At 49.6% G+C, this 64,166-nt stretch overlaps 2 protein-coding genes across 10 annotated transcripts; one reads left to right on the top strand and one right to left on the bottom strand.

The window, feature by feature from the left end:
* Nucleotides 1-11,771: 11,771 nt before the first annotated feature.
* Nucleotides 11,772-25,312, top strand: Fgfr3 (fibroblast growth factor receptor 3). 8 transcript variants are annotated; one of them, XM_085692047.2, is made up of 17 exons: nt 11,772-11,904; nt 16,919-17,188; nt 17,460-17,513; nt 18,119-18,288; nt 18,372-18,495; nt 18,581-18,771; nt 20,467-20,611; nt 21,082-21,272; nt 21,599-21,744; nt 21,928-22,049; nt 22,128-22,238; nt 22,315-22,505; nt 22,615-22,737; nt 22,815-22,885; nt 23,125-23,262; nt 23,384-23,489; nt 23,642-25,312. In XM_085692047.2, exons 1-17 carry the CDS (start codon nt 11,802-11,804, stop codon nt 23,786-23,788), a joined length of 2,403 nt encoding a protein of 800 aa, XP_085548173.2. In that variant the 5' UTR covers nt 11,772-11,801; the 3' UTR covers nt 23,789-25,312. The 8 variants fall into 8 exon arrangements, with proteins under 8 accessions (XP_085548173.2, XP_085548172.2, XP_085548171.2 ...); XM_085692046.2 differs by having other exon boundaries at nt 21,596-21,744; XM_085692045.2 differs by lacking the exon at nt 20,467-20,611 and adding an exon at nt 19,637-19,787.
* Nucleotides 25,313-30,187: 4,875 nt separating this feature from the next.
* Letm1 (leucine zipper and EF-hand containing transmembrane protein 1) lies at nt 30,188-63,081 on the bottom strand. 2 transcript variants are annotated; one of them, XM_085692048.2, is made up of 15 exons: nt 62,831-63,081; nt 58,300-58,360; nt 48,509-48,959; nt 46,777-46,920; nt 45,853-45,990; nt 45,078-45,281; nt 43,904-44,023; nt 40,496-40,627; nt 39,932-40,072; nt 39,232-39,366; nt 34,849-34,983; nt 33,024-33,211; nt 31,603-31,741; nt 31,342-31,384; nt 30,188-30,484 (listed from the first exon to the last, which is right to left on the bottom strand). In XM_085692048.2, exons 1-15 carry the CDS (start codon nt 62,907-62,909, stop codon nt 30,363-30,365), a joined length of 2,232 nt encoding a protein of 743 aa, XP_085548174.2. In that variant the 5' UTR covers nt 62,910-63,081; the 3' UTR covers nt 30,188-30,362. The 2 variants fall into 2 exon arrangements, with proteins under 2 accessions (XP_085548174.2, XP_048270950.2); XM_048414993.3 differs by lacking the exon at nt 31,342-31,384 and having other exon boundaries at nt 62,831-63,079.
* Between the last annotated feature and the right edge of the window lie 1,085 nt (nt 63,082-64,166).

The following is a 64,166-nucleotide window of genomic DNA, read 5'->3' as shown; positions in this document are numbered from 1 at the left end:
AACAGCTGAAGTTTCAACGCCAAACCTTCCAGGAGTCTCCCAGAAGTCCATAGGTAGCAGGCCTGGATTTTGGGGAGCTGACACCGCGTCAGACACCCTGAACAAGAAAGGCTCATAAGGCTACTGTCAATGGCTCTTGTGTTCCTTAAGGGCCACAATCTCTGCCCACTGGTGGAAGACATCTATCCATGCTGGCTGTCCTACGGGCCAGCTGGTAGCAGCTGGGTGTGGGTCACAAACCGCCCTGTTGTAGGAGCCCGGATGTTGTGTAACAGTTTCCTCTGAGATGGAAACATTACTCCTGCAGGGACGCTCCTTGAACAGGAAGGTAAATAACTCAAAATAGCTTCAGGAAGTCCCTGAAACTGACCAGATTCACTAGGCCCCTCCCTGACAGAGTAAACAATGAATGCTGAGAGCCCCCCTCAGACAAACGAAGGGAAGGGGCAAAGACAACTCCTGGGATTAGACCAGCTCCCTGGAAAAACCAGAAACCAGTCAAGCTGCCTGGAAGAGATTTTAGACCAACTAAGGCACCTGGAAAGGACACTCTCCAAGTTGGTGAGCAGCCTGCAGGCTGTACTGTATGCTTCAGGCTCCCAGCTCTGTGAGTTGTCACCTGTACTGGGAAAAGCTTTGGTGATACAGTTGTCATTGGTTCATTTCTGCTCCTATAAGTAACCCCTTACTCATGTTCCTATAAGTAACCCCATTAAAGCTCATGTGTCACCAGGTTGGACTTTGGTGGTATCTGTGCTTTAGTCTGTTGTGGATTCCCAGATGGAAGGAGTAAATATGTAAGTTCCATCTCCCCAGGAAGTTTTACCACATCACACTGGGTCAGAATCTGGTGCTCTCCCTAGGTACTCAGGGGCTCCTGTGCAGTGCAGTGTTCAAGTTTTGTGCCCTGTTCATTTCTGCATCTGAAATGCCCTCAGGGCCACATTTGCTTCTGGAGGGCCTGTGCACAGGTAAGTCACTGGTCAAGGCCTCACATAGCTGTACTTCAGTCACCTGATGAGCTGGCCTTGAGTTTTAGGAGCCCCAAGTTGTTTCGCTTCAACCTGATGCCCCGTCTGCATACCTCAGAGCACTTCTGTACGTACTGATGGATGATGACTGGGCTCAGCTTGTCTCCACTAGCCATTAGCTCTTCCCCTTTGGTTAAGGGACCAGTGGTCTGTAACTAAGGACAGAGCCCCTGAGAGAAGCTCTGGCGATCTAGAGTGGCGTGGGGACCGGGCTGAGACCCAATAGCAGACTTTCTCTTGATGGCTTGTTGATGTGAACTCACGGACCCAGACTTTTTGTTTTGTTTTGTTTGAGACAGGGTTTCTGTGTGTTGCCATGAATGTCCTGGAACTCCATCTGTAGACCAGGTTGGCCTTGAACTCACCGAGATCCACCTGCTTCTGCCTCCCGAATGCTGGGATTAAAGGCATGCTTTTGGCCATAGGGTTCTATCCGTAGTGGTGCAGAAGTGTAGGGAAGGATTCCAAGGCCAAGAGAGCAGCCACTGCATAGAGACTGTGCTGTATGTAGATGATGAGTGGTATGTTTCGTGGACGGGGACGGGCGTATGGCAGCATGCATGCTATGGAGATACTAACCCGGAGTGGATTCTGATGCCCCAATTCTATCAGTCAAGAATCACAAGGTCCACACTCCTAGACTTCACCTCTGGTTTTCTCATCAGTCTCTTATATAAGTCGAGACTTACCCCCGGCTCACCTGGTTGGTTTGGGAGATGGCCATGGGCCGAGGGCCTTCAGAAAGCTTGCTGTGGCATTGGTGGACTCTGGCAGAGGATAGGGCCAGGGCTAACCTCCACGTGAGAGAGAATGAGGTTGCAGACTCTGAACATGTCTTGCGGTGGAGTCTGAGCCACCTCTTTCCTGCATGTCCTGGTCACAGGTACCAACACAGTTGTTTTCACCATGTGTTTGCTCATGCTTTGCTGCTGGACCATTGCTGTTGCTAGGCTACAAGCATCCTGTTTAACTCTGAACCCTGACCTAGACCAGGTCTATCCACCTGCTCAGCTCTTGTCCCTTCATCTCCATCTCAGTCTCCTGCTTTCAGACATCTCACTGTAGATGCTTTTTGTCACTAAGTATGAATCTTCTGTCTCTTTGCTCCTGGCCAGCCATCCCTGGGCTGAGAGTGTCCTGATTGGTCGTGATTACAATGTCCCCAAGATCCACACTGTGCCCTCCGGAAGTCTTCAGTTCCTAAACCTTCTCTTACACCAAGGTCGTACTTTATGGTCCACATTTTACAAATAACACTGCAGAATAGACCTGCCCAAAGCTTTTCATGAGCTGGGGGCCCAGGCCCAACATTGTCTAATAGTGGGAAGGATGGTCAGATGGTTGTCTGCTGGAGACCAAGGCTGGAAGCCAGTAAGGGACCTTCTCAGTCCTGGTGTTGATGGGGTTTGTCATCCTGCTCAGAAGGGATGTTCAGGAGCCTCCAGAAAAGAGCTGCGCTGACTCTAGAGGGCTCGGAAGGCGCGTGACATCAGGACAGGTGGTCTAATCTTCAATGCTGAGCATAGCTGAGGCAGGTGGGGCTGTCTTCACTTTCTCTTTCAGAACAGGAGGTTCAGGGCAGGCCTGGAGAAGTCAAATAGAGAGGCCTAGGGGAGCGGCACCCATCGAGTCTCCACCTGCCCAACCTGCTGGTTTCTGGCATTACCAGTTCCGTGAGTTCGACAGTAGCAAGCAGTAGAATCCTTTAAGCCGTTTATAAGAAGAACAAGTGTGTGTGTACGCGTGTGCGTGTATGTATGTGTATGGGGAGGGTGAGGGTGCTATTCTGGGATCCTTAGGTCCGTGATTCAAGGTGAGACAGAGACCTGTCCCTGGGAGCAGAAGTGAGGGCTCAGAGTGACAGGGAACCTCACCCCTGTATAGGCACAGACCATGAGTGAATGTAGCAAGGGTCCTGGGCAGAGATTCCCCATCTTAGGAGATAGAGGAGGGTCTCTTAATGCTGATAGGTGGGTGTGTGATCATAGTTTGGAGACTTGCCCTCTCTTATAGACCCAGCAAGGGAGACTGGGATATACTTCATGGTGAGATGTGCAGAAAGGCAGGCCTTGGAATCCCAAGCCTCTGTGGGGCCAGAGGGTGTCCCAGGGATGGCGTAAGGGAATGGGGAAGGATGCTTGGTAGGGGTAACTGCAGCCCTGCCCCTCTGCATCCTACCTTCTGTGAGCCAGATCAATGTTCCCCTCTTGTACAACCAGGATGAACACTGGGCACAGAGGAGACCCCTGGGTGAGGCTAGCCCCGTAGGCATGGGATAGCCACTGCTGATCCTGGCAACTTTTCTAGAGTAACCACGAGTGAAACTGGCTGGGTGCCCTGAAAGTCCTTGGGGGGCTGGGGAGCAGGGAGCCCAGATAGATGTTCCTGGGGCAGAAAGAAGGGGCGGTTCTTGATTTGCTGTGTGCCTCAGGGCAGGTGACTTGCTGCCCTTTTGAAGACTTGGCATCAAATACTACCTTATCCTCATCTCAAAGAGTCCCAGAAGTGCAGGGTCTCAGCAGCGAGTCCTTCCCTGAGGGCAGTGATCACTCAGGCTGCCCAGTATACATGGGTTACCCAGCTTTGGTGGGCTAGCCTGGAAAGTGGGGTATCCTGGGCTTGGGACTGTCTGCAGCTGTTCTGACCTAGGGCAGACACCTGAGGGGAAGAAGGAAGCCTAAAACTCTAGCTGAGTCTCTTGTGGCTTCCACATAACTGCACATGAGTGCACACAAGACAGGAACAGCTGTGCCCAGATTGGTATAGGTCCCAGGTTGCCTCCATGAGAGTCCCTGCCCTGCCTTGGGCACATGCTCTGCTAGGTGAGATGAGGTGGTGCTGGCACAGGGGCCTGCCCAGCCTTGCTCTGACCCAGTTTTCTAAGCCCAACCCAGCACTCTGCACCCAGGCAGGCAGGCATGGGGCAGTAGGAACTTGCAGAACATCTTCTCAGGAACATCATTACCCTGGTCCATAGCAGCTCTCTTGTCCAGGGCATTTGATTAACTGTATATAACGACACAGGCATCCCTAGGACTTGAGCTGCCAATGATCCCACCTGATACTGCCTTGGAGTCATCTGTCCTGAGCCTCTGTCTTCTGCTTCCAGATTAACTGATGTATTGTCCATAGACGGGCCCTGTAGCCCTCTACTGCAGACCTGGTAGTGTCTACCCCCTCCTGGAAGCCGGTCATAGCCTTCCTAAAGATGAGGACTTTTACGTGACAGGGAGATGTGGAAATAAGCCACGGAGTCACAAGAGTGGGTATAAAGGCTCAGAAAAACATTCCAGGGAAGGGGAGGGTGGGAGGGTCCTTGTGGACAAGGAGGCTGGGGTAGCAAAGCCAGAATGAAGTCTGCTGGGAAGGGGGGAGGGGGAGGGAGGGTGGATGACTGTGGGAATCCAGCTCTGGTGGCAGGCTGGGTAAGCGGCTTTGATCCACACTGAGGCAACACAGATCCTAGTTTTAAGATAACTTGGACTTGGGAACCTGGGCTCTGGCCCCAGCTGCTGTCCTGGGCTTTACCTCTGCTCTGCCCAGGGGAGACCCCTGCTCTCTGGGCAGACTCTCTTGGATGCTTGAGTATAGTTCTTGAGCTGAGTTGTCAGAACCTTGAGGACCACAGAGCTCCAAGGAGAGGAGTTTGGTGTGCCCACCTCAGGAATAGACAGGACCTCCCCTTAACCCTGCTTCTCAGAATTAAACTTTCTGTATCCCTGTCCCAGCCAGCCGTTAATCGTCTTTGACTTGGACTTGAGAGGCCATGACACCCTAACTGGGGCCTATGAAGATGGTGATCACGGGGTAGACTAGTGTGAACAAGGACTAGTGTGAGCAGGGACACAGGAATGGACTGTTGCGGGGGTGCACACTGCCTGGGAATCCCATATCAGACTTCTAACTTCTGCCTTGATGGTGATCTGTACCTTCACATCCCAGAGGGCTGATTCACCACACCCTGAGTCCCTCTCCAGCCCAGTGGACAATAAAGCTGTCAGCAGCCAGGGCCAGGGCAGGCAATGGGCGTGGCCAGGAGGAGAGGGCATCCAGAAGCAAAGACATCTCTATTAGGGGTTTCAGACTCTGTGTGTCCATCCTGCTCAGTGCTGGGGCCTTGAGGGCTGAGAGCAGGTGGTGGCTCAGAGAGAAGGGGCTAACTAGATGGTCAACGAGGAGCTCCCAGTGAGGAGCCCTGACGTGTGTCTAAGGAGCAACTGCCTTCTCATGCCTCAGGACTCGTAATGTACCTGCATTCTGCATTTGCCTTCTGGGCAGGAATCTCCTGGGTGTACATTCTGCTCAGCTCCTGAGAAGACCCTGACGAAAGGGATCCTAACAGAAAAGAGACGGTCACAGAACACGCCTTGGTGTTCCTGGTAGCACCTGTACCAGAGCTGAGCTGCAGAACACTGCCCACCAGCCCCTGATGGAGTCCAACAGACAGCAAAAACACCTTCAGATGCGGACTGAAGAGAGCAGGCCGCTGCCCTTCACTCCTACATCTAGTTCCCCTTGCTTAGCTCCCAGGCCCTGGATGCCTAGTTTGTGAATCAGGGCAGGGACTAGCTTAGGCACCCAGGCCCACTGCTAGGCAGGCTGTATCCTCTTACTGGATTCTGCTGGAGACTTAGGAGCTTATGGGTAGGCCTGTGGCCCTTGGGACACCCCTGGAGAGTGAGGCTCCTGAATTGGCTACAGGTCGTGAGTTGGCAGCCTCTACCTGGTGAGTTCTTTGCAAACACCCACGTCTTCTAATTAGCCATGAGCACCCTGTGTGCCGGTATCGCCAGTATTCCCCAGGATCCCCAGATCCTCCAGCACTTTCAAAGTCTCGGGCCTTGTGGGTGGGCTGGCTTTTTTCCTCAGGCTGATGGGGCTCCGAGCCCAACTGCTCTGAGGACTCCCTAAACATTCCACCGTTCCCAAGCTCAGCTGAAACATCTCTGGAAGCATCGTGGTCACCTCTGGTGACTAAGTTCTAAGACAGTGCCTCCTTATCCCCCATATGTCAGATGGGGCTGCTGTGAGGGTTCTGTCAACAAGTACCAAGACTACCAACTTCACTTTCTCCTCACCACACAGGACCTGGATTGTCCAACACGAGCCATCTGTTTTTTTTTTAAATTTAATTAATTTATTTATTTATTATTTTTGGTTTTTTGAAACATGGTTTCTCTGTGTAGCTTTAGGGCCTGTCCTGGAACTTGCTCTGTAGACCAGGCTGGACTTGAACTCACAGAGATCCATCTGCCTTTGCCTCCCGAGTGCTGGAATTAAAGGCGTGAGCCAGCTAGCACCATCCGGCCAATCCAAGCCATCTGTCGGAGGGTTAGGAACATACACACACACACCACCACCACCACCACCACCACCACCACCACCACCAGCTAGTTACTATCAACTCAGAGACTGGAGCTGGATGTTTGGTTGAGGGTCACATATGGATGATGGGTGCAAGGGCCAACCAGCAGAGGAGGACAGAGCAAGACTGTCATAGGTGATGCCAGGAGGGGCCAGTGGACTGAGAGGAAGGGGTACAGTGCGATAGAGACCCACTGGGGTGGAGGAGGAGGGTGTGGCAAGGACTGCTGGGCCCTGGGGCCTAGATTCCTAGTTCTGCCGGAGCCTGCAGAGTTAGGACTTGTTTATTCTTGGCAGGAAGGCTAGTCCTGGGGAGTAGGAGGGGGGAGCAAGGCCTTTAAAAAAAATAATAATAAAACATTCATTTAGAAGGCTTCCAAGGCGTGCTGAACTGCAAAGGGGTCCTGGAAAAAAATGCTGAGAGGGTTTAAGTGTAAATGGACCCAAAACACCATAATTAAATTTCCCTTAAATTTACCAGAGTTTGGGGTCAAAGAAAAAATAAAACTTAGGGAAAATACACTTGAGGTTTCAGGCCAAGAGCTTAGGAAAATAGATTTCTGAACTGCTCAGCAGCTACCGGCCTGGCCCTGCCAGTCCTTGAGTTGTTGAGGCCTTAACCCCTCTCTGCTCGGCACTGCCCTGTTCACTCGCTGCTCCTGGGGGCTTTCGTGCCCCTGCGGTGGCCTCTTGTCAATTCTTCCTGCTTTCTGCTGAGTAGCCCTTCTATGCCAGGCAGCCTCACCCTTGCCCTGCATCTGTCCACAGCTCTGATCTCTATTCTTTGCTCATCCAGGCACATTTTCCAAACCCAAGTTAGGACCTGAGGTCTAGTGGTCTGAGTGAACCAAGGGGCAGAAAGGCCAAAAAGCTTGGTCTGGAATATCACAGTATGTTCAGGCTCCCAGCAGTGCGTGACTCATGTTATTGCCCTTTTTGCTCAACCTGCCAGGAAGCTCACTGCTAAAATTAGGGACCTTATATAGTAGCTAGTATTGGCTGAAGGCTTTTGGAATATTTTTTCTTCTTGTTCATGTTCTTCAAAATTCCATTTCTGTGCTGGGTGGTGGTGGTGCACACCTTTGAACCCTGTATTTGGGAGGCAGAGGGAGGTGGATCTCTGTGAGTTCAAGGCCAGCTTGGTCTAGAGAGTTTCAGGACAACAAGGATACACAGAGAAACTCTGTCTTGACTCTCCCCCTCCCCCTGGAAATTCATTTCTATTATAATGTGCAAATCAAATATACTTTTTATTATAAATTATCAAATTCCGAGAGTAAATTTGAAGGGCAGAAATTCCCTACAGTCACTCATAGCCACACCCCCTTCAAACCTGCTCTCTTTCTTCTTTGGGGGAACTGGGTCAGGCCAGTCCTGTAAGGGAAAGTTCTGAGCCCCTTTCACATGGAGTTGCACTGACTCCTGAGCCTATTGGCACACAGTAACAATGTTTCCCATCATAGATGAGGGAATGGGGACTCCTAGGAGGGGCGGAGCAGCTATGGGGCTCTGAAAATCTGTCCTTTCAGCGAGGACCTGGAGTTTCTTGGGGCTTAGTTTCCCTGTCTTTTCACTCTGCCACATGGCAGCAGCCCCTTGCTGGACCAGGCATCCTACTTGAGGGCAAGCTTGACAGGATCACAGGACTACCCCTGCCTGGGTTCCAGGCCCACTGTCCCTATAGCAGCTGCCAGGAGCCCTGTAGTAAGAGGTGAGTTATGAATTCAGGTCTGTCCAGGAGGGTCCCTCTGTTGACAGTACCTCACTGCCATCTCCCCAGCCTTAGCCCTGGCCTGGGTGGGGAGGTCAGAGAAGGGCAGATCTCAGGGTGCCTGCTGTGAGAATGTTATTTCAGGGCACATGCAGCTGGTGCCCCTCCACAGTCTCTCTCCTTGTTGTTGAGCAGCATAGTTCCCTGAAAGCTGAGGCTGCCAGCTTCCACTCAGATGGAGCTGAGCCCCTTAGCTGTTCCCAGTGTGCCTGACTTGTCTCTGCCCGACTCATCTTTACTGAAGACTCCATCTATCTGTGTAGGGCTTAAATAGATGATGGGGTCCCAGGAAGTAGCCAAGGAGGTGTAGATATGGACGGGGACTTTAGCATCAGGAGACCTCCCACCCCATCATCAACACTGGCTTTTGGCAGGCTCCACTCCTTGTCCCCTGGGATTCTGTCATGGGCCAAAGAGGCCTACCTTCTCAGAGTCTTAGTAACAGTCTGGAATTCAAGTGAGGGGCCTGGGATAAAAGAGTGGCTAAGTTTGGCACAGCATTGTGGAGATTTAAGGGCTGGTGCCACCCTGGCACAGATGACAGAATGGTGGGGTCAGCCTTACCTGAGAAGCATGTGGATTCCTGCTGAACTCACTGACTGGGGAAAAATAACTCTATACAAGGAAAAAATCACTCTGAGTCTGGCGGTGGTGGCACATGCCTTTAATCCCAGCACTCAGGAGGCAGAGGCGGGCAGATCTCTGTGAGTTCGAGGTCAGTCTGATCTATAGAGCGAGTTCCAGGACAGGCTCTAAAGCTACACAGAGAGACCCTGTCTCGAAAAACTATGAAGTAAAATTAAACCGACAACAGCCATGCCTTCCAGGAATTATGTCCTGGTATAAGGTAAGGCAAAGTGAGCTGCAGCTACTAGGGGCTGATCATGGGGACCAGGGACATGGGGATCAACTTCATAGAATCAGTGGAGTCTCAAAAATTCTGCGCTCTTTTGATGTAAGGGCCACCAGAGAGTCGCAGCCATGCTGGAGAGTCCTTAACACTCAGGCCATGTCAGGATGTGCTCAGGAACTGCCAGGTGGGCAAAAGCTGGCTCCCCCACAGGCAGGTCTGTGTGCTGACTCCTGGGATGAGAGACGGGAGACATGGATAAGGCACAGAAGAAGCCATGTGAAGATAGTGACAGACTAGATGACTATAAGTCAAGGATGCTTGGAGGCCCCAATTATAACAGGCAGGAAGAAGCTTCCTCTAGGGCCCACTGGCAGCTCATCTTGATCTCTTGACTTCTGTTGTCCTGAACTGTGAAAGTAAATTTAAGACAACCAGCTTTTAATCTGGCAGTACGTTTAGGACAGGAATACAAGTTGTGAACCCCACACAACTAAATTTTAAAGAAGGGGACTAGTTCCCCACATTGCTGCAGCTGAGCAGGGGTCCACAGAACTGGCCAATGCCAGCCCACAGGGTTGGGGAAGAAGCAGAGGAGTAGAAATACCCTGTCTGGAGCCTTCTGTTCTGCATGTGTTGCCCACTGGCCAAATCTACCTAGAAGCTGGAAAGCAAGGAAGCCTGGGAGACATGGTCTGTTGGGCACAGGGTTCAGAGAACAACCACCACCGGTCTGGAATTCCCAAGTGAATATTTCTTCCAAGGAGTCATCCCAGGAGTACAGAAGTACTGCTGTCTGGATGGATGCTCAGCTCCCAGTTAGAACAGGGTGTGGAGGGATCTGGTCTGCTAAAGCCTCCAGAGAAGGGGGTGGAAATAGAGGTCAGAGTTCAAATTCTGGTTCATTTACTGATAATTAATCTGCCAGCAGATTAGGGGAGAATGTCTGCTATGATCCCCTGGGGTGGCATCCTGGGAGAGGAACCTTGAGCTGCTACCTGGGGATGACGTGGGAACCCAGGCCTGGGTCCTAGCCAGTCTGCATGGAGGTGTGCTTGGTCAGAGCAGGCAACATGAGTGGCCGTAGAAGGAGGTGCAGAGCTCCAGGGTGGACACTGAGCCACCGCATGAGGCTCGGAGATCGGGGAAAGGTAAGAGTGACCAGTGAGCCCTTGAAAGGTTTTCACGGCCCACCTTCCTTTTATCCGATAAGCTGGGTGAGTCCTTCAAGCCCGCCACAGCCAGACTGGACAGAAACATTGAGCCAAGACCCCACCTACTTCCCTATCTCGCTCTTGGGCCTCAGGCCTGAAGCTTGACTCTGAGACAAGATTCCTTGCTTTTGTGAGGGTAGATACAGGAGCCACCAGTCACAGGGTGGTTGGTGGTGGTGGGTGCTATTTCAGGGGGTCTGCAAGACAGCACTTACAACAGCTTGCCAACATGATGGGGTGGCCAGGTTGATCCTCCTGGGACCAGCTGTCAGTGTGACACTCTGCAGAGGGAATGTGTCCCCAGGATGGATGGAGTTCAGACAGCCAGTTCTTCCCCCCTGGTATCCCTAGCCTCTTATTCCGAGACTGGGAACTAAGTTTACTTTCAAACTTGTGTCTTGGGGTAGTGTGAACACCCTGAAGCAGGGCACTCAGGCAGCTGAGCTCATGTGGGTCACCACCGGTTGGTTTGATAAGTACAGCATCCTTTTCTAGGATGCAATCCCTGCGTCTTCACTCTTGTACACGCTGCTCCATCCTTCACCACAAGGCCGCTTGACACCCATTTGTCCGCCTGGAATACAATCAGGCTCAGCACCCGCGGAATTGCGGCTCTTCGCACAAGGTTCAGCTCAGGGGCCAGCTCACTGTGAAGCCGCCTTAACACCTGGAAACCCCACCGACGCCACCCTTCTGAGCCCCTTCGTCTTATTGGACGAGGCAGCATGCTGGCAGACAGTCCTGAGCTCGACGTTGCTTCGAGGGGTCGAGTGTGCTACCCTGGCCTCTTCCTCTAGGTTCCAGCTCGGCTCCCACGCCCTCCGGGACCGCCCGGCGCCCCCGCCTGACCACGCCTCCTCGAATCCCCCGCCCCTCGGCCGCCCGGGAAGGGGCGTTTCGGGGCGTGGCGGGAGCAGGCCGTCCCCCGACTGGCTGCTGCGCGCCGGGCAGCCCCAGTTCAGTGCACGGTGGCTGCGGGGGTGGCGGGAGCAGCTGGCGCCTTGCGGTCCACTCCGGCGCTGGGACTCACCGGAGGGCGGACTGCCGCTGGGACAGAAGAGTTCCTGGGAGGGCGGGTTGAGAGCTGAGACCGGGACTGCGTGTGGTGAGCCGGGCTCTAGAGACCGCCAGGTTGGTGTGAAAGACTCGACCGGCACACTAAGGGGTCGGGCGGGCGTTGAAGCGGTCAGGACGCGAGGCGGACTGGAGCTGGAGCGATCCGTTCGTGCGGCGAGGCCGGGCCGGGCACGGGCTTCTCGATCTGGAAAGTTTGCTGCTACTGCCGCTGTCCTGGGAGGGTTCTGTGGCATCCAGGGAGGGGAGGAGGGAGAGACCGCGGTTGGGAGAAGGCGGCCGGCGCCAGGCGGCCCCGAAGCCCAGGGAGGCGGCGGGCGGGGCGGCCGGGGGTCCGGGCGCAGGAGCGAGGCCGCACTCCTCCTCTGTCCTCCCGAGTAAACTCTGTGCTCTCCTCCCGCAGACTCCGGAGCGGCGCCCTCCCGCCTGAGCCGGGCGTGGGGGGTGCAGCATGCCCGCGCGCGCGGCTTGAGAACACCGCGGCCCCCGCTCCAGCCATGGTAGTCCCGGTCTGCGTGCTAGCGTTTTGCTTTGCTGTCGTGGCCGGAGCTACCTCCGAGCCACCCGGCCCAGAGCAGCGAGTTGTGCGGAGAACGGCAGGTAAGGAGGACTAACCTAAGGTGTCTTCCGGGGGGGCGGGGAGGGCGATCTTGGCCCACAGAGGTTTTGGGAACTGCAGACTGTCCTTGGGTGGGGAGCACCTCGGCCAGTGCGTCCCGATTCCGTGTCCCGCCCCGAAGATCGCTGTCAGATCTGGAGCGGCAGTTTATGGTGGGTCTGGGGTCTCAGAACCACCACTCAATTGCGAGGCGCCACGGTGCGCGGTGACCCTGGTCCCCGATAGGTGGGTTTGAGAGCCGATTTTCCATGATTCTCATGGTTGCTACTTTTATTTGCGTGGACGGAAAGTGTCTGTTGTTGGTGTTTCTGGCAGAGTTGCTCAGTTTTGGCCAAAGTGAAGGTTGGACTTTGGGAATGGACGGGAGTAGGATCCCAGCCAAAGCTCAGCACTGTCGCCCAAGGTCTCGCATGACAAGGTGACAGTTTCAGCGCTGCTGCTCCTCTCTGATCCTGCAGGCGGCCTGAGGGGTCGGTTCCCAGGGGCGCGCACGGACCGCCCTTCAGGCGGCACTCTGGGAGATGAGGGGCGGTTGTCCCGGGATCGTGGCGCCGCCTACGTAGCCGGGCTGGCCGCCAAAGTCCGTTGGGACACGGAGTGCCGTCAGACGGTGCCGGAGGCTGAGGATACGAGAGGGAGCCATGGCCAGTCAGCCCTGCGTCCCGCCGCCACCCAGAGGTGCGATGCGCGCGGCCCCTGGTTGTGCCCGGCGGCAGCGTGGCAAAGCAGAGCAGTGGTCTGGCGGGAGGCCGCGCGGAGGGAGGCCTTCGCTCGGTAAGCTGTCGCCCCACCCGAGCTGAGGCCGAACAGCCGCTCCTTTGTACCCTGGCGGCCACAGACCGCGTATTGATGGCGGCGCGGCCTCTCGGGGAGGTGCGAGTGCGGCGAGCGCAGCGGGACGAGGCAGATGGCGGCGTGCCCCTCCCGGCGCCCCCCGCGCGCCTTTCTCCCTCAGCGGCTGCAGCCTCTCGGAACAATGTCATTTTTTTTTTTTTTTTTATGAATGAAAGTGGGCCGGTAGCCTGAATGTGCGTGTCTTTCAGCGGCGTGACAGAGGCGGTCGGGAGGTCAGCGCGCACTTTTAGCGCCTGCTAGGACGGCCTGGCTCTCGGGCGCCGAATGGCCGGCGACTGGACCACATTAGCATGTGTATTCAGATAAAGATATTACTCCCTGCCTCGGGTGTCAATGAGCAAGGGTAGGGATGGCGGGGCGGAGCGCACACCCTCACTGTGCTCCAGGCAGTGACTGTGGCGGCCTGGCACGACCCTGCTGTAGGAACCAAAGTTGAGCCGGGCGGCCCGGGATCGGTGGGATTTGCGCCCGTCCCGCGCCCCAGCGTTCGAGCCTGTGAGACAGGTAGGGAATTGATAGACCAATAAACTTAATCCGGTTCCTTAACGAGATGGGCCGGGCAGTAAAAATACAAAGACCTGGTGAAGTTTACAGAGGTCTCGGCTGGCGCTTTCCCCGGGAACATAAATTACAGAACTGGAGCTGGCTGGGGTCAAGAGTGCGGGGCGGGGCTAAGGCTCCTGCCTACCCTGGCCACCCCTGGAGGGACGGAGCCCAGCTGGTGTTGGTGTGCTTTATGGGTAGAGAGTAGGCCGCAGGGGGTCCAGAAGTTGACCCCTACACGGGCATGTAGCAGAGGGTGACAGAAGTCGAGCCTTGCACCTCTCTGGGCGTTGCCTATGCCCCCTCCACCCCCACCCCCACCCCGCAGAGCTGGACTTTGAGCCCTGCAGGCCCTCGGAGTGGTTCATTAACCTGGTCTGATCTTAGGCCCTGAAGCTTTGGATCGATCCTATGCTGAGCCTAGCAGCCCCTTGTGCTTCGGGCCACATTCATGTTTCACTTGGGGCCTGTCAGACCTGGAACCCTCCCCCCCTCCCTTTTTTAGACCGTTGTGCCTACCAGGCAAATGAATTACCCAGGGTAGGTTATGGGTAAGGTTTGGGGGGAAAGGTGGCCTGCCAGGTTGGGAAATGACTGAGCTGTGAGTAAAACCACCTGGTTGAGGCCTGCCTAGGCATGGGTACCCTCCTAGAACTGAAGGTTCCTCACCTGTCATGCCAAAGAGGACTGGTAATGGCTGGGTTGTTTCGGGGATTAAACCAGATAATCCCCAGTAAACCCTCATTAGCCCGCCCAGCCTCTGGATTCTTTCTTTTTTTCTGTCTTGACTTTACTATGAAACTGCTGAAAGTGGAATGCCTCCTGGTGGGATGGCGGGGAATAGGGGAGGTGAGGAAGGCGAGAGACCCTTCCTTGGCTTCAGAGTTCTTGGGCCACCCTCCTTTCTCTTCGGCTGTTTGAATCATAAACCTGCTCATACCTCCTACGCCAGGTGTGTTCCCTCACAAAGCAGATGTTGCTTGGATCCGGGTCCTGGTGTTGCTCCAAAGCTGAAGTCCGTGGAGTCCTTAGGGTGACCTCAGAAACAGGCCTGGATTTGCTGATAGTTCTGTAGTGGTCACTTGTGTCTCAACAGTAGTGACCAGACATGGTTTCGGGTCCTCAGGACGGAATGCAGCCCTTGTGGCAGCTGGCCAGCCGTGGGGTCTACACAGAATCGTTTTATTCGAGATGACCAGGAAGAGGTTCTCACCATACCGGTACACTTTCTTACAGGCCCTAGCTGCTTAACCAGTCATTTTCAGACCTTAGGTCTGCAAGTTGGGATTTGTACATTGTATCCTAGCAAGGGAAATTTAGGCCGCCTGAGTGACACCAGACCCATCAGCCTGAGTGGGACACAGTGTTTCCTAGCCTGCCCTGGGAAGCATATATGGCACAGGGGTCCACCTGAGTATCATGTGGTAATGGGGATGCTGTCTTCTCCATGGGTACAGCAGAAGTGCCAGTGCCTGTGTGTTGCATTTGGTCCCCTTTTGATGGTGGGGCCTAGGACGTTATCTGTGCGCTTCTGGAGCTGATGTTGTGGGAGCTCCACTGGCCAGTGCTCTTCTCCTACCATATTCTGTGTTGTCTCAAGCATCGTCCTATACTGTCCTTCCCTTGTTACCTGTCTAACTCAAGTTCCTCTAAGCTTTGTGATCCTAGGGTAGTGGTGGTGGATACGTTGTTGCCCCAGGCCTCCAAACTTCAGGTGTCTTGTTTCTGTTGGCTCCTAGTGGACAGGGATGGGTGGACAGGTCAAAGGTCAGGTCTTAGCTGATGGAACCATTTTCCCTTGCCATCCCAAGCCACCTACCTCTCCAAGGGGCTGACCTAGGGGCTGCTGTGTCCTCCCTCTAGTCCACCTCTGAATTAGTTTGAAGCCAATACTTGTGTTGAATGTCTTGACCTGTTGTTTTGCCCAGACCAAACCGGAACCAACTGACTGTTGCCCTTGGGCCAAAGCCTAGACTGAGGCTATTGACTAGCCTGTTCTTGGCGGGGGGGGGGGGGGACACTCAGACAGCTCCCAGCACTGGGTGGTCTCCATAGGATGTGGCAGCAGGATTGGAAAGCTGGAAGTCCAGATAGAAGGCCCCCCACTGTGGCACCTGGCCAGGACAACTTAAAGCCACAGGGCTCTGTGGCAGATGAGCCTCGTGGGTAACTCCAGGGTTGTCTGGATCCCTCTGGCTGTCAGAGTCCTGGTGGACTATGAGCCTGTGGGCTGATTCTGGGATGGGCAGAATTGGGTCTGACCAGGGACTGGTGTGGCCAGAGTGGACAGCTGGGCCTCGAATCTAGGCCATGCGTCGGCAGAATGACAAGTGACATTATAGCCAGTCCAGCTGGATCTGAAGAAGGAGGTCTGCTCAGGGACCACCCACTCCTGTCCTGGGCCGTGAGCCCAGCTGCCCCTGTGATGGGCATTGTTGGATCCTGGCAGGGAGGCCTGGAGGTGATCACCCAGCTGGTAGTGAGTCCCTGAGTGTGAGGTCTTCGAGTCCCCTCATGAGCCGGGCTGCACCTGGGCAGGAGAGACGTGATGGAGGTCCCATGTCCTTGGTCACCCTCTGAACTCATTTGGACCCTTTATCCCACTGGCCAGAGACAGACGTATCCAGGTTGATTGGTGTTCTTAGTGTCTGTCTGTTCTGTCTTTCTAACTGATCTCTGTGTAGAAGGGGCATCTAAGCTGCAAGGCCCAACTGTCCCAGCGCAGGGACCCCTTACCTGGTGTCGGTGGCTGCTGGTGAAGGTCCGCAGCTCCTGTGGTAGCCCCTTAGGAGTGTCCCAGCCAGGGCTGTTTGCCCAGGTTCTTGCACGGCCTTTTGTTGTTGACCCTTTCATTTATTTTTATTTTGTCTCTGAGACAGTCTCACACTGTAGCCAGGCTGGCCTTCGGCCTGTGGCAATCCTGCCTCAGCCTTCTGAATGTGTGAGCCCCACCATACCCAGCTTTCCCCTTGCTATTACTAAAGTGTGTTCTGATCCCTGGCTCTCCACTAAGACAGTTTTAGAAGCCAAGACGAGGGTTGGGTGCTAAGAGGGCCCTGAAAGGACTCCCTATTTCTTTGTGTCTTGAGCCAGAGGCCAGTGAAGAACAGCCTGTCCCCAACCTGCTTTTGTGCCTCTGTGTAACTAAGGGTGGTTTGTGCATTTCCAAATGGTGGAAGAATCAGAGGAAGAAGAGTTGATGACACTTTTTCTGGTGCTGGGAATGAGCTCAGGGCCTTAGACATTCCGGGGAGGTACTGTACCAAAGTGCTGTCCCCCACTTTTCACGACACTTTCAGATCTCTGACTTAGTGGGGGTGTTGCTGTGCCTCTCCTATATCTTTGGAAGACAGCTGCCTCCTACGCGACAGAGCCAGAAGCCTTAACACAGACCATTGGGAGCTGCGACACTGATGCTCCTGGGCTCTCACTAAAACAGTTGTCCACCCCTGGTTTGAACATTGTCTGTCAGTCATCTGGGCCCCAGGAGCACAGCCCTCACTTGCTTGCTATAGCTTTTGCTAGTGTGTTTCTAAAGTGGAATATGGAGCCTTTAGCATGCTGCTTTGAAACATCTCTTTCCATTTTCATCCACAGAGGTTCCAGGGCCTGAACCTAGCCAGCAGGAGCAGGTGGCCTTTGGCAGTGGGGACACCGTGGAACTAAGCTGCAATCCGCCTGGAGGTGCCCCCACAGGTCCCACTTTCTGGGCTAAGGATGGCACGGGGCTGGTGGCCTCCCACCGCATCCTGGTGGGACCCCAGAGGCTCCAAGTGCTGAATGCCTCCCATGAGGATGCAGGGGTCTACAGCTGCCAGCAGCGGCTCACTCAGCGCATGCTGTGCCACTTCAGTGTGCGTGTGACAGGTAAGTAAGTGGTGGGTGAACGGAGCTGCCACGTGTGTTGAATATCTTAATAGCTGGGAGATTATGCAGTCCTGGGCAGCTGCGGCATCCCTTGCATAAGAGTGTTGCTTGCTGCAGATACAGAGGAGGGGGTACCTCCAAGTATGTACTGTCTGAAAGAGTGGCATTGCCAAGAAGGACCCCAAAGAGCAGTGGACCCCAAATATGGGGAGCAATGGATCTCTGGATGTTGGGTTGTCACAGAACCCCTGTCTACTTACAACTATTGCAGATGCTCCATCCTCAGGAGATGACGAAGATGGGGAGGACGTGGCCGAAGATACAGGTGAGCTTAGAACCTATGCACAGTGAGCTGGCCAGGGTTGGGCTGGATTGCCTCCTTCCTGTAGTCTGCTGGCTGGAGGATGACATCGCTCCAGCTCCAGAGGCGGTGAGGAGGTGGAGCTGGCCTGAGTACAGTCAGTCAGGGAGCTCAGGTTGCTGTTGAGGAGCAAGTCAAACCAGGGATCAAGGACCCTAGTGGCTATTGGTTAAGGCCAGCAGGAGAGGAGAGCGGCTGTGCTGTGCTGAGATCCACGCTGTGTAAGGGGGCATCACAGATTGTGTGTGTGTAGTGATGGATAGATGGTGAGGCTAGGTTGTGCAGACTGAGTACTTGGATGGCCTGGCCGTCTCCCAACATCTGCATCCTACTAGGATCTCCCTTCTGGGGGTCTGCAGCAGCGAGTCTACACCAAAGGGTAAGGAGAGGGCATGGCAAGTCTGAGAGTTGGGCAGCTGCGGGTGCATAGTGTTGAGGCTTCAGGAAACCTGACCAAGCAAAGCAGAGGACTCTCAATATAGAAGGGAAGCGTGCTAGGGGGTGGTGGGTGGACAGAGCAGTTTGGGAAGGGTGCACTGATTAGTTGTTATGGGCACGTGTGCCACCAGGAGCCCCTTATTGGACTCGACCAGAGCGTATGGATAAGAAACTTCTAGCTGTGCCAGCTGCAAACACTGTACGCTTCCGCTGCCCAGCTGCTGGCAACCCTACTCCCTCCATCTCCTGGCTGAAAAATGGCAAAGAATTCCGAGGGGAGCATCGCATAGGGGGCATCAAGGTGGGTCTGGGAGAAGGGCCTGGAGTGCCAGGGCCTGGACGCGGTACAGTCTGCATCCGCTCATGCCCTGACTTTACCTGTAGCTTCGGCACCAGCAGTGGAGCTTGGTCATGGAGAGCGTGGTGCCCTCTGATCGTGGCAACTATACGTGTGTGGTAGAGAACAAGTTTGGCAGCATCCGACAGACATATACCCTGGACGTGCTGGGTGAGGGCCTGGCCCCGGGGGTGGCTAAGGCAGGGCATCCCTGGGCTCCTTGGCCCACCGCCCCTGACTTGGCTGCTTCTTACAGAGCGTTCCCCACACCGGCCCATCCTGCAGGCTGGGCTGCCAGCCAACCAGACAGCTGTTCTGGGCAGTGATGTGGAGTTCCACTGCAAGGTGTACAGCGATGCGCAGCCACACATCCAGTGGCTGAAACACGTGGAAGTGAATGGGAGCAAGGTGGGCCCTGACGGCACACCTTACGTCACTGTGCTCAAGGTAGGCACTGCTGCCATCTGGTGGGTGGATGGGTCAGCTGGGGCTGCCTCGGCCCTGGTTCCTAAGTCCCTCTTGGCTGAGAGAGATGTTGGAATTTAGGCCCAGGTGTTGGTGTTTCTGAGCAGGGGCTGCGAATCTCAGTGCTTCTCACCTGCTCTGAGCTCCAGGCAGGCTCTGTGTTATTTTTGCCCTGCCATGGGACTTGTTTTCCTGTCCGCTCTGAGTGCGGTGACAGTTAACCGTGGCCCAGGGCAGGAGGATGATGGCTGAGTTAGTACCCTCTGGATCCTAGAGGACTGGCTAGACCCACCTAAGCTGGCTGGATTGGCTGGTGTCATCTGCTTGCAGTGTCGCACTGGCTCTGCCCTGCCTCTGTCCTCTTGGAGCTTTGTTCCATGGCCTTGGGCTGGGGCCACCCGAGTTGGGACTTTTGTGACACTGGAAGCCCAAAGAGAAACATCTGTTCAGAGACAAGAAGGTCTGGAGGGGGAGGAGAATAGACACTGGCAGGAACAGAATCCTGGCTGTTGAGAGAGGCCGCTGGGGCCTTGTCCGGTGTGCCTCCCACTATGGGTGTGGGCGTTCATGAGCATAAGTTAGTTGCCCTGACATGACCCCTGGGGTGAGGGTTTGGAGGCTGTGTGTGTGTGTGTGTGTGTGTGTGTGTGTGGTGTGTGTGTGGTTGTTGGAGAAGGCCTGAAACCACACCTACCACTGCCATGATGTGCCTCTCCTCCAGGCAACCTTCTAGGTGTTGCTGCCAGCCCCCAGCCCATCCTTAGGGATCTCCCTTGCCCTGCCTCATCCTCATGTCCTTCTGGAGCTGGCTCGGGGTGTGCCTGAGCCCAGTCTCTTGTCCCCGCAGTCCTGGATCAGTGAGAAAGTGGAGGCAGACGCACGCCTCCGCCTGGCCAATGTGTCGGAGCGGGACGGGGGCGAGTACCTCTGTCGAGCCACCAATTTCATAGGCGTGGCTGAGAAGGCCTTTTGGCTGCGTGTTCACGGGCCCCAAGCAGGTAACGACTCTGTCCCATGCCTGCCTGGCACGCTGAGCTCCAGCTCCAACGCTCCAGCCATGCACCTGCCTGCATGCCCTGCACGACCCCGTCCCGCTTGACCCCGCCTGCGGCTCGCATTCTGCGTGTGATCCCTCAGATACACTGGTGGTCCTTGGCTACCACTGACTGACCTGCTTCAAAGCCCCTCCCCATGACCTGTGCTATCCACTCGCATTCCCCACTTGGCCCACTTGAAGATCCTTAGAGCCTCCCAGGGACTGAGCCCTGTGCTGTTTGTGAGCATCTATTTCACACCCATCTCCGGCTGGCTGTGATGCCCTCTGCCTTCCTCTTCATGCGCCTGCCCATCTTTCCAACTGTACCTCTCCTATTTCTGCACTAATTCTGCATGCTGCGTCTGTGTTGGCACCATGCTGCCCAACCTGCCTGTCGCTCACCTTGGGACAGAGGACTCGCCACCGGTGGAGGGACTGGCTTCAGGCTCAGTGCCTCGGTGCAGGAGGCAGATGGCCCTGGGCCTCCGTGGCTGTCTGTGGCAGGGCCATGGTGGTGGCCGTGGTTGTGGTGGTGGCAGCGTTTTCCTTGCAGCCTGGCTGGATCGTCTCCGTGTGGACTGCGGTGGTACCCAAAGGGAAGTGCTGGCGCTTGCCTATTGCGCTTTGTTCTCTTTTTGTAGACGGCAGGCGCTAACACCACGGACAAGGAGCTAGAGGTTCTGTCCTTGCACAATGTCACCTTTGAGGACGCGGGGGAGTACACCTGCCTGGCGGGCAATTCTATCGGGTTTTCCCATCACTCTGCGTGGCTGGTGGTGCTGCCAGGTACTGGCTTCTGCTCACGCTGCACCTGTCCTCTTGGGGTGCTGGCTCAGGACATGCCAAAGTTGCCCGTGACCGCAGGGTGCCCCTTACGGTTTACTGCTGCCCATCCTTAGAAAACTCACCCTGGCCTTGTGCTTGGTATTGGAACATCAACCTACCCCATCTTGGTCCTGCGGGGGTCTCCCCTTCATCCTTCACTTGGGCCCCCGTAGTCCTGATCTGTGGCTCTGGCATCTCCTGGGCGCCTGGGTGGCAGTGTGGGTGCTTTTGGCTCTGCTGGGCTTCTCTTCTGGGTCTGGCCCTGCTGACTTATAGATGTTTTTGACTACATTACCAAGGCAAGTGGGGGCCTTGGGGCCCCTTCTCTGAGTATCCTACCTAGGTCTTTTCCGTCCCCCACTGGTGTCTGTGTCCAGCCGGTGGGAAGCCTGAAAAGGCTGGATGAGGCCCCAAAACTTGTGTCTTTACAGCTGAGGAGGAACTGATGGAAGCGGACGAGGCTGGCAGCGTGTATGCAGGCATCTTCAGCTATGGGGTGGGCTTCTTCCTCTTCATCCTGGTGGTGGCAGCTGTGACGCTTTGCCGCCTTCGCAGTCCCCCAAAGAAGGGCCTGGGCTCGCCCACCGTGCACAAGGTCTCTCGCTTCCCGCTTAAGCGACAGGTAACAGAAAGTAGATACCAGGTTTTGAGCTCCATGTCGTGCCAACAGTACCCAGGGCCTGGGACTCATTTCTCTGCAGTTGGGTGGGCTGATCCCTCCTATCTCTCTTCCCACCTGGAGCCCAAATTCTGAGAGGCAAACGCTTTTTTAGGCGTCCTCAGTAACCCCTATAGAAGTCAGAGCAGTCAGTACATTTTCTGGCCCCACACCCTGCCTCACGTACGTAGACTTGACCTTGCTGTTCCTGGGGGCTATACCACCCTATCCCCTTTGCAATGCTGAGTCCAGATTGTGTGGTACCAACCTGTCCCTGATGACCCAAGCAGGTATCCTTGGAGTCGAACTCCTCTATGAACTCCAACACACCCCTGGTCCGCATTGCCCGGCTGTCCTCAGGAGAAGGTCCTGTTCTGGCCAATGTTTCTGAACTTGAGCTTCCTGCTGATCCCAAGTGGGAGCTATCCAGGACTCGGTCAGTGGTGATAATGGACAATGTGTACTTGGTGGGCTTTAGTGTGTAGTTGTGGGGGTTGGTTACTAAGCAGGGGCCTGTTGGAGGTGGGATGATGCAAATGCTCAGAAGGCTTCCAGGACACAGGGACACATGACCATGAGACCTAGGCACACACTTAACTGCCTCTGCTTCTGTGGGCAGGCTGACACTTGGTAAGCCTCTTGGAGAAGGCTGCTTTGGCCAGGTCGTCATGGCAGAAGCTATTGGCATTGACAAGGACCGAACTGCCAAGCCTGTCACCGTGGCTGTGAAGATGCTGAAAGGTGAGAATGGAGAGAAAAGGGAAAAAGGGGCCTTTGAGGGCTGTGGGGCTACCAACTGACACCTCATTCCTGGCACAGATGATGCCACTGACAAGGACCTGTCGGACCTGGTGTCAGAGATGGAGATGATGAAAATGATTGGCAAGCACAAGAACATCATCAACCTACTGGGGGCCTGTACACAGGGTGGTAGGTGCAGCAGGTGGGCAGACTGGTGGGTGGGGACTCTTGAGTAACGCAGCTTCTCAGATGTGTGTGTTCCCAGGGCCCCTGTATGTGCTGGTGGAGTATGCAGCCAAGGGCAACCTACGAGAGTTCCTGCGGGCACGGCGGCCTCCAGGCATGGACTACTCCTTTGATGCCTGTAGGCTTCCAGAAGAACAGCTTACTTGCAAGGATCTAGTATCTTGTGCCTACCAGGTAGCACGGGGCATGGAATACCTGGCTTCCCAGAAGGTGAGCAGAGACAGGGCCCAGACCAGCTGGGGCCTCTCTGGGTAGAAGAGTGGGTGACAAGATTGCCTGGCCTGGGAAGGGGTCAGCTGAGCCCTGTGTGTCTCCTCAGTGCATTCACAGAGACTTAGCTGCCCGGAATGTGCTGGTGACTGAGGACAACGTGATGAAGATTGCAGACTTTGGCCTGGCCCGCGACGTACACAATCTAGACTACTACAAGAAGACCACAAATGTGAGTCCTGGGTGGTTAGGGTGTGGAGCCCCTGTACCAGTGGACACATGAGAGCTAACACCTCTCCCTCTGTCCAGGGCCGGCTACCTGTGAAGTGGATGGCACCGGAGGCCCTGTTTGACCGAGTCTACACCCACCAGAGTGATGTGTATGTGTTCCTACATAGGATGATGGTAGGGAGTTCTGGGGACAGACAGGACCCAAGTTGCACCTCTCAGAGCCTTCAGCGTTCTGGTGTTCTCAGGCCCTCATTGGGCCATCAGCACAGCCCTGGTGTCTTTCTTGTCCTGATGCCCCCACCCCTTGCCCATTGGTGTCGTGTTCTGGTGCAGGGCCGCTGCAACAATGGGCCAGGAGTAACAGGCCCTTGTCTTCACTCCCTTGTAGCTGGTCTTTTGGGGTCCTGCTCTGGGAGATCTTTACACTGGGGGGCTCACCGTATCCTGGCATCCCAGTGGAAGAGCTTTTCAAGCTATTGAAAGAGGGCCACCGCATGGACAAGCCTGCCAACTGCACACACGACCTGTGAGCAAAGCATCCTTTACTTTTCTGTCCACTCCCTGGGAATGGCAGGATTCCTACCAGGGTCCCTGGGATGAGGTAGGGCTTGGCAGCAGGCCAGGAACTCAGAGCTGTTTTGCCGCAGGTACATGATCATGCGAGAATGTTGGCACGCAGTGCCTTCACAGAGGCCCACCTTCAAGCAGCTGGTAGAGGATTTAGACCGCATCCTTACTGTGACATCAACCGATGTAAGTGCCACTCGGTCCTGCTCCCTGTGGGGGTATTGCTCCTTGGAGCTCCAGTTGTGGGACTGCCCTTCAGGAGCACAGCCTGGACACGGATGGCCATGGCATTGGAGAGGGTGCCAAGGCACAGTCTTGACAGCCTTCTCTGCCACCAGGAATACCTGGACTTGTCGGTGCCGTTTGAGCAGTACTCCCCAGGTGGCCAGGATACTCCTAGCTCCAGCTCCTCGGGGGATGACTCCGTGTTCACCCATGACTTGCTGCCCCCAGGTCCACCCAGTAATGGGGGACCTCGGACGTGAGGGGCCGACAGTCCTGCAGATCAAACCCAGCCAATGTTTACGCGGACCCTAGCCCGCCCTGCTACTGCTGGTGTGCAGTGGACCCCAGCCAGCCCAGTGTGATGGACCAACAGTGGATAGGACTTGCTGTGTGTGTGTCCTTGGCTCCTGGGTGCAGAGGCCACTTGGGGACATGCACTGCTGTATAGTGGTCTCCTGACTGGCCAGGGTTGGGAGCACCAAATGTAGAATGTAAGAGGGCCCATCCTGTGCAATTCTGGGGTTCTGGCTCCCTCATTTCCTACTGCCACCTTGCAGGGACCGTTGCAGAGAGGGCCATACTCCATGTCCAGGGTGGACCTTGGCCTTTTGGGTGCCCAAAGCTGAGCCTGCAGGGAAGCTCTGCCCTATGTGGCGAGCCTCTCTCCTAATATGGCACCTTGTGCTTGGGGGTAAGTCACAGCTCTCCACCTCCAGGCCTTTTTCACCCTGCCCCTCAGACTGAAATTACGGGTACCTGGAAGGTGGGAGCCATAATGTCTGTCAAAAGGTTTATTCCAGAAGCAAATGTACATTTATATAAATAGATGTCCTGTACTATATATATATATATATATACATACATACATATATAAAAAAGAATATCTATATGGAGCCAGGCAAAGCTGAGGCCCAGAGGAGCAGGATACCCATGGGGCTCACTGGTAAAAAGCCAAGAGCAAGCCGAGAGGCATGGGCCTTTTCTGGCACCACAGTTTTGTTGGTACCTAGACCTGTATATTTGTAAAGCTATTTATCAACCCTTCAATCCCCAGTTCCCCACCCCAGGTTCCTAGCATTTAGTCCCAGGGTATTTGTATTGCAGAAATTTTAAGTTATAACTTATTAACAGTTGAAGAGGTTTATGCTGAATTTAGGGGGTTGCTGAGGTGCATCTGGCCCACATCAAGGCTGGAGGCGGGCCCTTGAAAGCTTGAGCAACTCTCTTAGAGCTGGCTCCAGTGAGCATTTTTTATTTCCTTTGGCCCTCTTTTGTGGGGGATTAGATTTATATAGGACTTTCCTTTAGTTTTTTTTTTAAAGTTTCAAGGTGACTGGTATTTTCATACAGATTATTCTAATTGATACGTATTCCAGGCAGAAGCCTGTGTTCAGGGAGGGGCCAGCCCTGCCTGAGGTTCGGATGTTAATAGATGTTACAAGTTTATATATATATATATATCTATATATAATTTATTGAGTCTTTACAAGTTGTATTTGCTATAGGCTTAACACTTCTATGCAGTGCTTCTAGACTTTATAGCCTAGACTGCTACCTTTCAAAGTTTGGGAGTAAGAGTGGTGAATTCAGTTTGTTACTTTTTGTACTGTTACGGGCCCTAGGCTTGGGTGGCTGCCCCTTGCCTATCAGCCAGGAGGGCCAGGACAGTGGCTCAGGGTGACTTTTTTGGGGGGACCCAGCACATAGGTTGTCAGCCCACACTGGCAAATGTGATTTTGTTAACCAACTTACTTTCCAAAAAATAAAGTGAGAACTGGTTCTGATCTTCAGAGTGCTCTCTTGTGTCCTGGGACCTATGCAACTGTGTCCTTAACTGCTGGGGACAGGGGAGACAGGGCAGAGGTGGAGGGATAACAGCATCTAAGGAATCAGGAATGTCTGCTCCCTAGAGCAAGGTGCTGGTCTCAGGCTCCCAGGGGACTAATTAACTGCTTTTCCCTCCCAAAGTAAGGACAGCTGGGATTTGGTGGGGTTTGTTTTCCTGTGGCCTAAGTAGTAGGCAGAATCTTAGGGTTACTAGAGGTCCAAAAGGACAGGATGCACTAGAGATGTGTCCACAGGAGGGGAATATGGGTGTGTGGAGGAAGTGCACTTGGCCTCTCCAGCTTCCTGGCTGTCTTGACAGGAGGGATCCCATGAAGACAGAAAGTGCTTAAGTATGTGTGGTAGCTTTTGCAGGAAGGTAGGTAACCAGACCTCTGGTTTAAGCAATCTACACTGGGCCAAGCATGATGCAGGTGATCTGAGTTCCAGGACAATGGAGAGAGAGAACTTGAGTGTTTCCTTCCTTCCTACGTCCATTTGGTCTGTAATACTTTTGTAATAACCTTTGGAGACCTGGGGGCTGAATGAACTGTCCCTTTGTCTCCTCTTGTAGCTAGGATCAGGCCCACCTTCTAGGTCAGGAGACTTGCTTAGCCACACTAACTGAAGTTTTGGTTCTAGACGGAGCTTGATCTTCAGGGAGGTACTGGGTTTTAGAGGAAGCTATGGTCTCGTTCTGTTGTTGGTTCACCATAGCGGCCCCCAGATGGAGACCAGACAGTTTCCATTCCAGCCACGCAGACCCCTGATGATAGTGACCAGGCAGGGGGTGGCAGTTAAAGGGCCTGACAAGTCTGGAGAGCAGTGTGACCAGATGGGTACATTCCTATCCCTAAACCAGGCTTGACACTTCCTGGGTCAGCTGTACGCCAGTCTGTGGCGCCCCCTAGTGCCATGTTGAGCATAGCTTCCTATGGCATCCAAGAAAAGTTTTAACATCAAGGGGTTGGTCCACGGTGACAGAAAGTGGACCTGAGGGTCAGGGGCCATAGGCCGGACCACTCTTGTCCATCATAGTCCCATTGCCACCTTAGAAGAGGGCCTTGAGCTGCACCACCAGAGTCGACTGAATGGGCATTGCACAATGGGAAAGGAGTATGAGTGGCTCAAGCTGCAAGCATTGGGTTTGCACTCAAATCTCCCATTCCTTATTGAAGTCAGGCTCTTTCTGCTGTGTCTGCTCTCTGGAGGAATATCTCTACCTGACTGCCCTGCCTTTTGGATATGGGTGGTAGTGATGGTGGATGGTTTCCAGTTTGTACTGGCTAGCATCAGGGACACGCTAGTTCTCAGGAGCCTGCTTATTCTGCTTATCCACTGGCATGTAGCTGTGTCCCCAATGGTCTGAGGACCAGCAGCAAGAATTATCCTTTGGACTGGAAAGATGACTCTGATTTAGTTGAGTACTTGCTGCTCTTGTAGAGGACCTGGCTTTCATTTCCAACACCTACATGATGGTAGCAACTATCCTTAACTCCATTCTGGGGGAGATGACAACCTCTTCTGGTCTCTGTGGGTACATAACATACTTACAACAAAACAGATAAAATTTTAAAAAGGAAGAGAAAGATTTATCATCCTAAGAAGGCAAGAAACTGATTCTGTGTGTATAAAATGTCCTGAGAGACTCAGGCACAATCACATCTCTACTCCCTGGCACATAAGGCTTTTCTCAAGTCACCTGGGGACTTCCATTTTCTGGCTAAATCCATTTCGTCTGAATGTTTACTCGGTCCTCACTACAGCCAGTGGGCATGCTGTGCCCTTTAAATGCCTATCCCAACCAGCAAGCAGTTCCTACCCTTGCCCTGCAACTTGTACCTCTTGATCCTGGAGACCAATGGAATTTCAATCAAGCATTCTAAAAGACACTTAAGAATGGCTATAGGAGATCACCCAAGACGTGCTGGGGTCCTGGGAAGATCAGGAGATAGATACTATACCTTTACCCTCCTCCCAGCTGAGCTACCCCAGAGGAAGCACCAAGGTGCCCATTGCCCTCTACACGTCCCTGTGGCTGGATTCTGTTTACAAGACAGTAGTAGTACACTTAGTGTGGGCACAGGTTCCACTTCCCTGGGACTCCTCAGCCACAGTCCAAGCTCCTGCCCACCCTGTGCAGCTCACAACAGGCACAACATGGGGCTGTGAGGTGACAAGTCTGAGGCCATCTGAGGGGGTTTGCAGGCTGGGAGAGCCCGGTAGGTGTCAGGACTACCGAACTGGACAAATCATCTTACAGCAGACACGACAGCAGTGGTACTTTATTTGGTCACCTCCTTACATCAAGCTGTTGCTTGCCAGTCTCCAAGGGCCCCCGAGTCACCTTCAATTCTAAGAAGTACTTGCCTGACTCCACAAAGCAGGGCTGTTTCACAGAATGAGGGGATACCTCAGGATGAGGGGATACAGGTCTTCTCAGGCCCCACAAAGCATGAGCCTGGAACCAAGACTTGAGCCCCTAAAGATGAGCTGGCACTGAGAAGCTGCGGGGAGGATTAAGCCCTGCTAAAATCTGAGCACATCTGATGCCCACAGCACAATCCTCATTAACTTAGGAGGTCTGAGTTTCTCTTCGATCTCTTTACTAAGCAGATTGCTCAGGGCTCAGAAGAATCCCTTTGGGCTGTTACATGGGCATGGAAGATGTTTCCATGTGACCCAGCTGGAGGCTCTGAGATCCCTGGAAGTCAGAAGAGGGTACAGAACTTGTTCCCTTGCCATGGCCCCAGGAGTCACAGCCCAAGACCATGAGGATAGCCTTTTAGAACTGCATGGTGCCCTTCACATTTAGGATGTTGATAGTTCAGAAAGAGCCTGGGCTTCAGACACCAATTTTCCAAATCCTGTGTGGGAAGGTGGTTGGGAGTGTAGAAGGGAATGCCAGATTTCATTTAACAGGTGTGGGCACCCGGCTGTCATGGGGCTGCTACTTCTTTTCCTTTTTCTTTTTTTTTGGGGGGGGGTGGTGGTGGTGTGGTTCAAGACAGACTTTCTCTATGAGAGCCCTGGCTGTCCTGGAACTTGCTCTGTAGACCAAGCAGACCTTTAACTCAGAGATCCGCCTGTCTCTGCCTCTGGAGTGCTGGGATTAAATGTGTGCGCCACCATCACTGTCCAGTAGAGCTGCCATTTCTAAACCTGACCCAGCTGTACTGAAATCAAACAATGAAACAGATGTGAGGTCAGTTCCAAAAACCAAGGCAAGCACCCACTGCTAGGCCCCCTGCATTATCACAGGGTGAACCCACTTTCCAGGGTGATGGTGTGACCTGTGAGGGCACAGTCCACAGCAGGACAGCAGGGAAATACCTGAGTCAGCAACAGCTAACACAGCCACTGACAGTGCCCAGTAACAATGAAGGATGAAGACAACAGGTAGACAAAGGACAGGTCGCAGAATGCTGCTCAGAGGAGAAACAATTCATTGTGGGGACACATTTGGCAACCACAATCTTGTCCTCAGAAGTATACACTAAGAGTGGGAACCAGGATGCTAGGGTACACAAGGACTCACAGATGTGACCATATATTCACTAGATTCCATTGTTACTCTGCACAGGCTTACGTGTAAGAATTATTTTATTCTTGCTTAGCATCATATACTTCCTTTAAGAAAAGTTTCAAGAAACCGAGAAAGTTCCATTCTAGTTGCTGCTTCTCTGCACATCTTCTATATCCTGTCTGGAGTCCAAAGAATTTTTTTCCTGGACAGGATAGCCCAAGCTGAACTCATGATCTTGCTTTCTGTGATCCTAGGATGGGGTTACAGTGGGAGGCTGGTGGTGAGGCCACAGGATACTCAGCCCTGGCCTGCCCAAGCAGCCATCTCCAAGAAAGGGTGCTGGCCACTCAGCAAGAGCTCTGGACGCTGAGCTAGTGCAGCTCCACTCAGGAGTGCCAGCGAGCCATTAGCAGGCACAGAACACCACGCCAAAAGCTCTGTGGCACCACAGACTACTTCCTCCCTGCTGGTGGCAGGAGCACATTCAAGAGCAGCTGTGCTGAAGAAGCCTGAGTCTGCAACATGACGAAACAGCCACTGTCCTGGGCAGGACTTAAGTTTTATGTTAAAAGCCACACAAAGCCTCAGGTGTGTTCAGGTTTTAGATGTCAGCTCTATCCCCCAGGGCTACTCAGCAATGTGGACTGCCCAATTTCATTTTCAAAGGCTTCTTCAGTGTATGTCCCCTGTTAATTACGGAACTACTCATGAGCTAGGCAAATAGTCATGTGTGAAAATTCAGTACTAGTCAGTTATAGAATTAGGTGGAAATCAATGGTAAATTGAGAATGCTCCAGTCAACATGCTTCAGAATCCATACAAGAGAGACAATGCTGTCAGGGACCAGTAGTTACGACACAACTGTGGAGGAGTGAGCATACAGATCTCCCGGAGGAATCCAAGTCCTCAAACTGACTCCAGCGTCTTCAGTGCAGAGGAGGTCTGCATTGTGTCTGTCTACCTCTTATTCCAAGGCCTCTGGAGAAATGCAGGCACATTTACTTGGCTCCACATAGGTTCTGGGAGTCCACTTGGTTCTCACTCTCCTCTCAAGGGACAGAGGCTTGGCCAGACCCTGAGCGAGTAAGGACATAAACAGGGAAATACTTTCCTACCCAGCCTAGCCCAAGCTACCTTTGGAGCTAGGGGTCAGTGTGAGGCTATGATCCTAGTGGTGGCTGTCCCCTTACCCCAAGGGTTAGGGCCATTTAGTACCACACCAAGGCATGAGTCCAGACACAATCACTCAGAGGGCTCTAAGGCTCCAGGCTGACTGAATCTTCATGGAATGATGAAAATTAAAAATTGCTTGATTAAGGAAGTTTCTGATTTATTCCAGATAAAATATTAGATTTGCCACTAAGAATCACCTCATAGCAATCACTCTTGTGTCATCCCCACTGTGGTTGGTGTAGCATGATGAAGGCAGACCCTGTGGGCCAAAAGTCAGGCAGTTCTAATTCTTCACTTCTGCGGCCTCTTTCTCAGCCTTTTCCTTGGCCTTTTCCTTCTCTTCCACCTTTTCCTCCTTCTCTAGTGTGGCCACAATTTCGGCTACTTGGGTGGTAGAGATCTGAACATCTTCTTTGTCCACCAAGTCGATCACCTGAACACACAGGAGAGGGGACTTAGAAGGCTGCATCACTGCACGATCTGGTATCCTGGGGACAGCTGTGGGGAGGCAGGACTTGACTCCTCTGAGCCATCTTCTTGGCTAGGCACTGGTCATTGCACTGCATGCTATGGGTGCCTGGGTCTCAGACCCCCAAGGCTACAGACTTCACAAGACTGTGGCATCCATACTGCTAGAGGTCTAGGACCTGCCCTGAACATGGCTTCCCTGGTACAGCAAGGGGTAGGCACTGGAATATATCTGCTCCTGCCATGAAGACTGAGGGGAGAGTGAGGAAAATGCTCAGCATGCATGTCTGATAGCACCTTGATTTAAAATGGCTAGAAAAACCACTAACTTGTCAGGTGTGCTGGAAACCATGAAGGCAGATTTTTTCCTTCAAAAAACATGATTTATGATTTCGGTAGGTCCATGGTAATTTGCAGGCTGGAATCCAGACATCCCCTAGAGGCTGGATCCTGACTTGGGTATGTGGGCTGATGTACTTGGACCTTAGCCACCATCCTACATGCTCTACCCACTCAGTGTTTCTCAGGTCTCAGGCAGCCCCCAAAAGGGGTCCTGACAGGTGTGTTCACCCTGTTTTCCAGAGCTAATAGGGATATAAGTTCCTGTGGGACATGCAGGAACAATCCAAGGGACATTTGATAGAGTGGGCCTGTGGCAGGGCAGAGACTCAATTTTGTTATATCACCATTATGCCTGTAACTTTTATAACTTCTTAATTCCAGTGTGATTTCAATTGAGAGCAAAGGGCTGAGATACCTGGGCCTGCAGACCCAGCTTCCTGATATGGTCTTTTTTTTTTTAAAAAAAATTATTGTACGTACATTGGTGTTTGCCTGTGTTGATGGTGCCAGTATCTCCCTGGAGCTGGAGATACAGACAGTTGTAATCAGTCATGTGGATGCTGGGAATTGAACCCTGTTCCTCTGTAAGGGTAGCCAGTGTCCTTAACCACTGAGCCATTTCTCTAGTTCCCTTCTGAGAGTCTTAAGGCTCTAAAAAAGCAGCTCCTCCCCAAACCCCTGGACTCTAAATCAGAAAAGCAGTCAGGCTAGCCTGCTGGCTCAGTTCTTACTGAGACCCACCTTGACAAGGTCATCGATGTTGATATTGCCGTCCTTATTTTCATCCAGGGCTGAAGCCAAACTGATCAGCTTGTGTTCTGGAATGTGCTTGATTTGCTTCATGGCGGTGATGAGCTCACTGACACTGATGACACTCTCCCTGGGGAGTGTAGTCTGCATGTGATATTGGCCAGGTGCTCGGCCTCATGCCTTACCCATAGCTCTTCCCATAGACTTTGATCCTGTGGCCATGCATGAACTGGAAATGTCAGCATGACTCCTCCCACAGTGAGATCCTCAGGCTCTTTCCCTTTAGGATGCAATGCCAGCATGGAGACTGATAGAAAACATCCTTGGATGCTGGGGAGACTGTTTAGTAGCTATCAGTGCTCTTACTGCATGAGGATCTGAGTTCAAATCCTCAGAACCCACGTAAAAGCTGGGAGTAGTCACATATTTGTCTATAGCCCTAGTTCTGTTGGGTGGGGGCAGAGGCAAGATCATGGGCTTGCAGGCTGACAGCCTCCATGTGTACATAAGCAAGTATACCAGCATACATACACTTGCACATATAGCACATATACAAGTATCACACTCACACATACCACTTATACACACACATAAAACTGAAAAAAACAAACAAAACCTGAGGCTGGAGAGTGATTAGTGATGGTTTAGTGATTAAGAGCACTTGTTGCTCTTGCAGAAGACCTGAGTTCAGTTCCTAGAACCCATGTTGGGTGGCTCATAGTTGTCTATAATTCCAGCTCTAGGGGATCTGATACCTTCTTTTGGTTTCCATGGGCACCCACACCACAATAGAGAGCACCACAGGTCCCTAGGCTGTGTCTGCCAGGGAGCCAACAAACAATACAAGAGAGAAAATATCCTCATCCGGAGGTAACAAGGGTCACTAGGTACAGGGCCTGGAGCAGAAGCAGAGTCTAGCTGCAAGCACCTGCCCTCACTGTAGAGTCTATCTATGGTCAGGACTGTGACAAGCCTACTCAAAGCTGGGTTACAAAAGCATGGAGTGTGCCACTGTTTCCTGGTGGCTGCTTAAGCAAGCAGACTGTCCACAACAGTGTCATAATACCAGGGTTTGGAATAGGGAAGAAGCAGGAGAAAGCCTAGCAGTTTGAAGAACGTGGAGTCAATGTAAGCTCAAGGGGAAGGCACCATGGAAGGGGAGAAAAGATGGGTCAGGGGACACAGGCAGGGAAGAGACAGATCTGAGTTACGTAAGTAAAACAAGCTCAGGGATATAGAAATTGAGCTGCGAAGGAAAGAAAAATAAGAGCAAAGACCTCTTGGGATCCTGGCTGCTCCTGAACACTAGGTAGGGTGGGCAGGCACAGGCCAAAGATAGGCTTTGGAATTAGATTCCAGCAAAAGCACCTGTCAGCTGCAGCCAGGCTAGAACAGGTTCATGGCTCACTTACCCTGTTGGAGAACTCTCATGGGGGCCCAGTTTGCCATTCTGTTGACTGGTCTCTAGCTGTGCAATTAGGCCATCGATCTGCCCGATCATCTGCTGCACTCGCTTTGTCAGCCTCTTGCTAGCTGTGGATTCTTCTATATATTTTTCATCACCGGTCTTTGAAAGTTCCTTTTTGATCTCTTGTAAGTCCTAATTTTAAAAAGTTTGTATCAAAAAAGAGGGAGGCTCTATATTAATTTGAACTTGAAAAGAAAATCAAATCATTAATTTGTGCTGGGATGTGGCTCAGTGGTACAATGCTTCCTACTATGCACAAGATCCTGCTTGATCCCGAGGACAACAAAACAAAAAACCAAATAAAAGAATTCAATTCAGCCTCAGAAAACTGGATGATCTTACGTCCATCATGCAAATTTGTTCTCACTAATTTTTTGGTTTAGCAGCCTACTGTGCCCACGTTTTGCAAGCTCAAATTTTTTTTTGTATTAGAGGGAAAAAAATCTATTCTGAATATCAAGTTCCTTTGTAGTTACTAAAGAATGAACATACAAAGACTCAAGGAATTCTAAGCACCTTCTTTCTTTACAAGGAGCGAAGATGACAGGGACAGAAGCAGGGTGAAGAGCCAAGAGGATTGAGCACTGTCTTGTCTGTCTGGTGAAAACGTGGCTTCTGATGGCGAAGTCACACAGCCAGGGGGGCTCCCACAGGGAAGGTGAGAAACAGAAAACTGATTTTTAGCAATCTCCAAATCACTACTTGCCCAACAGAGTGGGGGATAATAACACTGCTACCTCATATTAGAAAACAATGTCTGTTTTTTGTTTGTTTGGTTGGTTTTGGTTTTTTAAGACATGGTTTCTCTGTGAAACAGCCCTGGCTGTCCTGGAACTCACTCTGTAGATCAGGTTGGCCTCAAACTCACAGAAATCCACCTGCCTCTGCCTCCTGAGTGCTAGAATGCAACAGGGATGAGAGAGGATATGGGAAGACTGGGAGGTGAACAGAATTGGGGTGCATGATGTGAAACCCCCAAAGATTCAATAAGGAAGTTAAAAAATAAGTCAGGCAGTGGTGGTGCCTTTAATCCCAGCACTCAGCAGGCAGAGGCAGATGTATCTCTGTGAGTTTGAGGTCAGCCTGGTCTACAGAGTTTGTTCCAGGATTGGCTCCATAGCTAATGAGAAACCCTGTCTTCAAAAACCAACCTCCCCCCACAAAAAAAAGCTTAAATAAATAAATAAAACGAAAACAATGTCCATTTGGGCTGAGGATGTAGTTAGTGCCACAACACTTGTCTAGCATGCACAAGGTCCTGGGATCGATCCCAGAACTATGAGAGAAAGAAAAGGAGGGAGGAAAGAAGAAAGGGAAGGAGGAAGGGAGGACAACCACTAGATAAGAAAAGAAAAAAGTATCTTGAAGGGTTATGAATGAAAGTAAGATTTCATGTATCAAGTGACCAGGCTGTTTACATGACACCGGGGTTCAGATACCTATCACTATCTACTTAGCACCAGCAAGGGTGTCATTTACCTACAAAGTGGCCCGATTAGAATTACTGTGGTGCCCGGATTCTAAGCTGGGGCTTATACTGCTAAGCCTTGTGCTCTATTGTCAACTGTATCCTTGGTCAAAATTTATTTTCCATTTGACTTTTCTCTCCACATTCTCTCTGGGCACCCTGTTATGTACATGACAGGAGTGTTACTCGATGCTTTGGGATCTGATAAAGCTGCATTCTACCCACCCTCTGCAGTGAGCAGCTGATGAAGCCCTACGTACAAGGTCCAAGGTCCGTATCCCTGCACCGGATGCCCACCCACCTCACTGTAGTCCTGGACATCCTCTTTGAGCAGCTCCAGCTCCTCCTTCTCCTTGGTCAGGGACTTCTTCTGTTCCTTCAGCTTAGAACAGGCATCACTGAGGATGTCAATTTCCTCCTTAGTTATTTCTTCTCCCTGGAAAGAAATGAGTAAGATAAACCTAAGTCAAGGGAACAATGGCTTCTGTCCCTAAATGCTGAAAGCCTTTCTGTTCATGCCACATAGGCAAGCACTTAAGGACAGCCTCAAGTAAGTTGGAGCCCATCTCTCTGCATCTTCTTGGTGCATTGTACCCCAACACACTCATCCCACAGCCAGCAGAATGAGCACACTGGTTATCCCCAAATGTTCCTTTCTATTTCCCAGGATTCCATCCCCAGGCAAGACTGACTTGCTTCCTCTCTATAGGACAGGCTTTGTTTTCTAGAACTTTATAGGAGAGGAATTATTAGGTCTGCCTCTTTTGACCAGCTCACCTCTTTTGGCATCTAATGGTAAAGATTTTCTAATCTGGACAGCAACATTAAAGCATATCTTTCTTCTTCCTATTGGCTTTCAGTGATTACAATGATAGTTGCTGTGAATGTCTGTGTACAGTCACTGGTGGGGCAATGCCCAGGACTAGGTCAGCTGATCACAGAGTATAAGTTTGAGGCTTTAGTAAAGCATAGTTTCCAAAGTGATCTAGGCCCCCCACACCCTCTCCAACACTAGATGGAAGGTCATTTTTTTTCTCCTGTTTTGCAGAACCTAGGACCTAAGCATGCTATGTAAGTATTCTATCAAATCATATTATCGGCCCTATTTTACATTTTTTTAAAAAAGGATTTATTCACTTACTATGTATACAATGTTCTGCCTGCATGTATTCCTGCAGGCCAGAAGAGGGAATCAGATCCCACTGCAGAAGGTTCTGAGTCACTATGTGGTTGTAGGGAATTGAACTCAGGACCTCTGGAAGAACAGCCAGTGCTCTTAACCACTGAGCCATCTTTCCAGTCCCTTATTTTACATTTTTTAAAAAGTGGTTTTTTTTTTTTGTATGTGTATGGGTATGTTTTGCCTACATATATGTCTGTGTACCACATGTCTGCCTTGTTCCTGAAGGGACTAGAAAAGGGCATTAGATGCCCTGGGACTGGAGTCACAGACAGTTGTGAGCTGCCACGTGAGTGCTGAGAATCAAACCTGGGTCTTATGGAAGAAGAGCCAGTGTTCTTAAACTCCAAGACATTTCTCTAACCACTGCTATTTTACTTTTTATTTGGATAAGGCTTTCATTAAATTGCCTAAGCTGTCCTTGAACTTATGAATCTCTTTTGTTAGTCTCTTAAGTAGCCAGTCATTATTGGGGGCTGGCGAGATGGCTCAGCAGCTAAGAGCACTGGCTGTTCTTCCTGTACCATCTGGCTCAATACTGACAATTTCTTTCTTTCTTTCTCTCTCTCTCTCTCTCTCTCTCTCTCTCTCTCTCTCTCCTTCCTTCTTTTCTTTCTTTCTTTTTTTAAATAAAGATTTTTTTATTTATTATTTATACAATGTTCTGCCTTCATGTGTCCCTGCAGGCCAGAAGTTGGCACCAGATTTTATTATTTTTTTAAAAAATTTTTTCATGATTTATTTATCTTTATTTTATCTGCACTGGTGTGAAGGTGTCAGATTCCCTGGAACTGGATTTTCAGACAGTTGTGAGCTGCCATGTGGGTGCTGGGAATTGAACCCGGGTCCTCTGGAAGAGCAGCCACTGCTCTTAACCGCTGAGCCATTTCTCCAGCCCCACCAGATTTTATTATTACAGGTGGTTGTGAGCCACCATGTGGTTGCTGGGAATTGAACTCAGGACCTCTGGAAGAAAAATCAGTTCTCTTAACCACTGAGCCATCTCTCCAGCCCTCTTTCTTTCTTCCTTTTGTTCTCTCTCTCTCTCTTTTTTAAAGATTTCTTTATTTTATGTATACTGTGCTCTATCTACATATACACTTGTATGCCAGAAGAGGGTACCAGATTCCATTATAGATGGCTGTAAGTCACCATATGGTTGCTGGGAATTGAACTCAGGACCTCTGGAAGAACAGCCAGTGCTCTTAGCTGCTGAACCATCTCACCAGCCCCCAATAATGACAATTTCAAAAAAAATTTGTCTTCTTATTTATTAAGTTGTGAGAAGTTTATTTACTATTATATATATATATATGTATATATATATATAGTTATATTATTTATGTGTATGTGTCTCTGTCACCTGAGTACTGTGAATGAAGGCATGAGTTACTATGCTACATCTGAGAATTCTTTAGAAAAAAGTTAACTTTTTAATTGTATGTGTATATGTGGGAATGTGCACAGGAGTGTAGGTACCCAAGAAGACAAGAGGTATCAGGTCCCTTAGAGCTAGAGTTACAGGTGGTTGTGAGCCTCCAGGTGTGGGTGCTGGGAAAAGAACTTGAACAAGAGCAATGTAACTACTGAGCCATCTCTCCATCCCCTTCTTTTTTGAGAGAGTCTCTTACTAGATTTACCAATTCAGCTAGGCTGGCTGGTCATAAATCCCCAGGGATTGTTGTGAAATAATATTTTAAGATGTGTTACATTTGTTTATGCCGTGGAGTATTTGTTTAATGATGTAAAGATGTGTTACATTCTTTTATGCTGCATTTGTTTAACTCTGTGAAGCTGTGATTCTTTGCCTGTCTAAAACACCTGATTGGTCTAATAAAGAGCTGAACTCAGGTCAATAGTGAGGAGGAGAACAGATAGGTGGGACTGGCAGGTAGAGAGCATAAATAGAAGAAGAAATCTGGAAAAAGAACAAGGAGCAATAGGGGCCAGCCACACAGCCACACAGCAAGTCATGGAAAAAGAAGTAAAGAAAGATATACAGAAACAGAGAAAGATAAAAGCCCAGAGGCAAAAGATACATGGGATAATTTAAGTTAAGGAAAGCTGGGCAGAAATAAGCCAAGGTAAGGCCAGATATTCATAAGAAAGAATAAGCCTCCGTGTGTGATTTATTTGGGAGCTGGGTGGCAGGCCCCCCAAAGGAATCAAAAAGTAGAAAACAACCAACAACAAGGGATCATCCTATCTCTGCCTCTACAGCCTGTTGTTTCTTGTAGGATTGTCTGGGAACCACCTTGAGTTCAGATTTTGGGGACTTCTGCCATTGCCATGACCTTCTGGCCTTGATCACACTGCGTCTCTATTCCGGGGTCTCCGGGGCCATGCAGCAGCCTGCTTTCTCTAGGCAGTCTTCACAGGAGCCCATTAGGCTCCTCTCTCCCCTCTCCAAAACTCCAGGGGCTAGGCTGGGGGCATAAACTTTGTCAAGCCCTCTTCTTACAAAGGCTATTGTTAGAGGCAGCTGCTGGGCCTCAGCTCTCCACACTTTCTGCTTTCATTAAGAACAAGTTTTACCCCCCTCCTCTAAGCCCTGAATGTGATCCTGATCATCCACTCCCTTCAAGATGCAAAGGGCTGGGGCTGGAGAGATGGCTCAGCGGTTAAGAGCACTGGCTGCTCTTCCAGAGGACCTGAGTTCAATTCCCAGCACCCACATGGTGGCTCATAACCATCTGTAATCAGAGATCTGGTTCTCTCTTCTGGTCTGTGGATATACATGCAAGTAGAACACTATACATAATAAATAAATACATCTTTAAAAAAAAAAAAAAGATGCAAAGGGCTTTTGCCATCCTCCTGGACCCCCAGCAGAGATTTCTTGAACACACAGCTTTCATCTAGTCAAGTGTCTCTCCTCCTTTTCTCTCATTCAACTACCAAGTTGTCTTCTATCCACTTAGAATACTGCCTACCACATTGAATATCTGCTCCTTCATTAGGATCGCCCTGGCATCTGAGGACAGAAGGACCCAGAAGATAGTTCATGTTCTGTCCAATTTATTGATAACAAATTGACAGAAGTTTCTCAAGGAGCCTCACACCCAATCACCTGGCAAATGACAGCAGGGTGGGCCTCTGCACAGGAAGCTCTGCTTTGAGGGCTCAGCCTTTAGTTCCCTTCCCACTGCCCAAGAGGAGGACAGGGGCCTAGAAACCCACGAGGAGCCTGGCAGCCTCATCTCAGTGTCAAAGGCTCTAAGCTTCTTATAGCCCTAAGGCTGGTCTCTGCCTCCTTGCCACTACTTCATCTCACCAGGAAGTAAAAGTGTCCCTGGAGGGGCTCCATGGTTGTAGAGGTGAGCCCCCCATCCAAGAATTAAGTGAGTCAATGGGATTTCCCAACAGCATATACCATGATCTCTGAGAGGGTCTGAAATGTGACTGGCTGGAGGGTAAGAGAATGCCCTGTCCAGCAAGACCTCTTTTTAGGAGCTAAGGAACCCACAGTCCAGCCCTGCTCCCCCTCAGTCATGTACAGCTCACCTTCAATCCCTCTAGCACAGGTGCTGTATCCTTCAGTGTCTCTGAGGACACGCTCACATCAGGCACCTCTGGCTGAAGCTCGGCCCCTGGCCTCCCAGAAATGGTGGCTTCTGCTACTTCTGGCTGGGTGTCCTTCTGAAATGTAAGCAGTACCACACTGTCACCTTGGTCCACACTCAGCATATACTCCTGACAGGTACACTTGGCATAATCTACTAAGTGATGAAGAAGACCCACAGATCACCCAGCAGCAGTAGTTCCCCTGCCCCAGGATGAGCAGGCCACCTGAGGCTCCTCAACAGACTCAGTGAGAGCATGTTGCCCATCTCTGGGGCTAGTCCGGGTGACCGGATGGACATGAATAACCTAGGCAATTCCAAGCTCCAGTCACAGCTTCCTGCAGCTTTTGAGATCATAGGGCCAAGGGGTGAGCACTCTTAGGAGTCAGCCACTCTTAGGAAAACAACCCTGAGAAGGTGGGTCCCTTGGTGACTCCTGCTTGGGTGCTAAGCCAGCCCCTCCTATGCCAATTGTGTCTTCTATTACACTGTCCCTGAGAGCTACAGCTCCATAGTCAAGCACTCCTGTACCACTCTGACCCCTGCAGGCAAAGACAGGAAAGAGTCACATGTGTGGCCATAAGGCAGGCTCTAGAAAACTTGGACTGGGACAGCCTTGGTCCTAACAGCAGACTGCTTACCACAGCCTCGGCAGCCCTCTGCAGTTCTTCCAGGTGCTCTTGCTGGATGGCAGCCTCTTCCTGCAGTGTGGCCTCCAACTTCGCCTTGTTGTCTACCTGCTCGCCCTCCACCTCTGCCGCTTTCACCTGAGCCTCCTTTGCCTTGAGAGGGAAAGTGGGAGAAGAAGGTAACTGCCAGTGAACCTGAGGTGCCAGACCTATAATACCTTTACCTCGAGCTCAGCAATGTTACCACCCAGGTTTCATACAAAACAGAATACACTAGTGGGATTTTGCCTCCTAAGTGTTCAGAGGTGCTTCCAGGATCCCAAGGGTAAGTAAGGTTCCCCATCCATCAGAGAACTGTTTAAGTTTCAGAGCAAATCTCAAATATATCAATTCATATTTGCTATCCTAGCACTGCTGTGCTTTAGAGTGAGCCACATGGGGGCTGAGCAGGGAGACGAACCAGGGAGCTGTGAAGAGGACAGCAAGACCAAGTTAGAGAGGCTCCCACAGCTGTGGAGGCGAGGGTACCAAGCCCACAGAGATAACACGTCAACAGAATCTTCCAACAATACATACCACAATTTCTGGAAGGGTCTGCAAGGTGGACTTGAGCTGGTCAGCAGGTGAGAGGGTGTCTGGAAGGTACATGGCCCGGGACAGTATGAGCAATGATGTGGGGATCTCATGGTGGAGGTGCAGGTCGAGCCACTGGAATCAAACAACATGCACTAGCAATGCTGTCCCTGCTGACCCACAGCCCCAGTGCCTCTCCTGCATCCCAGAGTTCCCTTCTGTGGCTTTGACTTAGTTGAAGGACACAGAGTCTAGGTGCCACAGCAAACATGACTGAGTAAATAGGTTCATTAAATGACTAAAACACATTTCCCAAATGTATTTCAAAAATATCTTTCAGGGACTGGAAACAGCACTTGCTACTCCTGCAAAGGGCCTAGGTTCAGTTCCTAGCATTCACATGGCAGCTCACAACTGTTTGTACCTCGAGTTCCGGGGGATCTGACACCCCTTTCTGGCTTCCATGGGACCTGCACACACAAGATGCACAAGCATACATGCAACACCCATACACATAAAGATTAAAAAAATCCAATATATATAATACAAAGTTCACACACACACACACACACACACACACACACACACACACACCCCTTAATAAACTGAACAACTGACCATCAGCTCCAGATGGTCACTATGCTCTGTGCTTGAAAACAGGCTGGTACACTGGCCCAGGGATGGTGGTGGATATCTGTAATCCCTGCACTAGTAGAGGTAGAGGATCATACGTTCTATGACAGCCTGGGCTATACAACCCGACAATTAAAAAAAAAAATAAAAGAAAGGGGGAGCTGGAGAAATGGTTCAGTGGTTAAGAGCACTGCCTGCTCTTCCGGAGGTCCTGAGTTCAATTCCCAGCAACCACATGGTGGCTCACAACCATCTGTAATAAGCTCTGTCACCCTCTTCTGGCGTGCAGGCACACATGGAGGCAGAATGTTGTATACATAATAATAAATAAATAAATTTTTTTAAAAAAAAGGCCTAGGGTACCATACATATATATTATTTGTACCCATTACTATTGCAACTTTTAAGCTTTTATCATTTAGTTTACATTTGTTTATTTGGGAGGGGATGACAGCACATGCCACAGAGGCACATGAACAGAAGTTAGAGAAGACTTTCGGGAGTCTTTCTCCTCTTGTACCACAAGGGTTCTGGGAATCAAACTCAGGTTGTCAAACTTGGAGGCAAGCACATTTACTCACAGAGCTATCTTACTGGTCCATGTGTTTAGATATAAATAAAAAAATTAGAAAGCAGAAGGATATCTAGAAATTCAGTCAGACTGGGTCATATAGCAGGAAACCTTGTCTAGAAAAATTGTCCTTTCTTTCTTTTTTAAAATTTGAAGGGCAGGCTGGATGTCGTGGCTTACATCGTTAATCCCAGCACTCAGGAGGCAGGGGCAGACAGATCTCCTAAGCCTGAGGCCAGCATAGTCCACATAGCAAGTTCCAGGACAGTGAGGGCTACACAGTGAGAAATGGTCTCACACAACAACAACAACAACAACAACAACAACAACAACAACAACAACAAAATTTAGAGGACAGGGGCTGTAGCTCAGTGGCAAAGAGTTTGCCTAGCATATGTGCAGCCTCCAGTTAAACCCACAACACTATGCTAAAAACAAACTGAAGGCTGACAAGATGGCTTAGCAGATAGAGACATCATCCCCTCTCCCCCAACTCCCAAGACAGAGTTTCCTTGTGTAGAGTGGCTGTTCTGGAACTTACTCTGTAGAGCAGGCTGGCCTCAAGCTCACAGATCCACCTGCCCCAGCCTCCTGAGTGCTGGGATGAAAGACATGCGGCACCACACATGGCTTGAGACATTTGTTTAGAGACTTGACAGCTTGAGTTTGATCCCCAGATCCCACGAGGTGACTGAGAGGACAGACTCCTAACAGTTGTTCTCTGCCTCTAACAAGAACTCACACACAGGCACATCATGGGCTCTGCGCCTATAAGAACACCTTAGTGACACCTTTCTAGTGGACAGAAAAAGCTGTTATCTCTTGGGCACACATTAAACAGAGGCCAAAAGATGAGAAGAGGGGCTTGAGAGACAGTTTAGCTGCTAAGAGCACTTGTTCTTGTAGAGGACCTGGGCTCCATTCCCAGCATTTACATGGATGCTTACAACTGTCTGTAACTCTAGTTCAGGGCATCCAAACCCTTCTTTTAACAGCCAAAGGTCACCAGGCATGCATGTGATACATATATAGACATGTAAGCAAAATACTCATACACATAAAAATAAAATAAATAATCTTTAAAAAAAAAAGAAGAAGAAGAAAGGCTAAGATTAAGTGAAAAAGGAGAGCAGCAGGAGAAGAATGGTAGAGGTCAAATGACCATGACTTTGGATTTCACAGTTCGCCTTTAGGTCTGTGCTGGAAACCTAAGTGATGAAGAAGCCCTTGGAAGACAAATTAGAAAGGATTGCAAGGGCCAGGCAGTGGTGGCATGCACCTTTAAACCAAGCATTCCTGAGGCAGAGGCAGGTAGATCTCTGTGTGTTCAAGGTCAGCCTGGTCTACAGATCTAGTTCCAGGACAGCTTAGGGTTGTTACAGAGAAACCCTGTCTTAAAAAACCAACCAAACCAAACCAAAAAAGAACTGCAGAAACGTGTCTAGTGGGAAAGTAGGTGTTCACTCATCCTTGGTCACATGTGAAGAGTACATGGAAAGTGGCAAGGGGGGGACAGGTGTGAAGCTGAGTTAGGAGGAAAACAGACTCATCTCTCCAAAGACAAGGGGCTGTAAATGTCACTCACTGCCACAAACCTGCACAGGGACTATTGGCTTAGGACCTTCACGCTCAGGTAAGGTGCAGTGCCACAAACCAAGCACCTACTTGGAGAAGCCCAAGCTCAGGGTAGCTGAGAGGGTGGATGTGATGGTAGTCAAGCCGTGAGGGTGGTCTGATTTGATTTTTAGTTGAAGATAGTCTGAAATTTCTAATTGTTGCATCCATATCTTGAGTGCCAGGATTACAGATGTGAACAACCATGTCAGGTGACACTAGAGATCCATCCTGTGCATGCTAGGCTAGTCTCTCAACTGACCTATAGCCCTAGACCTCTTTCCTTCTGTTTGTTCTGAGATAGGGTCTTACACTATAGCCCAGGATGACCTCAAACTTAGTGATCCTTCTGACTCAGCACACTATCATCATGCTCAGGTTTGTATGTATGTGTGTACTCCCATGCGGTGTTAGGGATGGAATTCTGGGCCTGGTATGGATACCCCTTGTGCCAACCTAAGGACTTTTCTAGTTTGAACACACACACGCACACATGTGAGCATACACCTATGCTGGTCTGGAGGAAAGGTAGATAATTCCTAACAGAGGAGAAAGCTACTAACCTGCCCCAACTAGTCACTGAGGTCACATACCTGATTCAGTTGGTCCTTCAGACGGTCTTCTGTGACGCCAAGTGCTCGCATGCCTCGTGCTCGACATGCTGCCTGCAATTCCTTGACATTCAGACTGTTCACTCCCTCCTCAGAAATCAACTGGAAAAGAAAGCCAAGTACTGCTTTTCAAGATCATCAGATCTAAGACATTGATGTTAACACAAATGAGGTTGGAGAAATGGCTCATGAGCTAAAAGCACGTGTTGCTCTTGCAGAGGACCACATGCTGGCTCACAGCCGTCTCTAACTATAGTTCCAGGTAACCTGATGTCCTCTTCTGACCTCCATTAGAACCAGGCACTTATGTGATGCACATGTAGGCAAAACACTAATACACATACAATTTTAAAAGTTAAATAAAAGGTGGGGTAGTCATGCATATGAACTCACTCGCACAGACGCCAGCGCGCGCACACACACACACACACACACACACACACACACGCGCGCGCGTACCCCCACCCCCAAAACGAGCAATACATACACACATAAATACTACATATGCATGAAAACTGGAAAAAGAAAACAGAGCAAAGCTGGAGAGAGTCTCAACAGATAAGAGTACTAAGCTGTTCTTCCATCATGCAAGGGTTCGATTCCCGTCACCTACATGGTTAGTCATTCACAACCATCTGCTACTCTAGTTTCAGGATCCCATGCCCTCTTCTGAACTCTGAGGTAATCCAGGCACACACATGGTACACATAGATACATGCAGTTAAAACATTCATACATAAATAAATCTAAAGAAATTAGGGAAAAGAAAAGAGGGTTAAGGGAACAGCCCAGGAGTCAGAGTGCTTACATAGCACTGTGAGGCTCTGGATTCAATACCCAGAACTGTTCTTCCCAAGCAAAAAGAAACATATAAACAAAAAAACAACAACAAACAAACCAGGTGTGGTGGTTTATGTTTGTAATCCCAGCACTCAGTAGCCTGGGGCAGGAGGATCACCACAAATGTGAGGCTAGCCTGGGCCATTTAGTGAGTTCTAGGCCAGCCTGAGCTATGTGAGAACAATAATGACAAGAAAAGCGAGAAGACAGAGCCCTGCGGAGAGAAAAGGGTATGTGTGCAAAACAGAGATGAGAGGGCGCCTCACAGTGGCCAGAATAGGACTCTGCAACAGCTGTGACTTTCAGCACAACTCACTTTGTCATCAGCCTTTATGGACCTCAGGCGCATGGTGAGCTGGAAACGCAGGAAGTTGTTGGTACCGATGGACTGAAGCTCCAGCAGCTTGCACAGTGCCACCAGCTGAGGCCTCGTGAGGTTATCCAGGGTCAGTTCATCCTCAAACAATTTGGAAAAACGCATGATTTCCTCATTGCTGGGTCTCTCTCCTGTCTCCCGGATCTGCAGAAGTAATTCCAAGTATTATCACTAAGTCAAAACTATGCATTCTCCTGTTCCCAGAGTTAGCCTTGGGTTCCAGCTGGAAGTAAGGAACCGAGAGTGAGCAGATGCAGAGGGCCAGACCACCTACCTGTCACCAAGATCTCCAGGGGTGGTCATACCTCAGGCACTCTAAGCCTGCAGGAGGCACTACATACACAGCACCTACGTGCATCACCATCCAGGCTGCTGTCCACCAGGAGACTGGGAAAGCCAGTGTGCAGTCAGTTCTGCTGTACTTTTTCCATCAGGGCTGTGGGGCACTGCCCTGGGCTCTCAAGCCACACCCCAGTTTCTCAGTGGCAGGAAGAGGTGCATTTGTATATACTACAGCTCCCTTGAGAGGGACTGAGCACAGGGAGCAGGCAGTTAGCTTAAGCTCTGTCCTTAGAGCTTTATTCTGCTGAGTATGCAATTTAAAAGAAAAGAAAAAAAAGAGAGAGAGAAAGAGAAGTAAAGGAAGGAAGAGGGAAGAAAAGGCCTAGTAGTGCTTGACATATGAATCATCTTGTGACAGATGAGAATACTACACCTTCTGGAAAAATGCAGAGAAGTCTTTGGTGGCATTCCCCTTGGCTGCCTTGTTCTTCAGGGCCATTTCCTCTATGGTGTCCTGGAGAAACTTGGCTAGCTCCAGCTTAACCCGAAGCTCCTTCTTCAGCCTTTCCTCCTATGAGAGCAAAGTTAAGGTTATATAGTCCAGTCATGCCCTGTACCCTCTTGCATTCCACCACGACCTGTCTCTACTGTAGGAAATAGTCTTGAAGCCTGCTTAGACTGTTGCCTGCTGCAAGTCACCTACATACCATACCCTTCAAGGGACAAAATCTAAGTGTGACATATTCTTAAACTCTACTTCATGGTTTTTAAAAAATGTCTGTGTGAAGCCCCAACCATACCTCAACAGCAGATGTTGGTATATTTGTTTCATGAGGGACCAGACAGTGAGGTTTTGGGGCCTCATTTAGTCTGACATAATCACTTAGCTCAGCTGGTGCATCACAAAAGAACCAGACAACACATGTAACAGTGTGTGGTCTGAAGGAATTTTAGACTCATTTTCTTTCTATTTGTTATTTATTTTTTTGGGTGTGTGTTTGTATGTTTAATGTATGTGTATGTATATTGACTTATTTGAGTGCGGACATTGTGTGTGGAGATCAGGAGACCCCTCGGGTATTGGTCTTCACCACCACCTTGTTTGAGACAGGGTCTCTTCTTTGTCTTTTGCCCCTAGCTGACACATGATCTTTCAGGAATTATCCTATATCTACCTTCCATCTCACCATAGGAGACCTGGGATTACAGATGCACTACCCAACTTGGTTTTTACATGCTTCCAGGGATTTAAATTCAAGACCTTGTGTTTTCATGCAAATATTTCTTTACCTATTTAGCTGTCACCCTAATCCTTAGACTAATTTTCAAACGGCATTCAAAGTACTAGTGGCCTCACCTTGATGGACTGGGTTTCAAATGTGGATGGCAGCATGTTGGGGAAGAGCTTTACAACTACAGGCAGCAGGAATTCCATAAAGGGCACGACCACGAACACCAGGAAAGGCACTAGGCGGAAGAGGTCTGCACAAATCCGGAGAAACTGCAAAGACATGGAAACATCAGTGGGCAGAGCAGGGCAGGAACATCTCTCTTACCATAACTACAACTCAACCACAGTGTGACTCAGACTCTTGGCAGATAACTTCCAGAAACCCATCTCTTTCTCACAATCTAAACATGCAAATGGCCTTAAAAAAATAGGACTGGGTGCTAACTCACAGCTTACTAGATGCAGAGAATGTGAGACCGGCCCAAAGGAGGGCCATTTAGATAAGATAGCAATCTACGAAAGCTATACCAGAACACTCCCTGCAAATAGAGGAACCTGTGAAGTCCTTCAAATGAGTTTAAAATTTTCCAAAGCAGAGCTTATTATAGGCCACAGTCTGGCCAATGCCTTAGATGCCCTAAAGGCATGTTTCTCACAAAGTACTTGCTTGTTTTTAATGGTCCCAATCTCTCTCTCTCTCTCTCTCTCTCTCTCTCTCTCTCTCTCTCTCTCTCTCTGTGTGTGTGTGTGTGTGTGTGTGTGTGTGTGCATGAATGCTTTGCTTGCACGTATATCTATGTATCATTATGCATGTCTGGTATACAAAGAAGTCAAATGAGAGTCTATAAAGTCTTGGTTACTAGAGTTAGAGATGGTTGTGAGCCACCATACTGGTGTTGGGATTGAATCCAGGTCTTCTTCAAGAGCAATAAGCATTCTAAACTACTGAGTCATCTTTCCAGCCCCATGGTCCCATTTTTTTTAACAACTGGACTATCCTTAGCTCCAACTTTTGACTGGCTTTTCTGGCCCAACTGTAAGTTTTTCAAGTCTTTCCACTCAGCTTTTGCTCTTGATCCCCACTATAAACCTGGGTAAAAACAATTATTTTCATTATGTGTGTGTAAGCACATGTGTGTACCTATCATGTATGTGGGAGGATACATGTGTGCCATAGCACACATGTGGAAGTAAAAGAACAACTTGGTGCAGCCATTTCTCTCCCTGTACCCTTACATGCTTCGGGAACTAAACTCAGGTGGTCAGGCTTGGGTGACAAGATCTTGTCTTGAAATTTCCTCTGCCAGATTAATCTGTTATCTTTAAACTCAAACTCCCACAAAGTCTTTTTTTCCCCCCAGAAAGGGTTTCTCTGTGTGAACAGCCCTAGCTGAACTGGAAATCACTTTGGAGACCAGGCTGGCCTCGAACTCAAAGAGATCCTCCTGCCTCTGCCTCCCAAGTGCTAAGATTTAAGGTGTGCGCCCCTACCGCCTAGCATCTCCTATGTAATCTTAAGCACAGCAAGTGCTTTTAATGACTGAGCCATCTCTCCAGCCCCGGGAAGAGCCTTCTCAGAGCTTAAGGACAGAAGGAATTACATACCAGACTCACAGAGTCAAAGAAATAACTCTGAGAGACTTCCCCGAGGGACATAGTGTCTGTGAAGTAGAAACAGACCCAGATCAAGGGCAAGGCTGAAGGAAATCACCAAGGGAGGAAAGAATGTGTTAGTATTCACATTATGGTTCACTAGGAGGATGAGAAAGGTTCATTTGTATAAACCTTTACTGACTTTTTATCAAAAGGAGTAGAATAAGCTGAGTAGAAAGGAGAGCACGGTGTGTCCCATCCATACCTGCCTGCGCTCCCGGCGGGTCAGTGTGTGGCCGTTGAGGATACGCCACAGCATGCGGGCAGCTATCTTGGTGTCGATCCAGAGCAGGCGGAAGCCATGGTAGTAGTGCTTCAGCTCATCCAGTATCTTCTGCCCAAGGGACTTCTTTACTACCACTTGAACTGGCGGGCTGTACACAGGGCCACCCTCTTCCAGCTTCTTATTCTTGTCCTTTAAGGATTTAAGGGATTTCTCTATCACAGAGTCCTCTCCTAGGGGAGGTGATGAGTGCCAACTGCGCACAGGAAGGTACTGAGGTCCTGTGACAACCAATCTTGCAGAAGCAGGTGTCCATGTTGCCCTTGCAATGGTGCCCTGGCACTCAAGCCACTGAGTCCAACTGCTGCGGGGCTCACCTTTGAAGCAGAGGTACACAGGGTTGGCTGGAGTACAGCAGCGAGACAGAAATTTCCTTGAAATGGGAACAACAGAAAAACCGCAATGAGAAGTCCTACCTATCTGACCACTCAGTACCAAATACCAAATCATACTTCATGGTGGATCAAATTATGTATCCTACTTCTTTGAAGGAAGCCTTTAGAAGGGCTTGCATTTGAGGCTAGGATGGTGTGTGGCCTAGCTGGACCTCACACATGAGTGTGAGCCTTACTGGCCTAACTCATAAGTCCTCAAAGACACACAACAGTAGGGGAGACATGCATACATAGGAGAAGTCCCGGGCACCTGACGTAGGAAGTGATATTCATAACTTTGGAATTTGAGGGTATGGGATCCAGAGTCAAGAGTCCATCCAGTTTGGATATTCTCTCTCAATAGGTGACTCTTGGTTGACAGAAGGCACTGGAATAAAGGGAAAACTCCAAAGGAGAGTCCAGGGTCCATTCCCTTACCTGGCTCTAGCATGACTCCCCCACCTCTGTCTCCTCTTTCCCCCTTAGTGTACTCTGACGCATGCAGCTACCAAACGCCTGTCATGGAGAGATAAGAGGCATGTGTGTCATCAGGGCCTATGCCTCTTATAGGAGTCCTAAATCAGGTGAGGCCACAGCCAGAGGCTGTTTGCCAAAAACCTTAGACTTCTTCGTCCACACAGGACCAAGCTCACAGGACAGCCTGGAACCCAAGTAGTACTCACTCACAAAGTAACCACAAAGACCAACTGCAGAGGGGACCAGGCCTAACCTGTAGTCTGGGGTTTGTATCAAAAAGACCTTTTTCTGACTCTATCTGGAGCCGGAGTCAATGCTGAGATTACCATCTGATCATGAAGCAGCTGAGTTGTATAATCCTTGGTCAGGTTTAAACCATACATTAGAAACCTCTCCCCACTAGTCATTTACCAACCTCTAGGTGGCCACCAACTCTAAAATCACTCCAGAGGCCTGTCGTGGGGGACCATCACACACTGAAGCGGATGTCAGAGCTCAACATCTGCAGCTCTGGGCTCAGGGGATAAAGCTGCCAGCTGCCAAGCCTGATGACTTGAGTTAGATCCCTGGGACCCACACTGGTAGTGAAAGATCAACTCCTGCAATTAAATTGTCCTGACTTCTATCCTGGTGCCATAGCATGCACTCCTGCCCCTACATACAATAAATTAAAATTAAAATAAAAGTTTAAAAAAGTCTGTGTAGCTGAGCAGCAGTGGTGCATGTCTTTAATCCCAGTACTTGGGAAGAAGTAGAATCCAGATCTCTGAGTTTGAGACCACCATGAGCTACAGAGTAAGATAGTGAGTCGGTATTTGCTAGTCAGTACTACATAGTAAGACCCTGTCTCAAGCAACAATACTACACACACACACACACACACACACACACACACTCACACACAGACAAATGCTGGTCCACTTGCTGCAGTTGCAATGACCTCTCTGTGCTTCAGGAGCTTTCTTTGTAATTTCATGTTAAAATGCACCTATCAGGAACGGAGCTAACAGTGACTGCCCCGTCAAAACAATGGGAAGCAAGGTATGACAATGCTTCATAGGTATACTAGTGGTGCACACGGCCTTGGCTCACAGTGTGTAACATACAGAGATAGCTGGTACAGAGCACGATCAGTCCACAAAGAATCAGGGCATGAGACTCAATGGGCTCCAAGGCTCTAGCTGCTAGGCTCAGCTCTGGTGCCATCCAAACTCCAAATCTGTCCTCTGTCACAGCCTACAATGACCTGATAGCAAGCAGTAATATCAGAGAAGAGTGGTATGGACATCTGTGGACCAGTGAAAACAGTGACACAGTGTGCCTGTGAGCATGTATGGCAGCCCCCCCCCCCCACTTCATCTATCTCCTTAGGGCTCTGGTAAAGTGCTGTCGATCTCTTCCCAAGCCACACCCAGTTCCACACCTCTAGCTTTCCTTGGTCTGCAATCTTGAAGCTGTGAAGAGGCCCTTGAATCTACTCTGTCCTGAACCATCACTCAGGGTGAGGCTACAAGGATCAAGACAGCACAGCCAGATTCAGAGTACCACTCAGCTTACCAACAGAGAGACGGCAGGCCCCTTCTTCCTACCTTCTTACCTTGGTCTCCCCTTCAAGTACAGAGGAAGACAGTTCTGCATATGGAACAAGGTATCATCAGGCTTTTAAAATATCAATCTCCCATCCTCACTGAGGAAGGGTGTGGATTCCACAGAAGGCTTGATGCCTGCAGGTGCAAGGGCAGCCAATGGGCCAAGACAAAGACACACATACAAAGATGAAGTGGGCAACACAGTGTTCTGGCTAAGGGCTGGGTCAAGATCTTGCTCTTCTTAAACTCATCAGAGAGTTTGTTGTTGTTGCTGTTGGGGGAGGACTGGGTATAAGAGCCTCATAGGTCAGAGGACAATTTGTAGGAGTCCATTCTTCCCTTCCACCATGTGGATCTTGGGGATCAAACTTAGGTCAACAGGCTTGGTGTCAGAGGCCTTTACCCACCGAGTCATTATCACTGGCCTATCAGAGAGGTTACTAACCATTGTTACTAACAGCTTACACATAATGTTTTGCCATTTTTAAGCAGTGGAAAAATCACTTTTTTCTTTTTTTTTTAATTATTTATTTTACTTATTAAGTATACAATATTCTGTCTGTGTATATGTCTGCAGGCCAGAAGAGGGCACCAGACCTCATTACAGATGGTTGTGAGCCACCATGTGGTTGCTGGGAATTGAACTCAGGACCTTTGGAAGAGCAGGCAATGCTCTTAACCACTGAGCCATCTCTCCAGCCCCCATCACTTTTTTTTCTTTTTTCTTTTTTGGTTGTTGTTGTTGTTGTTTGCAGTCCTAAGAATAAGACCCAGGGCCTCCCACATGCTAGATCAAGTGCTGACTACTGAGCTACATCCCAGCCCAAGTTATACAACATTCTTAAATTTTCTACCAATACAGAATTCATTTTGGTGCTGCTGGTGCTTACTGGCGCTAACCAAAGGGCCAGATTATGGGCCTAGCTTCCACCACCCTATCTTCTGACTTCCTCTTGTTTTTGCCTTTCCTCTTCTGAAAAATCACCTATCAAATGGAGCGAAATAGCACCAACCAAACACAATATTTCAACAAGAAATACGCTGGAGCTGGCAAGATGGCTCAGTGGGTAAAGGTCATCAAATCTCACAATGTTAGTTCAATCCCTGGGATCCACATGGTAGGAGAGAACTGACTTCCAAAGTTTGTCTTCTGATCTCCACATAAGTACCATAGCACAGGTTCACCCACATGTATACCCCCAAACAAATAAGCAAACAAACATATAGCCAACACGCCCCCCACAGTACCCACATACCTATATTATGAAGCCAGGAATCTTAGCAAGGGTGATCACTTATTTAAGTTTCCTGAGGCTATGTTCTGCCCAGTCTGAATGTCCAGGTTTCAAGTTAGGAGCAGAAAGACTAAGTAGTACTTTATAAAATAGAAGTGTCTATGAGCCTTAGCACATGAACTACCTATTCTGAGCTATCTGGAAGGCAGGAACAGGAATGGGACACACAGACTGACATAAGTCACACATACACAGATGGGGATGGACAGATACCCCCTCTGCTGTCAGTGTTTATAACTTTCATCAACATCACACAAATACCAGAAGTATGCCTGTGGGCCACTCCCAAGAGGACAACTCCCTTGGTGTACCCCAGAGCCTCCAACCACAGGCTGCTCCTAGAAAGGAATGAAGCAAGCCAGTAGCCAAAGGAGAGGCCTTGTCAGGAAGGACACCAACCAGGATAAGTCACTCTGTTCTTCAGGGAAGTGATGTCAAGGAACCAAGTTATCCTCAGCAGAAAGGAAGAACAGCAGAGCAACAGCCTCCTAAACCAAGAGATGATTCCAGAAGTGCAGACAACTCTCCACTTAGAGGCCTGTGGATATACCACATTAGACCACACCTGCTTCCTGGTTTAGGAAATAGATGATACAGAGAAAAAAAAAAAGTATAGTAGAATACTCAGTACCTAGTCCCAGACCAAGACAGGAGATTCTGAAAGTTTAGACTGCAGTGTCATTATGCACTGGGATTATGCTCTGCAGGGATATCCATCAGCATGATTCAATTTCCCAAAGCAAATTTTGCCACTATGAGCATTAAATGTAGCAGCGTAGGATCTGGCTAGATGGCTCAGCAGATACAGGCACTTGCCACCCTCCCTGATGACCTAAGTCATCCCTAAGAACCACATGGTGGAAGGAAAGAGCCAAACACCATCCACCAGGTAGTCATCTGACCTCCGTACCTGCATTATAACACATATGTTTACACACATACACACACAGGTACTTGCTGAAAAATGAATACTGGGAGCTGGCAAGTAGGCTCAGTGGGTAGAGGTGTTAGCTACCAAGCCTGGAGACCTAAGGTGGAAGAAAGAACCAACTCCCAAAAGTTGTTCTCTGACTTTCACATACATCTTAGTACACACACATTCACATATATAGATATGCTGTATGTATACAAATGTAAATATATCAAACTATCCAGTCAGGGATGGTAGTGCACTCCTTTAATCCTAGCACTCAGAAAGGAGAGGCTGGTGGAGCTCTCTGAATTTGAGGCCAGCCTGGTCAACATAATGAGTAGTTCTAAGACAGCCAGGACTACAAACGAGAGATCTGTCTCAGAAAACAAAACACAGTAAACCGCTACCAATGTGCACCTAGCAAGTCACCTCCAGAACTCAAGAATTTCTTTCTTTTTAAAAAGCAAAGAAAAAAATTATAAAAATAAATAAAAATTTCTGAGAGTTCTATGTATTAAGTTCAGCATTCTTTTAAAGATTTATTTATTTATTTTTATGGGTGATTGTTTGGTTACATGTATGTTTATGCATCATGTGCATGTCAGGTAGCTATGGAAGACAAAGGAGGATATGGATCCTATGATATAAAGTTACAGATGGCTATGTGGGAATGGGTCCCAGGCTCTCGCAAATATATCAAGCGCTCTTAACCAATGAGCCATCTCTCCAGCTCCAGGAGTCAAGATTTCTTACATGGGCTAGAGAGGTGACTGAGCTGGTAAAGTACTTGCTGTGTAAGCATGAAAACCTGAATTTGGATCCTCAGTATCCACAGCAAAATCTGTGTACAGTGGTGTGCACCTATAAATACCTGTACAAGGGAGGAAGACAGGCAGATCACTATTGCCAGCCAGCCTAGTAAAATCAGTAAATTCTAGATTCACTGAGAAATCCTGTTTCAAAAAAATAAGGTGGAGAATGATTAAGAAAGATACCCCATGTTAACCTGTGGCTTCCAGATGCACATACTAGCACCCACATACATGTGCTTACACTTACATGCACACAAAGATTCTTATATTGCTCAGCAAAATGAAAGTTTTTGTTGTTCATCCATAAGTGCTGATTTAAAATGTATAAGTTGATCAATAGAACATCATAGTTATTAGTGTTAGCTTTTATAGCAAATGTTCAAAATGGTTAATTTACAAGAAAAATGTTAAAACTTGGCATGGGGGCACATATCTATAATCCCAGTACTGGAAGGCAGAGTTGAGTTTAGAACTACCCTGGATTACACAGTAAGACTGTTTCATGCCAAACAAGGTTTGGGGATGTAGAAGAGCACCTGCCTAGCAGTGCAAGACTCTGGGTTTGATTCCCAGCACTGAAAAAAAAATTTTTTTTAACTAATAAAAGCACAGTTCTTCACATTCTAATATGAATCTTAAATGCTAAAAAGCTGCTTGACAGTCGGGTAGTGGTGGCTTTAATCCCAGCACTCAAGAGGCAGAGGCAGGTCTACAAGAGCTAGTTCTAGGACAGGCTCCAAAGTTACAGAGAAACCCTGTATCAAAAAAACCAAACCAAAAAAAAAAAAAAAAAAAGACAGCTTGACAAGCAGGTGGTAGTAGCACATGATTTAATCCTAGTACAAGCAGATCTCTGAGTTTGAGGCTATTCTGGTCTACATAATGAGTTCCAGGACAGCCAAGGCTACAGAGAAAAACCCTGTCTCAAAAAAACCAAACGAAACCAAAAAAAAAAAAAAAAAAAAGGTACTTGACAAATCTAATACATATTCCTATTGGAAACACTTTAAAATAGCAGAAAATGGGGGGCTGGAGAGATGGCTCAGAGGTAAAGAGCATTGCCTGCTCTTCCAAAGGTCCTGAGTTCAATTCCCAGCAACCACATGTGGGCTCACAACCATCTGTAATGAGGTCTGGTGCCCTCTTCTGGCCTTCAGGCATACATGCAGACTGAATATTGTATACATAATAAATATTTACAAAAAAATAGCAGAAAATGAGGCCACCTGAAAGCTAATGAACGTTCAGTATAATGAGCACTACTAAGCTAGCAGAGGCTGCCATGCTGTGAAGAGGCCAGCTTTTAGAAACTATCAGACTGGCAGCAGAAAGCATGTGGCAATACAGTAGAAAAGGATAATGAGGGTGGAATACACCTGGGAACTGCCTTAAAGGCCAAGGTCAGGACATAACAGAAATGATACCACTTTTTTTTTCTGAAAGAAAAGGGAAGTCTTTTTGCAGGGAGTTGAGAGAGACAGGGTCTAACTATGTATCCCTGGCTGGCCTGGAACTCATGTAGACCAGGCTGCCCTTGAACTCATAGAGATCTGCTTGCCTCTGCTGGGATTAAAGGAGTGTATCACCACACTCAAAGGAAATGTTTGAAGAAATCAGAGGGAAGGCAGGTAGTTTAGCAGTAGAAGATGGCTTAGTGGAAGTAAGGTCCTCAGTTCCATCCCCGCTCTTTAACCCCAAATCTTGGGAGATGGGGTAGCAGGATCAAGAGTTAAAGGCCAGCCTCAGCTACAGGAGATTCTGTTAAAACAAATAAACAACTGTGAGGTAGTGGTGCACACCTTTAATCCCAGCACTCGGGAGGCAGAGGCAGGTGGATCTCTTAAGTTTGAGGCCAGCCTGGTCTATAGAAGGAGTTCCAGGACAGTCAGGGCTACACAGAAAACCCCATCTCTGAAGAAAAAAAAAGAAAAGAAAAGAAAAAGAAAAGAAAGAAAAAAGAAAAGAAGAAGAAGAAAAGAAAAGAGGTGCTTATCTTGGGAGTATTCATCTAGCAAGCCCAAGTCTTTAGGTTCTATTCTCAACACTACAAAACAAAACAAAAAGCTGCCAATCTCAAGTGTTTGACAGGTTTAATGGTGTTTCAGTCACAACTCCACAAAGGTTGTTGTAGAGTAAAAGAACTAACAGGTTCATCTAGGACACTCAAAATCTCAGAGTAATCAGGATGAGGAACTGGTCCCTACACTAATGTTAGCTAGAGAACGTAGTAAGGAAAACGGCATATGGTTGATCCCAGTATTAGTCATATATACTGCCCTGCAGTAAGGATTACCATCTAGGCCATTCAGTTATAAATCAAGGTACCTACTAATCACACCTTCATGAATTTACAGAGGGAAATGGAGCCTACAGAGCACTCCCCTAACCTCCTCTTGGTGTTGGCACTTTAAAACCAGAGACTCTACATCAAATCCTATTCTAACTCCTCCCAAGTTCCAAGAGCAAGGCCTACTGGACCTCACCAGCTCACCAGCACACTTCAGGAAGAGTGAAAGAAACTAAGCCAGGTAGTGGTGGTGCCTTTAATCCCAGAATTTGGGAGGCAGAAGCAGGTGGAGCTCTGTGAGTTTGAGGCTAGCCTGGTCTATAGAGCAAGTTCCAAGACAGCCAGAGCTGTTAACACAGAGAAACCCTGTCTCAAAACAAAACAAACCCCCAAAAACAAACATAAAAGTGTGAAAGCAGCTCTGTACACAGACATTAATGCCACTACTGGCAGCACAAAGACGGCTCCGTGACAGAGGTCTTGAAACTATTCAATGGGAAGTCTAGTCACTCAACAGGCACATGGTGGCAGCCCACACAGGACTCTAGCTGTGTAGGGATCTGACCAAATGATGGGTATGCAGTAGGCATCCAGCCACAGAAATGAAGCCGTGTCCAAGAAGTCTGCAGGCCTGTTCATCCCAGATGAACTTGACAAGGCATCAAGTCAAATATGCTTTAACAGAAATCAAGTCTTCACAAATGACTTGTCTTTATTTTAGGGAATTAATAAATCTGTTACAAGAAGCACAACTGGTTGTATTTCAGAGCTGAGTAATCAGCTCACAGCTCTAAGTGAACACAAACCTTCCAGAAATGAGAAGAGCACAGAAGGGGGCACTGGTTTCTTGCTCTCCCAGAGGAAGTGACAGGGACATGAAAGTGGAAGGAGATGAACCCCCTTTCACTGACCTGAGCTGACAGACAAGGGCATCTCCTGGCCCTGTCCTTAGGTAAGACAGGGCTGAAGTAGAAACTTGGGGTGCAAGAAGCACAGCAACCCTGGAGCAAGTCCAAGCCTATATACAACAGAGAGTGTTGGCGCCACTTTCAAGAAGCTCTGGGAAACTGGCTTTCCAACGCCATAAAAGCCTTATCTGAGACGCTGCCACTATCTCATAGGCACTGTCACCTTGTAGGCTTTAGGTACCAAAGGGAATGGCTAAATACACCTTACTCACTCTGCATCCAGAGCAAGGTAAGAGGCATACTGTGAGCATCCCTGAAGCAGGTACCTGTCATGAAATAATCTTTTTGTACACTGTGAAGATGTGTCACTTGGGTTGGTTTAATAAAAAGCTGAACAGCCAATAGCTAGGCAAGATTTTCAGGACAGAAAGGATGCTGGGAAGAAGACAGGAGATGCCAGAACACAGAGCAAGCAGCATGGGCAAAATAAAGGAAACTGAGCCATGTAAAAAATAGTTTAAAAGATATAGATTAATTTAAGTTATAAGAGCTAGTTAGGAAATAAGCCTAAACTATCAGCTAAGCTTTCATAATTAATAATAAGTCTCCAGGTCATGATTTGGGAGCTGACTAGTGGGACAAAAAAGACTAGCTGCAGGTACCCTTGAAAGACCAAAGTATTCAAGGGAGGGTCTGCCTTGTCATGAACAGATCCCAACACACCCAATACTGCCACAAACAGCTGAAAAGAACTAAGCAAGATTCTGTGGAAAGCCACTGAAGAGTTCAGCTGTGTGAGCATGGGATGATTAGTCATGCTAGGTAGACAAAACTATACTGATAACAACTACACCAAAAACCAAATGCAAAAGTAAAAATGTTAGGCTGGGCATGTCGGAGCACACGTGTACTTCCAGTAACTGGAAGGCTAAGCAGTAGGGTCATCAAGATTTAAAGGGAACACAAGCAAGGAATAAAGAAGCTGTCAGTTCCAGGTATATGGCCAACATCCTCAAGCAGACAAGCACAGTGACTCATTCAGTGATGGGCTTACTTACTCTTGGCTTATCAACCCCACGGTCCTGGTACAACTGAGACACGCTCGATCCCTTCGACTACCTATGACAGAAACAAAGAAAAGTCAGCAAACAGGTGTCAACCAGACATCTTTGAAGGTCTGAATGAAACCTACCAGTAAGTTTCTGGAGGACTGCTGTACATGATGAAGGGCTTCAGAGCACGGTGGAACAGAGTATCTAATCTCCCTAGTTGGAAACTGCGTCTCAGGCTAAGCCCCAGGGAAGGGGTACTGAAGGTCCGTGGTCTTCTTCCATTGTGGGACCCCTCCCAACTAGCTATATAGTTGGTGTAGGTAGGCAGGGGGAAGGGCACACCGACTCCTAGCAAACAGACAGCCTTACAGACCAAACAACAATGACAAGGGACAAGGGATAAGAACTACTGGGGGAAAAAATTACCAAGAAGCCCCTATAAGGCTGACAAGATGGCTTAGTAGATAAAACCACTTGCCCTCAAGACCTGAGTTTAATCCCAGTGCCTACCCAGTAGGAGAAATAACTCCCAAAAGTTGTCTTCTGACCTCCATAAGCATGCTATGGCATGTCCAGGAATACATGCACACACACAACGAATGTAATTAAAGCAAAAGTTTTATTTATCTTATTATTATTGTCTTGTTTTTGGTTTTTGAGAAAGGGCTTCTTAACTCTGTAGACCAGGCTGGCCTCAAACTCCAGAGATATGCCTGCCTCTACCTCCCAAGTGCTGGGATAAAAAGTATGTGTCATCACGCCTAGCAAAGTAAAATTTCTAAAGGACGCCACTTATGGAAAAAGAGTAGAGATGATCAATAGAACACACTTGGGACACTTTCCCTAATCCACTCTAAGTCTCCTGACACACTGAGAGTTTATTCACAGCGTTGTGTGAAGCAGGAAAGTTGGAGAGAACAGGCTCTCTGTACAGTGGGGACCAGAGGTATCATTCTCAGCAGGGGTCAGGCGGCCCGTGTAGAGGTCAGGCAATAGCAAGGGCCAGCAAGGACACCTTGGCCCAATCCTCCAAGCAGTGGGAGTAGCGGTAACAGCACCCATTTACCAGTTTATGTCAGGAGGGAGCTCTTCTGGCTCTATGGGGAAAGAGGTCACATTTAGGGTCTGCTAGAACCTGGAAAACTCTGGTTCCTTCACCACTATTCACAATTCATAACAAAGATATTGGGTACATTCTTATTATAAAATCATGTTTGTTTTTAAATTTTATTTTTGTATTTATTTAGTGTATGTGCACCCATTCAGAGGTCAGAAGACAACTTGCAAGATTTGGTTCTCCTCTTTCACCATGTGGGTCCTGGGATTGGAACTCAGGTCAGAAAACAAGAATTTGAGCCATCTAGCTGGCCCTCAGCTACATTCTTACAAGCAACAAGTGTTAACATGTTTTTTGTTGTTGTTGTTGTTGTTTTTCTGTTAAGTTTCTGTGACAGAAAGTGTTACATGTTAAGTACAGACTAGGGCCACCTAAACTTTTCCAGACTCTTCTTAATCCAAAGAGGCCCAGAACTTCCTCTCTGCCCCTTCCAATCCTACTTCTACAGGATTTGGCTCAGAAACACCCCCAGAGCACCCAGAAGATGGAATGGGTGGACTTTACTCTGATCCCTTCCTGGGTTCTCCCCCAAATAACATCTGAGGGCTGTTCCTGCTCCGCTATCAAAGTCATCCAGGCTTGCAGGTCCATATTCTACTAAGCTGCACAGGCTGCCTATACTTCTGCTGTCTGTAAATTTGGGGTTTGGTCTAAAAAGACAGCTCAGCAGTTAAAAATACTTGCTATTTTTGCAGAGGACTTGGGTTCAGTTCCCAGCATTCACATTGGCTGGCTCATAACTGCCTGTAACTCCCGTTCTATGAGTTCTGGTCTCCATGGGCACCTGCACCCATACAGTATGTATACCCATACAGACACACAAGTACACATAAATTTCTAAAGTTTAAAATAAGGTTTTTAAAAAAATCTTATGTGCATTGATGTTTTGCCTGCATATATGTCTGTGTAAGGTTGCCAGATCTTGGAGTTACAGACGGCTGTGAGCTGCCATGTGGGTGTTGGGAACTGAACCCAAGTCCTCGGGAGCAGTCAGTGCTCTTAACTGCTGTGCCGTCTCTTAAGACCCTCTTGGTTTTGATAATTTGCTAGAACAATTCACAGAACCCAGCATAGTGCTCTGGTCATTGTCACAGTTTACCACAAAGCATACAAGTGAACAGCCAGAGGAGATAAGGACATGCCCAGGACAGTCCTGAGCAATCCAGGTTCTTTCTGCAGCATCCTCTCCTTGGGTCCACTGCCCACTCTATATTCTCTGCCTCCTAGGATGTTAGGGTGAAGTCCTAGCCTTCTAGTCTCACTACAGCTCACTACAGGCCTCCCCTCATCTCCCCTCATCTACCTAGGCCTACTCCCCATTTTCCTTCAGTAACAAACCCAGTCGGGTGTGGTGGCACATACTTTTATTTTTTTTTTAAAGATTTATTTATTTATTATGTATACAGTATTCTGCCTCGATGTATGCCTGCAGGCCAGAAGAGGGCGCCAGATCTCATTACAGATGGTTGTGAGCCACCATGTGGTTGCTGGGATTTGAACTCAGGACCTCTGGAAAAAGCAGCCAGTGCTCTTAACCACTGAGCCATCTCTGGCACATACCTTTAATCCCAACACTTGAGAGGCACCAGCCTGGTCTACAGAGTGAGTTCCAGAACAGACAGGGCTGCCCAGGGTTCTACCTGTCTGGGTGGCAGGGGGGCAGGGGGAACCCATTGCTATTAATCACTCCAAAAGCTTTAGGAGCTCAGTGTCGGGAACAGGGATAAAGACTAAATGTCCTTCCTTGCTTCACCTGGTCTCCAAGAGACTTTTACATCCCTCCAGGCAATGTCCTCCCTGCCCTTCATGCCAAGCTTCCAGGTCTGGGGCTGTCAACAGCTGCAGGAGCTCATCTCACTCCAGGCCAGTATTTTTGGTTCCCTGAGCCTTGACTCGTCCTCACAGGCTTACAAAGTGGCAGTGTGAACTGGATGCTTCTTTCTCACACGCTCCAGATCTGTCAGCCCCACTTCTGCATACCAAGTGACTTCCTTTTATAGAGGACAGCATAGCAAGGCGAGGGGGAAGGAAAGAAACGCCACACTTCGGCCAGGGAACCAGATCAACATCAAACATGATGAGTTTACCTTAACTGGCAGCATGTATGAGAAAAGCACTTAAAATCTGTGCCCTTCTGCCCCAGAACTCCTCAGCAAAACACCAAAAGAAACACCCTACAACACACCTGGCCTAAGTACTCATCAAAACTGTCAAGGTCAAGAAAATCAAAGAAAATAGGGGAAATTGTTACAATTTGAAGAGCCACAAGGACTAACGAAATGTGTCGGAAGAAAACGAAGAAACACAAAGAGAACACACAAAGAGAACGTCAGAATGAAGTATGTCACACAAAAGTGCAGAATAAGGTAGGTACTCCAGAGTCAAGAGAAATTTGGTACAATGTTGCCCTCAACTTATTCACTATGATTAAAAACTAGGATGTTCATCCTATGCCTACTGCCTCTGACAGCACATTATTCCAGTGAGTCCCCTACCAGCCCTGCCCTATTGGTTCCGCAGCTAACCAGCTGACTAATCCACTATCAGGGAAGCATACTTTTGTTCAAAGGGCACTGGTTAGCTACAGAAAGCATTCTTACGCCCAGAATAATAAGAACATACACAAAAACTACCAGCTAATTTTTGATCCATAAATAGGCTATAGAAATAAGAAAGGCCAGAAGTACTACTTTACAGCATTCTGAACAAGTTAACAGGTGGACAGCTCTTATGGCAGAGGCTGCTGTCTTTCCACCGATCGTAACTGACTTCGTTGCTGTTGTTTTGTTGTGTGTACCCTAGCCTAAAATTCGAAATGTAGACCAGGCTTGCCTGGAACTCAGAGATTCACCTGCCTCTCTCTGCCTCCACAGTGCTGGGATTAAGGGCATATGCCACCACGCCTTGCTCCACACCACGCCTTGCTCCAACTATTAAGGTGAGAACTGTGCTCCTATCAGTAAACCATAAAGTCTTGGGTTTCACTCTCGCAGACCAAGTTTCATCCTTACCGTAACTTACAAACAGGACACATCCAAGTTTCCTTAAAAACTACAGTCAGCGGCCACCCCACCCCAGGAAGCGGCCCACTGTGCTGGCATCACCCAAAACCCAGTCTCCCCTCCCCGGAGTTCCGGCTTCCAGGCCTGAGCTGGCCAAAGGGCACGCCTGAGCTCTGTTCATCATCGTGGGGAGCGCCAGGGCAGCCACAGCCCTAAGGAACTTTCCCAACACCTCTGACCGTAGCGGTAACCTGCGGCGACCAGGGCAACTAAGGTCACAGTGAAGCTGCCCAGCCCCGGAGGCATAGAGCCGCCGGGTGCTTGTCATCGCCGCGCTGCTTCGGGGCATGGGGTAGATGGGTGTCCCGTGCAGGACCCTGGCCACCCACAACAGGTCCACTGTGCGGAGGCCGCTTACCCCGCGAAGAGGCGGCGCGGGGCGGCGCGAGACGGGCAGGGCCCCGGCCGCGGCAGCTCCTGAGCAAGATGGACGCCATGAGCCCGCCGCGGCGGCGTCCTATGGCGGGCCCCGCTTCCTCGGCGGCTCGTCGCCGTCCCGACGCCTAGGACCGGCCCGCGCGGACTGTTGACGGCAGCAGTTGGCTCCGGCAGCCGGCGCTCAGCTCAAGGACCCGGTACCGGCAGCGGCCATGTCCCGGCAAAGACGTCCGGAGGCGCGGGGCGGGGCTGGCCGGGCCGGCACTGCTCCCATTGGCCCGAGGCGCCCGCTCTGCCTAGGTGAGGGGCGAGCCCGCGCCAGACTACCAATCCCAGTATGCAACGGGCGGCCGGTTCCTCGACTAGCCATCCCAGCGTGCACCCGAGTGGCTTTCCTCCCCGGACTACAGTTGTTCGCCGAGGCTCCTCCTGCATGGATGAGCTGCTTGCGGTTTCTCGCTGAGCTCAGGACTTCCTGGAGTCAGTCTTGCTTGTTCGCAGCACCGAGCCTCGGAGTTTGGTCTATCGGCGCAGTGGCGGCAGAAGAACCGGCTTCTTGCTTTCTTGCAACTAAGCCTATTCTAGGCGTAGCAAATGGCTCATGGGACTTTGTTGAAGGGTAGGTTGGAAGCAGACCGGTCTCCGAGGACAGGGCGATAGACTCCGGGAAGGAGGCTGTACTAGCTGGTTCTAGCTCCCTGGTTCGAGGTCAGGTCAGCAACCCTACTCCGTAATGGTCTGTGCTCTTGGCAGGTCACCTCTGTGGACGCTCACAGCTACCCAGCCCACTCCAGAATAGATCCACCTGGAATGGCAGGCTGCGAGTTTGTAGAGACCTAAGACTCTACGCACTCCACAGATTTGCAACCTAATCCCAGAGCACCAGACCTTTCCTTGAGATTTCCCTGCTTCCCACCACCCGGCTTTGAATGCTTTTCCCGTTCTTGCCCTTTGGTGTGAACTCAGCAGAGTAGGTGAGGATCCTCAGTAAGAACTTAATTCTCTGGATGCAAGCAAGTTCTAATTCCAGCTGACCTCTGGAATCCCAGCGCAGCCCATTGGAAAGGAGTAACCTACTTGGACATTTTTCTGAACCAGAACCTAAGAGTTAGGCCTGCGTGGGCAGGATTTCCCATCACAGGACTCAGGTGAGAGAGTCCCCAACGATGTCTGGAAGCTCTCCTGTGCACTAGGTAGTGTGGACAGCAGATACAGAGTTAAGTCGAGTATAGGGATGGCAGTTCAGCATAAAGATAATAGCACTTGCCTCACAAGAAAAGCATTATTCGGCTTTGACCATAAAACTTTACCTCACA

The sequence above is a fragment of the Myodes glareolus genome, chromosome 8, assembly GCF_982192425.1.
Source record: "Myodes glareolus chromosome 8, mMyoGla1.1, whole genome shotgun sequence".
Taxonomy (NCBI): domain Eukaryota; kingdom Metazoa; phylum Chordata; class Mammalia; order Rodentia; family Cricetidae; genus Myodes; species Myodes glareolus.
The sequence above is the reverse complement of the archived record's forward strand: the minus strand, read 5'-3'. Positions and strand labels throughout refer to the sequence as shown.

Bases quoted from the DNA above. Each gene is read 5' to 3' on its own strand.
- Fgfr3 (XM_085692044.2), top strand. From the start codon at position 11,802: ATGGTAGTCCCGGTCTGCGTGCTAGCGTTTTGCTTTGCTGTCGTGGCC. The intron at 17,514-18,118 runs GTGAGCTTAGAA...GTGTGCCACCAG, and splicing joins GGACGTGGCCGAAGATACAG to GAGCCCCTTATTGGACTCGA. The intron at 18,496-18,580 runs GTGAGGGCCTGG...TGCTTCTTACAG, and splicing joins ATATACCCTGGACGTGCTGG to AGCGTTCCCCACACCGGCCC.
- Letm1 (XM_085692048.2), bottom strand. From the start codon at position 62,909: ATGGCGTCCATCTTGCTCAGGAGCTGCCGCGGCCGGGGCCCTGCCCGT. The intron at 40,073-40,495 runs GTATGTATTGTT...TTCCCTCTCAAG, and splicing joins AGACCCTTCCAGAAATTGTG to GCAAAGGAGGCTCAGGTGAA. The intron at 31,385-31,602 runs GTGGGTCTCAGT...CTGTATCTCCAG, and splicing joins ACATCGATGACCTTGTCAAG to CTCCAGGGAGATACTGGCAC.